At 45.9% G+C, this 59,878-nt stretch overlaps 1 protein-coding gene and 2 long non-coding RNA genes across 13 annotated transcripts; 2 read left to right on the top strand and 1 right to left on the bottom strand.

Annotated features, from left to right (window-relative positions):
* Positions 1-5,932: 5,932 nt before the first annotated feature.
* Positions 5,933-24,339, top strand: LOC125133001 (uncharacterized). Of its 3 annotated transcripts, none has more exons than XR_007136380.1 (5): positions 5,933-6,195; positions 13,184-13,348; positions 15,283-15,399; positions 16,546-16,765; positions 24,206-24,339. It is a non-coding gene; the product is annotated as an uncharacterized LOC125133001 (long non-coding RNA). The 3 variants fall into 3 exon arrangements; XR_007136381.1 differs by lacking the exon at positions 24,206-24,339 and adding an exon at positions 19,744-19,783; XR_007136379.1 differs by lacking the exon at positions 24,206-24,339 and having other exon boundaries at positions 16,546-17,383.
* Positions 16,883-54,690, bottom strand: LOC125132987 (zinc finger protein 256-like). Of its 9 annotated transcripts, XR_007136369.1 has the most exons (7): positions 54,117-54,602; positions 31,009-31,168; positions 28,588-28,705; positions 27,503-27,769; positions 26,297-26,436; positions 24,347-24,390; positions 16,883-17,020 (listed from the first exon to the last, which is right to left on the bottom strand). XR_007136369.1 is itself a non-coding variant. In XM_047790934.1 (3 exons), the coding sequence occupies exons 1-3, from the start codon at positions 54,147-54,149 to the stop codon at positions 38,012-38,014; spliced, it is 1,653 nt and encodes a 550-aa protein (XP_047646890.1). In that variant the 5' UTR covers positions 54,150-54,690; the 3' UTR covers positions 37,844-38,011. The 9 variants fall into 9 exon arrangements, 1 of the variants encoding a protein (XP_047646890.1); XR_007136373.1 differs by lacking the exon at positions 24,347-24,390 and having other exon boundaries at positions 16,959-17,020; positions 54,117-54,609; XR_007136367.1 differs by lacking the exon at positions 16,883-17,020 and having other exon boundaries at positions 24,046-24,390; positions 54,117-54,598.
* On the top strand, positions 27,682-32,501 carry LOC125133008 (uncharacterized). The gene is made up of 2 exons (XR_007136390.1): positions 27,682-27,810; positions 30,337-32,501. It is a non-coding gene; the product is annotated as an uncharacterized LOC125133008 (long non-coding RNA).
* Positions 54,691-59,878: the final 5,188 nt, after the last annotated feature.

Below are 59,878 nucleotides of genomic sequence, written 5' to 3'. Positions count from 1 at the left end.
AGACAAAAAAAAAAGGTTAAATATAGAGTCACTGATATGACCCAGCAAGTCCACCCTGGTTCTATATCCAAAAGGATTGAAAATATATGTACCTGTACATTGGAAAAACCTGCACAGAAACGTTCACAGCAGCGTTATTAACAGCAAACGTGGAAACACCATGTATGTCCATCAACTGATAAACGAGTAAACAAAGGGCGGTCTGTCCTTATAGGGGGATATTATTCAGCAAGAAAAAAGATAGGAGCACCGGAGATCCCGTCATTGGCACAGGGGAACCGAATCCGGCTACAAGCCATGAGGTTGCGGGTTTGATCCCTGGCCTCACTCGGGGTTAAGGATCGGGCGTTGCCGGGAGCTGTGGTGTAGGTTGCAGACGCGGCTCGGATCCTGAGTTGCTGTGGCTGTGGCTCTGGCGTAGGCTACAGCTCCGATTCGACCCCTAGCCTGGGAACCTCCATATATCACAGGTGCGGCCCTAAAAACCAAAAAAAAAAAAAGTACTGACACATGATGCAACATAGATGATCTTTGAAAATATTATGCTAAGTAAAAAAGTTAGGCTCAGGAGTTCCCGTCGTGGCTCAGTGGTTAACGAATCCGACTGGGAACCATGAGGGTGCAGGTTCGATCCCTGGCCTTGCTCAGTGGGTAAAGGATCTGGCGTTGCCTTGTGGTGTAGGTCGCAGATGCAGCTTGGATCCTGCAGTCGCTGTGGCTCTGGTGTAGGTCAGTGGGTAACAGCTCGGATTTGACCCCTAGCCTGGGAACCTCCATAGGCCGAGGGAGCGGCCCTAGAAAAGACAAAAAAAAAGTTAGACTCAAAAGTTCCCACATCATATGACTCCATTTATCCGACACACCCAGAGTAGGCAGGTCCAGGGATGCTAAATGGAAGTGGCCCCCGAGCTGGGGGAGGGGAGAGACGGAAGGATGGTTGGTGGGTTTGAGGCTTCCTTGGGGGCCATGAACATTTTTTTAAAACATTAGTGTCACTGCACGAGGCCAGTACTGGACCCAAGTTCAGCAGCTCGCCCCTTCAAAAGGCTGTTCATTACTTGCGAGACAGGTGTTGGTCAAGAAAGAAGTTTTATTCAGGATGTCGGCAACCTAGGACTATGGTGGACTCATACCCTGAGACCACCTCTGAGTTAGTAGTCAGAGAACAAGGGGGTTCTAGGGTCACGGCGGCGGGGGGGGGTCGCTACCTGCAGAACAGCAGTCAGCTCCAGTAATCCTCTCTGTGGTCACACCCACAGCACGTGGAGTCCCAGGCTAGGGGTCGAATCAGAGCTGTTAGCCACGGACCTACACCACAGCCACAGCAATACCAGATCCTTAACCCACGGAGCAAGGCCAGGGATCGAACCCACATCCTCATGGATCCTAGTCGGGTTCATTACCCCTGAGCCACGATGGGGACTCCCTCCAGTAATCAATTTGGGGCTGGTCCTGTGCCGGTCTCATCAGCATCATCTTTGATGATTTTATGGGCCACCAGCTACTCCAAGGTTGGTGTCCTTCTGCCTCCTTAGGGCCAGAGCCTGGAATTCCCTGGAAAAACCAGCGAGATTCGTTCTCTCCTGTTATCTGTGATGCTAAGACATGTCAGAATCAGTGGGAACGGAAAAGTATTAGGTTTGCCGAGGGAGGAACGTGCAAAGCCCAGGTGGGTGAAGCAAGAGGGATTTATGAAGGCATCAGAGGGGGCAGGCTGAGCTCAAGCTGGCGCCAGCCCTGACTGGGAGGCAATGCCAGGCCCGCGAAGGACCCGTGGTGGGCATCTGCGGCTGGAGTTCATGGCGGGAACTTGTGGCAGGAACAACAAAGAAGGAGGAAGGGAAGGTCGAGGGAGGGGTGGGCGGTCGAGTCCCGAGAAGGAGGGCACGTCATCCTTGCAGGAGGTTAATCCACGCAGGCGGTTGCTTTCCGCGGGTCATTGTTTCTCGCTGCCCAACTTGAGCGTCTCTGTTCCGGGAAAGGGTGCAGATCTTGTGCCAGGCTGTACCCGTGTCTGCAGCAGGTCTCCAAGGTGAACAGCCACATTCGGGGAGTGGGGGGTGGGGGGGGTCTGTCTCCATTCTCCTGGGAACCTATCAAAAAATGTACATTTTTTTCCTTTTTTTTTTTTGGATGCTTACATGGCACACAGAAGTTCCCAGGCCAGGGTTTGACCCCATACCACCGCAGTGACCTAAGCCATAGCAGTGACAACACTGGATCCTTAACCCACCGAGCCATCAGGGAACTCCAAATGTAAGTTTTAAAGTCTGTGCTGCTCAAATTGGAGCAGCTTGTGTTATGGTTACAATAGTGGTGATGATTGTACAAACTTGTGAATATTCTAGAAACCATGGGATTGCACTCTTTTTTTTTTTTTTGCCATTTCTTTGGGCCGCTTCTGCGGCATATGGAGGTTCCCAGGCTAGGGGTCGAATCGGAGCTGTAGCCTACGCCAGAGCCACAGCAACGTGCGATCCGAGCCGAGTCTGTAACCTACACCACAGCTCACGGCAACGCCGGATCATTAACCCACTGAGCAAGGGCAGGGACCGAACCCGCAACCTCATGGTTCCTAGTCGGATTCATTAACCACTGCGCCATGACGGGAACTCCGGATTGCACTCTTTAAGAGGTTTATTGTTGGAGTTCCTGCTGTGGTGCAGTGGGTTGAAGAACTGGTGTTGCTGCAGCTGTAGAGTAGGTCACATCTGTGGCTCAGCTGGATCCCTGGCCCAGGAATTTCCATGTGGGCGGGTGTTGCCAAAAAAGACAAAAGAGAGTTATTGTTGTGGTAAGTGAATTAGATCTCAATCAAGTTTTTTTTTTTTTGGACTTTTTAGGGCCACACCCAAAGAATATGGAGGTTCCCAGATTAGGGGTTGAATCGGAGTACAGCTGAGGGTTATGCCACAGCCACAGCAACACCAGATCCAAGCTGCATCAGTTGCCTGCACCACAGCTCACGGCAGCTCCGGATCCTCAACCTACTAAGCGAGGCCAGGGATCCAACCCTCATCCTCATGGAGACCAGACAGATTTATTTCTGCTGAGTCACGACAGGAACTTCACAATAAAGCTATTTTTAAAAAAGAAAAAAAGGCATTGCCACTGTGGTCCAGCAGGTTAATGATCTGGCGTTGTCTCTGTGGCAGCTTCAGTTTAATCCTTGGCCTAAGAACTTCCATATGCTGCAGTTGTGGCCAAAACAAAAGAGAAACAGAAGATCTAGTCTAATGTGAGGATGAACTGAAGCCAGATCCAGACTTCCTGATTCTTTTTATCAGTTTTTTAAACTTTATTAAAACATAGTTGATTTACAAAAATAATTTTTTTTGGCTACCCTGCACACATGGAGTTCCCAGGCCATGGAGCCTTAACCCGCTGTGCCGGGCTGAGGACTCAAACCTGCGTTCTAGGTCTTCAGAGATGCCGACAGTCCCATTGCGCCAGAACTCCTTTTTATCAGTTTTCAAATTTAATTAAAAAGTTATAGAGAGGAGTTGCTGTCGTGGTGCAGTGGAAACGAATCCTTCTAGGAACCATGAGGTTGCGGGTTCGATCCCTGGCCTTGCTCAGTGGGTTAAGGATCCAACCGTTGCCATGAACTGTGGTATAGGCCATAGACGTGGCTTGGATCTGGCGTTGCTGTGGCTCTGGCATAGGCTGGAAGCTCCCATTAAACCCCTAGTCTGGGAACCTCTATATGCCATGAGTGTGGCCCTGAAAAGACAAAAGGCAAAAAAAAAGTTATAGGGAGTCCCCTGGTGGCCTGATGGCTATGGATTCGGTGTTGTCACTCTGTGGCTCAAGTGTGATCCCTGGGCCAGGAACTTCTGCATGCCGCAGGCATGGCCCCCCAAAATTTAAAAATTCTAAGACTAGGTGACAAAGGAAGAGTAGGAGTGGATATTAGCAATGGGGATGGTTGAAAGACTCTTTCACCCAACAATTTGCACCTCCCTTCATAGTGCAACCAGGAAGGAGTTAAATGTGGGATCCTGGCTCAGTCTGACGGTGGAAAAGTAACTGCCAGGTGCCTCCCTGTCTCACAACTCCCAGAGCCTGGATCCTCCTTCAGTGCCCTTTCATGCAGCCTCCTACCCTTAGGCAGGAGAGAGACCCATCCCTCGGTAAAACCTAAGTGAGGGAGACACTAAAATGCGAGTGCTTTCTAGTTCTGCCACAGAAAATACCATGGATCAGGTGGTCAAAACAGCAAACATTTATTTTTCACAGTTCTAGAGTGGGCGAGGACAGTGAGCACAAAAACTCAGTCCATAGTAATCGCTTTTAGAAGATTTTGGGAGTTCCCATTGTGGTACAGTTGTTAATGAACCCGACTAGTATCCATGAGGACGCAAGTTCGATCCCTGGCCCTGCTCAGTGGTCAGGGGTCAGGCGTTAGTGTGAGCTGTGGTGTAGGTCGAAGATGTGGCTCGGATCTAGTATGACTGTGGCACATGCCAGCAGCTGCAGCTCCTATTCGACACGTAGTCTGGAAACTCCCACATGCTGCGGGTGCAGCCCTCGAAAAAAACTCCAAAAAACAAAAATTAATTATGGGGTTCTTGTTGTGGCTCAGTGGTAACGAACCCGACTTGTATCCATGGGGACATGGGTTCGATCCCTGACTTTGCTCAGTGCGTTAAGAATCCAGCATTGCCATGTGCTGTGGTGTAGGTTGAAGATGTGGTTCAGATCTGGCATTGCTGTGGCTGTGGCATAGGCCGGCAGCTGCAGTTGTGATTAGATCTCTAGCCTCGGAACTTCCATAGTCTCAGGTTTAGCCCTAAAAAAGGCAAAAAACAAAACAAAACAAAACATTTTGCTCTTCAGTAAGTATTTGTTGAGAGGCTACCATGTGACAGAAGCTCATTCATATGATAGACAACATGGCAAAGTGAGTTTGAATATTTCTTTTTCTTAACAAATATTACTTTTTTTTTTTTGGCTTTTTAGGGCTGTACCCACAGCATGTAGACATTCCCAGTCAGGGGCAAATCAGAGCTATAGCCACCGGCCTGCCTACACCACAGCGACAGCAACACAGGATCTGAGTCTCATCTGCAACCCACACCACAGCTTTCTGGCAACACCGGATCCCTGACCCACTGAGCAAAGGCCAGAGATCGAATCTGCATCCTCATGAATGCTAGTCGGGTTTGCTACTGGGCCATAACAGGAACTTCCAAATATTTCTGCTTCTGACTGATGTGGGTATAACTCGTCTGAAGGGGTAGGTACGAACACTAAAAAAATCTTAAGTTATTTTTGTCTATCCTCATTGCCGTAGGAATGTTTTTTTGTTTGCTGGTTTAGGGTTTTTTTTTGACCTCGCCTGTGCCATGTGGACGTTCCCAGGCCAAGAATCCAGCTTAAGCTACAGCAGTAACAATGGGGATCCTTAACCTATTGAGCCACCAGCAGGAACTAAGGTGTTTGAAGTTTTATAACTTTCACATTTGAATTGCAGTACGATAATTGTTATGTGTTTCCTTTACCAGTGGACACACCTCTGGGGACTGTGTAATAACAGGTGCATTTGTATCTGTAGCCTCTGGGAGCATCTGAAAGAATATGTTTAACCTCTGAGAACATGCTGAGCTTCAGACTCTGAACTAATATGTCTCCAAAACAGCTGCGTGATCGGTGGCGGACAAGACTTCCCAGAAATCCGAGCACGGCCTCTTTAGGTAGGAGCGAAGTCCCTCTGCACCAGAACCCAGAAGCGCCATTTCCCAGGGTCCGGGCGGCGGAGCGCGGCCGCTTCGCTCGACGGCAGCTTGCGGAACCCGCCGGCGCAGCGTGTGGCGCTGTGGCAACTACTTTACCCAGAATGCTCCGCGACGGAGGCCGCGAGGTCCAGCCAATCAGAGGGTCATAATGAGGTCGTTTCCGCCTGAGGAAAAATCTGGGGGCGGGGCTTCCGGCCTTCTTTTCTTGGGCGGCTGTTCTGACTCGTCTGGGTCTCCCTGACTCCGAAACGCTGGCTCTAGGCCGAGCGACTGTCCTGTTAGGTCCTAGAAGAGTCGTTTTCCGCGTGGCGCAGAGGCGGGCCTGAGGTTCGCCACTCGGCACGGGCTTCCCTGCGCCCGGCCTGGGATGGAGACCGCGGCGCCCGCGGCCCCCTCTTCTCCCGCCGCTCCGCCCGCAGAGCCCGATGGCGGCGGCCGCGCGGAGGACCCGCCTCAGGTAAACGCCCGTCCTCAGGCCCTCCCCCCACCGGACACTAAAGCCCCGAGTGCGGGGCGCCTGCTCCCGTGCCTGCAGCCCAGGCCCCGGGGCCCAGGACGGAGAGGCGGTTGTGGGTGCGGCCCTATTTCGGACACAGTGCGATGGCGCGTGGGGAGGGTACGGGTGGAGGGATGTAGCCCGGCCTCTGGCTTCTAAACACCGGCAGCAGATTGAGTCTGGGAGACACAGGTGGGTGAAGCGAAGGAACAGCTTTATTGCTTTGCCAGGCAAAGGAGGCCACAGCCGAGGAACGCCCTCAAAACTCTGAGGTTTAGGTGGAAAAACAGGGCTGTTGATAAGGATCAGCGTGTCTTCATTCTTTCCCCTCCATAGATTATTTCAGAATGGTCAAGACTGGGGTCAGGCGGTCCGGTGATGATTTCTCGTGGTTTTCCGGCGTATCCCACAGAGACCTCTTTGGAATGAAGAATGCTTACAAAGGAAGGGAGTGTTAGGGCGTCTTGCAAAGGCGAAAACTGCCAGGTGCACGATGTAACTCTCACTAGAAAGTAATCATTAGGAAAAGAAAGCAATCAAGCAAGGAAGAAATCATCTGGGGAAAGCCGGTTGGGGTCAGTGCGGTTAGAGTAAGTGTGTGGGCATAACGTAATGAAAGGCAGTTTTCACTAATTTTCAGCTTAGCAGGGATACCTGGTAAAAGGCGAACTGAGCCTTGACGCATAGAGCTTGAGTAGCTACTCTGAGTGCCATTCTTGAGGGCCAGGCAGAGGTACAGGGAAACCTGGGCCCATCAACTGGTGGTAACTCATTGCTTTTTCCCCATTTCCCTGACTGCTTATGGAACCAACACAGTCAGTTGGGAAGGGTCCTATTCCTTCACTGACCCTGACTCCCAACCACTGGATTGTAGTGTCTCGGGACTCTTAAGTGCTATTGCCCCCGTTCCTACATCCCACTTTGGACTGGTGGGGCGATGGGGAGGCTCTTAGAGACTTGTGTCTGGCAGGTGGCCCAGGCACCTCAAGGGAAGTGTTGATGAGAGACAGAGGCAGAGTCATAGCAGCAGTTGAGATGAAATGACACTCAAGCTAGAGCTAGTGCTTATTTACCACTCACTGTACACACCAGAATTTTGTGGGGCTCGTTTTTCATTCAGCCTGCAGGAGAAGGCCAGGAGCCAGTGATGTGGTCATTGTGAGAGTCACTAGGCCTGGGGTAGGCCCCACGTGGCCTGGGCTTTGAATGAGGGATAGGTGGATAGAGGAAGGTTGTGAGCCGTCAGGGGACAGCAGGTCAAGCACAGAAGTGGAAGAGGGCCATGTGGGTCTGAGATGGACATGTGTTTCTGTGTGGCTAAGCCTGGGACAAGGAATGGAACTAGGTAGGGAGAAGTCGTAGAAAGTTTTGGGGCTGCGACTGCTAGTGGAAGCCCTGGGATGTCGGGTGTAATACTGGATTGTTTTGGAACATCTCAAGCATAATCTAGATGTCAGCTGCCAAACTGTAGCACAGGCCCATTGGGATGACCTTAACGCAGGTGGTAGAAGTGGGATGGTCCTGAGTGCAAGCTGCCTTATCCCTACTCTGCTCCTACAGATAAGCTCTCACAGCCAAATTACCGCCCTGTCCTTTTTTGGGCGGGGTGGGGGGAGGCACACCCATAGCATGCAGAAGTTCCCAGGCCAGGGATCCAACCCTCGCCACAGCTATAGTCAGAGCCACAGGGGTGAAAACCCCAGATCCTTAACCTGCTGAGCCATGAGGGAACTCCAACCCCCTTTTTATCAAGGAGACCAGAGCAGTTCGTCTTTGTCCCTTTGTAGCAGGTTTCACTTCCTACCAGTCCACAGTATTATGCAAGAAGCCAATCCCATTTTCTGGGAACTCCTTTAACCATTTTATACATAGTATTAATCCCATACTCCTAGTTTATCTCTTCCCCGAATCTCTTTCCTTTTTTTTTGTCTTTTTAGGGCTTCATGCATGGCATATGCAGGTTCCCAGGACAAGAATCTAATCAGAGCTACAGCTGCCAGCCTATACAACAGCCACAGCAACTCGGGATCCGAGCCGCCTCTGTGACCTACACCACACCTCATGGCAACACCAGATCCTTAACCCACTGAGCGAGGCCAGGGATCGAACCCACAACCTCATCGTTCCTAGTTGGGTTCGTTAAACACTGAGCCACAACAGGAACTCCCGTAGACTCTTTGATGATGGCCATTCTGACTGGTGTGAAGTGGTGACTCACTGTAGTTTTGATTTGCATTTCTCTAATAATTAGTGATGTTGAACATCTTTTCATGTGTCCGCTGGCCACCTGTATGTTTAGAGAACTGTCTGTTTAGGTGTTCTGCCCATTTTTTGAATGGCTTGTTTGGTGTTTTGGGGTAGAGTTGTATGAGATGTTGGTGTATTTTGGAAGTTAACCCCTTGTTGGTCACAGTGTTTGCAAATATTGTCTCCCATTCTGTATGTTATGCTATGTTGTGCAAAAGCTCGTAAGTTTGAATAGGTCTCATTTGTTTATTTTTGCCTTTCTTTTTCTTATGAGACTGATCTAAAAATATTGCTGTGATTTATCTCCGAAAATGTTAGGACTATGTCGTATTTCATATTTAGGTCTTTAAACCGTTTCGAGTTTATCGTATATGGTGTGAGGGAGCGTTCTAATTTCATTGATTTATATGAGGCCGACCAGCTTCCCCAAAACCACTTGTTGAAGAGACTGTCTTTTCTCCATTATATATTCTTGCCTCCTTTGACAAAGATTAATTGACCATAGGTGTATGGTTTATTTCTGGGTTCTCATTCTGTTCCATTGATCCATCTGTTTTTGTGCCAGTACCACAGTTTTTTATTTTTTGGGGTTTTTTTTTTTTTTTTTTTTTGCTTTTTAGGGCTAAGGGGTGGCATATAGAAGTTCTTAGGCTAGGGGTCAAATTGGATCTGCAGCTGCCGACCTACACCACAGCTCATGCCAATACAGGATCCTTAACCCACTGAGCGAGGCCAGGGATGGAACCTGCATCCTCATGGATGCTCGTCAGGTTTGTTACCACTGAGCCACAACCCGAATTCCCACACTGTCCTGATTACTGTAGCTTTGTAGTAATGTCTGGAGTCTGAGAAGCTCCAGCTTTGTTCTTTCCCCTCAGCATTGATTTGGTAGTTCTGGGCTGTTAGTGGTTCAATATAAATTTTATTTTTATTTTTTTACTTCAGTGAATTTTATTATATTTATAGTTGTACAACCATCATCACAACCCAATTTTATAACTTTTCCATCCCAAACCTCCCCAACCCATCCGTCCCCCGACCCCCAGCCTGTCTCCTTTGGTAATCATAAGTTTTTCAAAGGCTGTGAGTCAGTTTCTGTTCTGCAAGTAATTCATTGTATCCTTTATTTGGATTCCACATATAAGTGACAGTATGTGATGATGTTTGTGTCTCACTAACTTCACTTAGCATGATAATTTCTAGGTCCATCCATGTTCTGCAGTGCAATTATTTCATTCCTTTTTTTTTTCCATTTTTTTATGGCTGAGTCATATTCCTTTGTGTATATGTACCACATCTTCTTTATCCACTCCTCTGTCAGTGGACATTTGGGTTGCTTCTGTGTCTTGCCCATTGTATATAATGCTGCAGTGGACATTGGAGAACATGTGCGTTTTCAAGTCATGGTTTTCTATGGATAGATGCCCATGTAATTTTTAGTTTTTTGAGGAATCTCCATACTGTTTTCCACAGTGGTTGCACCGATTTACATTCCCACTAACAGTGTAAGAGGGTTCCCTTTACTCCATACCCTCTCCAGCATTTATTGTTTGTAGACTTTTTGATGATGGCCATTCTGACTGGTGTAAGGTGGTACCTCATAGTAGTTTTGTTTGCATTTCTCTAATAACGAGTGATGCTGAACATCTTTTCATGTGTTTTTTGGTCATCTGTGTGTCGTCTTTGGAGAATTGTCTGTTTAGATCTTCTGCCCATTTTTTGATGGGGTTGTTTTTTTGGATTGAGCTGCAGGAGGTGTTTACATATTTTTAAGATTAATTCCTTCATCAGCAGATGTCAGTCACTTCATTTGCAGATCTTTTCTCCCAGTCTGTGGGTAGTCTTCGTTTTGTTTAGGGTTTCCTTTGCTGTGCAAAAACTTTTAATTAGGTACCATTTATTTCATTTATTTATTTGACTGCATCCAAGGCATGTGGAAGTTCTTGGGCCAGGGACTGAACCAGCGCCATAGGAGCAATCCAAGCTGCTGCAGAGACAATGCCAGATCCTTAACCTGCTGTGCCACATGAAAGGTCGTTTATTTTTGTTTTTACTGTCACTACTCTGCGAGTGGATCTGCTGTGGTTTATTTCAGAGTGTGTTTGGCCTATGTTTTTCTCTAGGAGTTTTATGGTGTTATGTTTAGGTCTTTAATCCTTTTTGAGTTTGTTTTTGTGTATGGTATTAGGGAGTGTTATGGTGTTATGTTTAGGTCTTTAATCCTTTTTGAGTTTATTTTTGTGTATGGTATTAGGGAGTGTTCTAATTTCATTCTTTTCCAGGGAGCTGTCCAGTTTTCCCAGCACCACTTATTAAAGGGACTGTCCTTTTTCTATTGTGTATTCTTGCCTCCTTTGTCATATATTACTTGACTATAGGTGCATGGATTTAATTCTGAGGTTTCTGTCCTGTTCCACTGATGTATATTTCTGTTTTTGTGCCAGTACTATATTGTTTTGATGACTGCAGTTTTGTAGTATAGTCTGAAGTCAAGGAGCCTGATTCCTTGAACTCCATTTTTCTTTCTCAGGATGGCTTTGGCTATTCTGGGTCTTTTGTGCTTCCAAAAAAAACTTTAACATATTTTGGTCTGGGGGTTCCCATCATGGCTCAGCAGAAATGAATCTGTCCAGTAGCCATGAGGTTGCAAGTTCGATCCCTGGCCTCACTCAGTGGATTAAGGATCTGGCATTGCTGTGGCTGTGGTGTAGGCTGGCCACTACAGCTCTGATTTGACTCCTGTCCCAGGAACCTCTATATGCCACAGGTGCGGCCCTCAAAAGACAAAAAAAAATTTGTTCTAGTTCTGTGAAAAATGTCCTTGGTAATTTGATAAGGATTGCATTGAATCTGTAGATTGCCTTTGGAGGTGTAGTCATTTTGACAATATTGATTCTTCCAGTCCAAGAGCATGATATATTTTTCCATCTGTTTGTATCACCTTTGATTTCCTTCATCAGCATCTATAGTTTTCAGAGTACAGTTCTTTTGTCTCTTTATGTAGGTTTATTCCTAGGTATTTTATGGTAAAAGGGATTGTTTCCCTAATTTCTCTTTGTGACCTTTCATTGTTAGTATAAAGAAATGCAGTCAATTTCTGTGTATTAAAATTTTGTATCCTTCAATTTTACCAAATGCATTGATGAACTCTGAAAGTTTGCTTGTAGCATCTTTAGGATTTTCTAGGTATAGTATCATGTCATCTGCAAACAGTGATAGTTTTACTTATGTCTTTTTCTTTGATTTGTTTTGTTGAAGCTTGTTCAGCAGTTGGTTGTAATTTTGTGGCTTTTATGAGAAAAGAGCTCCAGTCCTACTCTGCCATCTTCATCCCATCTCCTCCATATACATTTTAGAATTATTTGTTCTATTTCTGTGAAAAATGTCATGGATAAGGTAATGAGATTGCATTAGATCTATAGGTTGCTTTGGGTGGTATGGCCATTTTAACAGCATTAATTATTCCAACCCAAGAGCACGAGATATCTTTTCATGAAATTTTCTTTTTAATAGTTTTCTGTCCTCTGTAATATGATGTGCTGAGTGGTTTTAACCCAGTGATGGCGGCTCATCAGCCCTGTCTTCCCCTGACTAGTTGCTTTGTCCAAGTCCCATGTACTTGATCGTTTTGTGGGGAGGATGAAGAGTCCTCAGTGGTACCCTGGCTGAACACAAATACAGCCTCCGCACAGTGGAGTCAGAGGGAGCCTCTTCCGTGAAGAGTGACCCCCAAGGGAGAGCATTACGTCAGGGTTGTGTCTGAATCATATTAGAAACCTATTCTGTTTTACTAGTATTTTGGTTCCAGTGACCACAGTTTCTGCATTTTCTTCCCCACTCTTGACACTTGCTCAGCTGTTAGTTCCATATCTTCTCACTTCTATACTTACATTCAGCCCATGACCAATCTTTACATCTCTTGCCTCCATGTCTCATCCATTTTTCTCACAGATCCACTTGCGCTGGTCTCTAGATCTGGCCTATTTGTGAACTGTGTTCCGTTCCTTAAACAGTCTTTGACCAGCAGCGGCTCCGTGGCAGTTTTTTCCAGGGCCTGGACACAGCTTTCTACTTAGCACTTGTGTTACCAACAAACAAGGTTCTGTTTGCTGAGGAGCAAGCTTTACACCCTGCTTTTCCTCCCTGGGACACACTGCATGGCTGCGTCTTCACCTCATGAAGCTGTCTCCACCCTGGGGTCTTTACAGCCCATTCCTGCTCAACAGCCCCATCCTCAGTCTGAATCCAACTTGCTGTTGTTGCAAATGGTCCCGTGGACTCACTGCTGGGTTTGTCAGACACAGCCTGTGTGTGGGCTGCCCCCTCCCAGTGCAGTCAGCATGCGTCACACTAATATTTCTTTTTTTTTTTTTTTTTTTGTCTCTTTAGGGCCACACCCACAGCATATGGAGGTTCCCAGGCTAGGAGTCTAATCGGAGCTGCCGGCCTATGGCAGAGCCACAGCAATGCGGCATCTGAGCCCCAACTGCAACCTACACCCCAGCTCACGGCAACGCCAGATCCTTAACCCACTGAGCAAGGCCAGGGATTGAACCCGAAACCTCATGGTTCCTAGTTGGATTCATTTCCGCTGCGCCAGAACGGGAACTCCCACACCCACGCTAATATTTCTTACGTTCCAACTGTCAGCATGAAGCAGAGAATGAGGAGGCTTCTTTTCTTTTTTCTTTTTTCCTCGAAGAGGTCTCCCGTGAGAAGGGCATTTCCCTGTGCCGAGTGTCCCAGGCAGGACTCCTAGGGCAGATCCATCATTCATGAAGAGCCACCCCTGTGAAATGTGTGGCCTCACAGACAATTGGCACTTGGATGAGCAGCAGCCAACACATGACAGGCAGAAACTGCACAGGTATGTGGCATGAGAAACAACTTTATGTCAGCATAAACCTTCATTTTTCAGAAGCAGTGCATTAGGGAGAAGCCCTTGGTGAGTGACGTACACAGAGCCTCGTCTGTAAACACCATGTGTCAGGGGAGCCCTTTATTTTCAGTGTAGTTGGGAACGACTTCTAGGCCAACGTTGAATTTTTTGAGCAACAAGCCACCCATACCAGGAAAAGGTCAAGCAGCAGAGCTGACGGTGGGACAGCCTTTCAGAGGGAAAAACTCCTTTTGGGGAGAATGCATGAAAGCCTTTAGCTGCAAACATACACTTGTTCAGCACCACCTCACTAGAGGAAGCGGTTTTTTTCCTTCAATTCTTTTTGTTGTTTGTCTTTTTTTTTTAGGGCTGCACCCAAGGCATATGGCTGTTCCCAGGCTAGGAGTTGAATTGTAGCTGTTGCCACTGGCCTACGCCACAGCTACAGAAAGGCCAGATCCCAGCCATGTCTGGGACCTGTACCACAGTTCACGGCAATGCCAGATCCTTAACCCACTGAGCGAGGCCAGGGATCAAACCTGTGTCCTCATGGATACTAGTCAGATTTGTTTTCACTGAGCCTTGGTGGGAACTCCGAGGAAGCTACTTTATGTGCAGTCTAAGTAAGAAATTATCTAGTAAAACCTGGGAGTTCCGGTTGTGCCTTACCAGTTAACGAATCTGACTAGCATCCATGAGGACACAGGTTCCATTCCTGGCCTTGCTCAGTGGGTTAAGGATCCGGTGTTGCTGTGAGCTGTGGAGTAGGTCGCAGATGTGGCTTGGATCTGGCATTGCTGTGGCTGTGGTGTAGCTGGCAGCTGTAGCTCCGATTCAACCCCTAGCCTGGGAACCTCCATATGCTGCGGGTGCAGCCCTAAAGAGCTAAAAAAAAAGAAAAGAAAAGAATAAAATCATTTATTTAGCAAAAGCTGCAATATCAATCAGTACCACAGTAGAAAAAGACTTAAAGTGTGTGTGGAAAGTGCGAAATCCTTTAGGCAAAAACCCGACTTCACTGAACTGGGAAGAGTTCACAAAGGAGAAAAGTAACTTTTTTTTTTGCCTCAAGACATAGGGAGTTCCCCGGCCAAGGATCAGATCGAGCAGCAGTTGCAACCTGCGCTGCAGCTGTGGCAACACAGGATCCTTAACCCATTGTGCTGGGCCAGGGATCAAACCTGTGTCCCAGCATTCCAGAGATGCTGCTGATCCTGTTGTGCCACAGTGGGAACTCCAAGAAAGAACTTTTAAATGTGGGAATGTGGGGAATTATTTAACCACAAGTGCTATCTTTTTTTTTTTCTTTTGTCTTTTTGACTTTTCCAAGGCTGCTCCCACGACATATGGAGGTTCCCAAGCTAGGGGTCCAGTTGGAGCTGTAGCCACCAGCCTCCAGAGCCACAGCAATGCCAGATCCGAGCCGCATCTGCGACCTACCCCACAGCTCACGGCAGTGCCGGATCCTTAACCCACTGAGCAAGGCCAGGGATTGAACCTGCAACCTCATGGTTCCTAGTCGGATTTGTTAACCACTGAGCCAAGACGGAAACGCCAACACAAGTGCTATCTTTTTAAAGACCAAAGACTTCACACTGGAGAAGGGCCTTCTGCGTGTAGTAAATATTTAACATCCTTCACCTACAACTCCAGTCTATTGCAATACTGTAATGTTCCCATTGGATAATCCCCGAAAGAGTGTGGGGAGTGTGGGAAATCCTTTAGTCTGAACACTAGTTTCATTACACATCAGACAGACAGTTCATACTGGGGAAAGGGCAGTGAATGTGAGAAAGCCTTCAGCCTTATCTCATTGGAAACAACAAAATTCCCATGAGAAAAACAGGGAATATGTGTTTTGTTTGTTTTTAATTTTTTAAGTACAATATTTTGTCTCATTTATTATTGATGTCTTAATACAGATTTGTAGAAATGGAATTGCTGCAAAAAAGTACTGCATGTTCATGCTGGATATGACAAGCTTCCTTTTCTAGTTTGTTCCAGTTTATACTCAAACCAACAGGAAATCATGACCGCAGGTATGATCTTTTGAATGTTTTTAATTTTATACATATATATGTGTGTGTATATATACATGCACACACAGAGACATACCCCATTCCCCCCAGAGGACTGTTTTTTTGTTTTGTTTTTTTTTACTTTTTTTTTGCTTTTTTTAGGGCTGCACCTGTGGCATATGGAGGTTCCCAGGCATGGGGTCGAATTGGAGGTACAGCTGCCGGCCCACACCACAGCCACAGCCACACAGGATCTGCCACATCTGCGACCTACACCGCAGCTCACGGCAACACCAGATTCTTAACCCACTGCTCGAGGCCGGGGATCAGACCCGCAACCTCAGGGTTCCTAGTCGGATTTGTTTCCATTGTGCCACGACGGGAACTCCCCAGAGGGCTGTTTGGATTCTGCAGTTGAACACTAAGGGAGACACCTCGTGAGGGTGTCATCTGCCTCAGTTGAACCTCAAACATATGAAAATCTGTATTAATTCCAGATCTGTGGGAGCTGCATTTTTCCTTTAAATGCCTAGAGTTGGCACAGGTTTATGTCACTGCAGTTCTGTAGCAAAACCCTTTCATGTCTGTCTTCGGTGCCCACAGTGTGTGCCACTCACCCCCGCCCCCCAATCGTGTCCAGGAAGGTAAAGGGCGGCGTTCTGCCTCAGGGGAGGGCTTTATGAAACGCCGGACCACTCAGTCCCGTCTCTGATGCCTCAGGCAGTGTGGACTGGGGCCACTTCCGACTGGGAGGATTCTGCGGCGACTTGAAAAGATGCACGACCTTTGTCTGGAGTGCCGCTGACGTCACGATCTCTGTGTTGGATTTTCCGTTTTCCAGTCGTGAACCTGAGGACAGCCTGCCTCCCATTACCCTGGTTTGCGTGATGATGAAGGCAGGCCCTCCCATTTAAGTGTGGGAATGCTTTGTATCGAGTGGTTGGTAAATAGGGATGACTGGGTTTTGTGTGCCCTCAGAGAGGACAGTGCGATGGCTCGGAGATTACAGTTCTCTCTCCGCTTTCGGCCTGGTTTCCATCGCTGCCTAAAGCCTCCTTTGTAGGCTGACTGCCATGCTCTTTGGTGGGTTCAGAGGTCAGCTTGTGGAGGGGAGACTTGTGACAACCCTGTCGCTTCTGGAGCACCATGAAGTTGTCTTGTTCACAGGGATGTGGCATCGTGCTCAGGACGAACGAGGGCAGTCTCTTCCCAGGTCCTGCAGAGGAGCCGTGGAGCCTGCTGCGTACAACTGTTGAGGGATCATCCTCATTCCAGACACGCTGGACTCACAGGACGAGGGGGCAGGATGCTGCAACCGACTGCTGGGCACGTGCCTCTCAGGACAGCATCCGCCTGACCCACCACTGTGGCTGGGAAGGATGAGCAGGTACAGAACTTCTCACAGTCCTCAGGCCTGTGTCCTGGGTCACTGCAGGCCTCCTCAGTGGACATCAGCCAAAGACACTGTGGGTCACTGCAGCCTGTCTGGCTCTGGCTCTTCCCCTCAGGACCAGTGCTTTACAGGAGGTGTGCAGGAGAAGGAGGGAGAGCTTAGTCCAGCCTGCATTTATGTGGCACAGCTGGGAACAGCCTCCGCTGCTCCCCAGGACTTGCTGCCCCTGAGGCGAGAGGGAGGCCCTGACTGGAGAGAGAAGGGTATATCAGCATTAGTGTCACCAAATCTCATTTCCAGGAAAAAGAAGGAATTCCAGGTTTTAAAGCTTCGAGAAGGTATAAATGACGTGCCGTGAACATTAGTGTGGTAGGTTCTGACACTTACATAAACTCATGAAGTCTGGATCACACAACGAATCTCTTCATGACCCCATATCTACCTTGCGTTTATTTTTAATCGCTGAAAGATGGCTGATTTCCAGTATCGTGTTAGTTTTAGGTATACAGGTGACTGTATAACTGCAAGGTGATTCCATATTTTTGATTTTGTTCCATTGCAGGTTATTACAAGATACTGAATATAGTTGCTGCGCTGTGCAGCAAACCTTTATTACAAGTTAGTAGTTGGTTACCTGCACTCCTGTTTCTCCTTCTCCTCTCCCTTCCCCTGTGGTAACCACAAGTTTGTTTCCGTGTCTGAGAGTGATTCTGTTCTGTAAGTGGATTCACATGCTGTTATTTTTAAGACTCCACGTATAATACACAGCACACACTTGTCTCCACCTCACCTACTATATTTTCTGGGTCCATCCATGATGCTGCAGGTGGCCGTATTTCATGACTTTCTCTGGTGGAGTTGTCGTCTATTGAATACGTACACGTGTGTGTGTGTGTGGATATTAAGTATATACACACTCTATGGCGTATACATGTATGTATACACATCACCTCTTCCTCACCCGTGCATCTGTTAATGGACCACAGATGCGTCCATGTCTTGGGAATTGTAAAGAGTGCCACTCTGGACACAGGTATGTCTTTTCCATACTGTTTTCCATAGTGGCTGGACTTTCCTTTTCTCCGCACCTTCTCTGGCAATTACTATATGTAGACTTTTGATGATGGCCATGCTGACTAGAGAGGGGTAGTTTTGATTTGGAGCATAATTAGTAATCCTGAGCATCTTTTCATGTGCCTGCTGGCCATCTGTCTCTGTCTACCTTGGAGAAATGTCTCTTTAGGTCTTCTGACCATTTTTTGATTGGTTTTTGTTTGATACTGAGTTATGGGAGGTGTTTGTATATTTTGGATACTTTGTAGACTTTATAATCTCCTTTCTTCTCCCCTCTAGTCAGCCGCAGATTTAGTTTCCTTTACAGTAGAAATAAGGCTGCACTGTCTAGAGTTTTATGATTGAAGTCATAGTGTTCACTCCTTCTTCCCCCCGGGCTACCCACATGCACTGCCTTTAAGATTCATTAAGGGAGTTCCCGTCGTGGCGCAGTGGTTAACGAATCCGACTAGTATCCATGAGGATTCGGGTTCGATCCCTGGCCCAGCTCTGTGGGTTAAGGATCCAGTGTTGCCATGAGCTGCGGTGTAGGTCACAGGTGCAGCTGGGATCTGTGTTGCTGTGGCTGTGGTGTAGGCCAGTGGCTACAGCTCCGATTCAACCCCTAGCCTGGGAACCTCCACATGCCGAGGGAGCGGCCCAAGAAACGGCAAAAAGACAAAAAAAAAAAAAAAGATTCATTAAGGATGTGTACATGAATAGTCCTTACATGATGCTTATACGAAGATGCTTTTCATAAAGCTGAAAAGTATGATGTTCTGTTGGATACACCATCTTTGTTCTGCTTAAGGACATCTAAGTTTAGGCTGCTGGGAATAAAACTCCTACATAGGGAGTTCCCCTGTGGTGCAGTGGAAACAAATCTGACTAGTATCTATGAGGATGCGGGTTTGATCCCTGGCCTTACTCAGTGGGTTGGGGATCCGGTGTTGCCCTGAGCTGTGGTATAGGTCACAGATGCGGCTTGTATCCTGTGTGGCTGTGACCATGGCACAGGCCAGCAGCTGCAGCTCCAATTAGATCCCTAGCCTGGGAACTTCCTTATGCCGTGGGTGTGGCCCTAAAAAGCAAAAAAAAAAAAAAAAAAAAATCTAAAACCACTACATGAAAAATGTAATTTCTCATATGTCTGTTTCATTTATTCTGTGTTAACATCTTGGGTTCTAATATCTGACTCACAGAGGAGATAAGTATATAACTTTTTAAGAAATGTCAAACTGATCTAAGTTATCTTTTTCTGTATTTTTACTAGCAGTGTGGGAGTTTCAGTTCTTTCACATCCTTGGCAATAGTGGGTGTGATGAGTCCTTTTAACTTCTGAGGCTTTTACATGATTTTTTTGTTTGTTTTCAATGGCCGCGCTTGTTGCATATGGCAGTCTCCGGACCAGGGATTAAATCTGAGCCCCAGCTGTGGCAACACTGGATCCTTCAGCCCACTGTGCCAGGCCAAAGGTCAAACCTGAACCTTCACAGTGACCTGAGCTTAACCCACTGCGCCACAGCAGGAACCCCCCTTTTAAAATTTTTGTTTTTATTTTTAATTTTTTAAATTTTTTGTCTTTTTAGGGCCGCACCTGCAGCATATGCAGGTTCTCAGGCTAGGGGTCTAATCAGAGCCGTGGCCTCTGGCCTACACCACAGCCACAGCAACGCAGGATCTGAGCCACGTCTGCGACCTACACATAGCTCACGGCAACACCAGATCCTTAACCCAACTGAGTGAGGCCAGGGATCAAACCTGCATACCTGTAGATGCTATTTGGGTTTGTTAACCACTGGGCCACAATGGGAACTCCTTAAATAATTTTATAGCATTATCCTCACTGTGGTTTTAGTTGCCTTTCACTGATGTTTCATGAAGTTGTTAAAGTTTCTAAATTTTGTTTTGATTTTTAGGGCTGTACCCCCAGCACATGGAAGTTTCTGGATGGGGGATCTAATTGGAGCTACAGCTGCCAGCCTTCACCACAGCCACAGCAACACGGAATCCGAGCTGCATCTGGGACCTACACCACAGCGCACGGCAATGCCGGATCCTTAACCCACTGAGTGAGGCCAGGGATGGAACCCGCATCCTCATGGATACTAGCGGGGTTCTTAACCTGCTGACCCACCAATAACTCCCTGAACATTTTAAAGTTTATTTTCTATTTCTTTTTTTTGTCTTTTTTTGCTATTTCTTGGGCCACTCCCGCAGCATATGGAAGTTCCCAGGCTAGGGGTCGAATCCAAGCTGTAGCCGCTGGCCTACGCCAGAGCCACAGCAACGCGGGATCCGAGCCGCGTCTGCAACCTACACCACAGCTCACGGCAACGCCGGATCGTCAACCCACTGAGCAAGGGCAGGGACCGAACCCGCAACCTCATGGTTCCTAGTCGGATTCGTTAACCACTGCGTCACAACGGGAACTCCCTATTTTCTATTTCTTATGTAAAATATTCTCAGTCGCTTTTCTTGAATCTAGATACTCAACAATACAGTAAATCAAGCCATGGTTTGTAATGTTTGTCATTTTCGATGACATGACACACCCACCACGGCCAATTTAAAACTGTCAGTATGGGAGCATTGGCCAAGACGGTGGAGCAGAAAGACCCTGAGTTCACCTACTCTCAGGAGCACCCTGAAATTACAACTATCTGCAGAAAAACCATCTGTGAAAAAGCCTGGAAAGCACTAAAAACATCTTCTGTATCTAAAGACACAAAGGACCCACAGGTCGACAGGAAGGAGGGTGGGCTTGCATTGCCGATGGGTAATGCAAATTATGCATAATTATGTTGCAGAGGGGCTCACATAAGACAGAATTCTGAGCCCCACATTAGTCTACCCAGCCTGGGGTTCCTGTACTGGGATGACGAGCCCTGCACTGGGATGACGAGCCCCTGAATCATTGGCTTTCAAGGCCAGTGGGGCTTAATTCAGGTGTCCCAAAGGGAGGAGGGTCACGAACCCAACTAGTATCCATGAGGATGTAGGTTCAATCCCTGGCCTTGCTCAGTGGGTTAAGGATCCGGTGTTGCTGTGAGCTGTGCTGTAGGTTGCAGATGTGGCTTGGACCCTGCGTTGCTGTGGCTCTGGCATAGGCCAGTGGCTACAGCTCTGATTATACCCCTAGCCTGGGCACCTCCATATGCTGCAAGTGTGGCCCTAGAAAAGACAAAAAGACCAAAAAAAGTGTCCCAAAGGACTTGGGAAATAGAAATGTCACTCTTAAAGGACACATGAAGACAGACCCATAGAAAAAGCAGTAATTTTTTAGGAGCCTGGGCCAGACCTACCTGCTCATCTTAGTCTCCTGGAGCGGCAGAGGGTGCTGCTACTCACCTTGAGGACATGCCCATGTGTGTTCACCATATTTCAGAGCTTTCTAGCATTCAGGCTCTGCCGCTGGGGTCACCATCATGAGATTCTCCCTCTAGCTCACAGTACCGAGACCTGGCCCCACATAACAGCCTGTGGGTGGGATGCCTCAGGCCAAACACTTGGCTGGGGCTCTGTCACCTAGAGACAGACTGCTACGAGACTTCCTGAGTCCACAGCTGCCTCTGCACACCAACTCTAGCCATAGCCCTGCCCTTGAGAGCTCAGACCTGCCCTCCCGGAAGGCTGCAGTAGCTTCTGGACCAGCTTATCCCACCAAGAGGCAGAAACCAGATGCACAAAAACACAACCTTGTAGCCTGCAGATCCAGAGAGTCCACAGCAGGTCAGAACCTACCCTGGGATCACCCAGTGGCAGGCTAGCACAAGCCTGGGAATATCCCAGACCCCATACCCAACTGTGTTAGAAACTTCACCTATCCGTCCCCACCACAGTGATCGGAGACACTAACACCAGCTCTGGGATCCCAGGGCCCTACAGCCAGACCCCTGGACTCAGCTCTACCTGCCAGGAGTCTGGCACCAACCCCAGGATTTGGCGAAAAGCATTTCCTCTAAGATCAGGAACCAGACAAGGATGCCCACTCTTACCACTTTAATTCAATGCAATTTTCATAATCCTACCCTCAGCAGTCATACAAGGAAAAGAAACAAAGGGAATCCAAATGGAAGAAGAAAACTTGAGTGTTTGCAGATGGCGTATTACACCTAGGGAATCCTAAAGATGTCACCAGAAATGCTCTAGAGGTTATCGGTCATTTCACTGCAGGGTACAGTGTTGCACTTCCACATACTAACAACAGCCTGTCAAAAAGAAAATCAGTGAGGCAATCCCACTGCACAAAAAATAATAAAATACCTACGAATAAACCTACATTAAGACACTGATGAAAGAAATTGAAGATGACAGAAACAGATGGACAGATATTCCATGTTCTTTGGTTGGAAGAATTAATGCAATCCCTATCAAAATACCAACAGCATTTGTCACAGAAGAAATAATTTAAAATTTTGTATGAAAAAAAAAAAAAGGGGGAGTTCCTGTTGTGGCGCAGGGGTTGATGAATCCGACTAGGAACCATGAGGTTGCGGGTTCGGTCCCTGCCCTTGCTCAGTGGGTTGACGATCCGGCGTTGCTGTGAGCCGTGGTGTAGGTCGCAGATGCGGCTTGGATCCCGCGTTGCTGTGGCTCTGGTGTAGGCCGGTGGCTACAGCTCCGATTCGACCCATAGCCTGGGAACTTACATATGCCGTGGGAGCGGCCCAAGAATTAGCAAAAAGACAAAAATAAAAAAAAAAAGACCCTGAGTAGCCAAAACAATCTTGAGAAAGAAGGGAACTGTAGGAATTGTGACCCCTGACTTCAGACAATACTGCAAAGCTACAGTAATCACAACAGTATGACAATGGCACAAAAACATAAATGGAACAGAAAAGAACCCAGAAATAAAGCCATGCACTTTTAGTTAGTTCAATCTGCAACAGAAGAGGCAAGAATACACCATGGAGAAAACACAGTCTCTTCAATAAGTGGTGCTGGGGAAACTAGACAGCTTACATTTGAAAGGGTAAAATGAGAATGCTGACACCATATACAAAACTAAACTCTGGAGCTCCCATCGTGGCTCAGCAAAAACGAATCTGACTAGCATTCATGAGGAGGCGGGTTCAATGGGTGAAAATATTTGCAAATGATATGACTGATAAGGAGTTAATATCCCAACATATATATATATATATACACACACACAAAGCTCATGCGACTAAACATTAATTTTTTTGTTTTGTCTTTTATCTTTTTAGAGCTGCACCTGTTCCCAGGCTAGGGGTCTAATTGGAGCTGTAGCCGCCTGCCTACGCCAGAGCCACAGCAACGCCAGATCCGAGCTGCATCTGCGACCTACACCACAGCTCACGGCAACGCCGGATCGTTAACCCACTGAGCAAGGCCAGGGATCGAACCTGCAAACTCATAGTTCCTCGTCAGATTCGTTTCCGCTGTGCCACGACGGGAACTCCAAAAAATTTTTTTTTTAATTGGTAGAGAGTTCCCACCATGGTTAAGAATCTGACTGATGTGGCTCAGGTCACTGGAGGTGCAGTGACCTCTGGCCCAGGGCAGTGGTTTAAAGGATCTGGTGTTGATGCAGCTGTGGCTCATTCCATCTGCGGGTGCAGCCAGAAAAAGAAAAATGGGCAGAAGAAACAGACATGTTTTTCAAAGTGGAAAAGCAGATGGCCAACATCGCTAATCACCAGGGAAATACCAATCAAAACCACACTGAGCTATCGCCTCACACCAGTCAGGATGGCCATTGTCAGAACACAAATAACAAACACTGGAGCAAGTGTGGAGAAAAGGGAACACTCGTGCAGTACTGGTGAGAATGTTAATTGGTGCAGCTAGTGTACAAAACATGGAGGTTCCCCAGACACACAAAAATAGAACTACTTTGTGACCCAGCATTCCCCTCCTGTGCATACATCTGAAAAAATAAAAACACCAATTCAAAATGATACATGTACCCCAGGGTTCACAGCAGTTTCACTTACAACTGCTAAGACATGGAAACAGCCTACAGTGTGTCCTTCAATACTTGAATGGGTGGATACACAATGGAATACCACTGGATCATTTAGAAAGAACAAAATGTTGCCATTTACAGCAACATGGATAGACTTGGTGAACATTCACCTACATGAAGTAAGTTAAAGAGAAACTAGTGCAGTGGCTTACTGCCAGAAAAGCTGTAAATTAACTTCAAGAAGACAAAGTAATAAAATGTAGTATGATTAGGAAGTTGGCAGTTCTAATTATTTTAAATAGTTTTAATGGAGGTATAATTGACTTAAAACAAACTGCACATTCTGAGCGTGCTCATAACCCTGAAACTAAGTTTCCTTCTGCTTTTTCAAATGTATCCTCGACATATAAAATTCCTGATACAGTGACATATTCTATATTTTGTTACAGCTATTTTCAAATATATACAAAAAGTGAAGAATGTTTTGAAGCCAGATGGATCCCTCCCAGTCACTTCATGGCCATTCTTCTCCTTTCATCTATTGCCATGTACACCAGCGGAGAAGTTTCCCACCGTCCCCTCCGACTCACGGTTTTGCTTTCTGGGGTTTCAGTTAGCCATAGTCAACCAAGCTCTGAAAAGTTAAAAGGAAAATTCCACAAATAAGCATCTGTGAGTGTTAAACCCTGTGCCAGTCTGCACGAGCACGTCTCCTGCCGCCCTCTTCATCCCCCCACGATGTCCATCATCCCTTTGGCCGGTGCATCCAAGCGGGCGTCGTATCATCGCACGTGCTCACACTTAGTGAACCACAAGATACTGAGTGAGAACACATTCACTTTTACTGCAGTCAACTGTTCTGTTCTATTACTGGTTAATCTCTTACTACACTTTATACATTAAACTTAATCACAGGTATGTATGCATAGGAAAAAAACATAGTATATATAAGGTTTAGCATGATCCTTGGTTTCTGGCATCTACTTGGGGATCTTCGAATGGTTTACTGCACATTTTTCGAAGATTTTTGCTGCAGATAAGGGGTCACAACTGCACCTGTAATTCCAAGCATGTTATCATTTAATGCATAACCTCTTCAGAATAGATTTTATTACTTTTTTATTTTTAGGGCTGCACCTGAGACATCTGGATGTACCCAGGCTAGGGGTCCAACTGGAGCTGCAGCTGCCTGCCTACACCATAACCACAGGCCAGATCATTAACCCATTGATCGATACCAGGGGTCAAACCTGCATTCTTATGGATACTGATTGGGTTCATTATCACTGAACCACAATGGGAACTCCAGAATACATTTTTTAAATGTAAGGTAATCCTTCATAACCCCAAAAGTTATAAAAATACATTTTATTAATGCTCAATTTTTTCAAAAATGAATTTGCTTAAGTCAGATTAGTTGAAGTCAGAGTCCAAAATGTATTCTTACGTCTTTCATTAGGTGTGTCTCACAGGTCTCTTTACATATGAGGTCCACTTATCTTTTAAAATTATTAGTTCTTATAATTTGCTGTCATTTATTCATCAGAATTTTCTACATTCTAGATATGGCTTTTTGAGTATCTGATACTGTTTAACTGATCACCCTTCCTGTGTAATTCTTGTCCACTAGATATTGATGAGATGGGTGACAAGATTTGATCCCTTAAGATAGATGTTTGATGATGACTGTTAGGGAAGTAAAAACAAAAATTTCTCCCAACCTAGAAATTTTTTTTTTTGTCTTTTTGCCTCTTCTAGGGCTGCTCCCTCGGCATATGGAGGTTCCCAGGCTAGGGGTCTAATTGGAACTACAGCCGCCGGCGCCAGAGCCACAGCAATGTGGGATGCGAGCCGAGTCTACAACCTACAGCACAGCTCACAGGAACACTGGATCCTTAACCCATTGAGCGAGGCCAGGGATCGAACCCCCAACCTCATGGTTCCTAGTCGGATTCGTTCACCACTGCGCCACGATGGGAACTCCCAACCTAGAAATTCTTTCCACAAAGATAGCAGAGACAGAAAACTGCTTTTCTTGTTGATAAGCATTAAAGCAAAATAGATGTGCATCACAAGTAATCCACCAGGAAATTGCAAAGGCAGCAAAAAACTCCGCATATGTCCAAGCAGATATATCCCACTGAATACTTTTTTTCCCTTTTTTGGGCCACACCTGCAGTATATGGAAGTTCCCAGGCTAGGGGTCGAATCGGAGCTGTAGCCGCCAGCCTACGCCAGAGCCACAGCAACGCGGGATCCCAGCCGCGTCTGCGACCTACACCACAGCTCATGGCAATACCAGATCCTTAACCCACTGAGCAGGGCCAGGGATTGAACTTGAAACCTCATGGATACTAGTCAGGCTCATGATTGCTGAGCTGCAAGAGAGCTCTGCATACGTATATTCAAGAAAAACAGTAACTGGTCCTCATGTAAGAGGAGCCGACAGAACCATTTGTCACAGAGTCCTAATTTTACCGGCTAATTGGGGTGACCTGTTACCTAACTGGTTTTATCCAGAGGAAGAATCAACTTCTCACCTTTCAAGATGGAGCTTTGTAGTTGGAGCAAGGTGTCTGCTAAGATGAGCCTCCTGTCCTCACACCAGTTGACCCTCCTCTGTCTGCAGTTTGGACAGATGGGTTCCACGTTCTTGAGAAAAACATTCTGATTCACAAAACTGAAAGGGAAAAATGACCAGCTGAAAAAAGGCCTGTCTAGTCTTCAACGACATGCATGTTAAAGATGAGACAGTTCTCAGAATTTTTCAAAGATAAATGCTCTGAGGGAGAAGGAGGAAGCATCTTTCCCTATTTTCAACAGGGAGAATTAAGCCATTTTTTAAATGTGTATTTGTCGAATAATTTGTACATGACACACCTACAAAAACCAACGGTGTGACTGCTTGGCTGCATCTGGAGACACGGTGTGACAAGTGTGGGATGCTCTCATCCTGCCCCGTGTGACAGGTGCAGGATTTACAAGAGGGACCAGAGCTCACCCAGCCCGTCTAGGGGACGGGCTTAGGGGTCACGTTTAGTTTCCAAGGAGGGGCAGGAGCAGTCCTTGTTAGTTGTTGGTCCTCACGGGCTCACTTTGTACCTAGCGGGCAGGAGAGGACCAAACCCACCAGCAGGAGTGGCTCAGAGGAAGAGCCTGGGCACAGGGACTGGACAGGGTTGAAGGGGACAGCTTAGTCCCCTTGAGGAAGACCGACAGCCGCACGCGGCAGCAAGAGCGAGCTATACCCTCCTCTGTCTGCAGTTGGAACGGGCAGCTGTTCCGGGAGACACCTGGCACAGGTGCTGTCTGCCTGGGGTGGGGGGGGGGGCCTGGTGGAGCTGCCGTCCTGTGGTTATCTGGTGGCCGGTCCTCTGCAGAGGGCCTCACAGCAGTGGGATCCGGGGTCAGGGAGAGGATGCAAGGGAAGAGGTGAGGGGACTCCCATCAGTGTAGCCATCACCTGCTCCCCCTCAGCCACTTGGCAGCTGTGTGCCCCTGTGAAAGTCACGCACCCTCTCTGAGCGGCAGATCCCTCTCAGAAGTGGAAACACGGTTCCCCTGCCAGACGGCTTTGGGGCTGTGAAGTGAGGTGCCCCTCCGGGGTCACCCCCCAGGAAAAGGTGTTAGAGGTGGAACTGTGTCCCCCAAACTCAAACACTGAAGCTCGAATCCCCCGGGACCGTGACTGTCTGTGGAGAGACGGCCTTTAACGCAGTAAAGTGGGTCGTGCGGGTGGTGCTCACCCTCCGGGACTGCTGGCCTTACGGCGGAGGAAAACAACACAGACTTGGACGGACGGACAGACGGCCGGCCATGCACAAGCCTCAGGAGAAGCCACTGTTGACCCTTGGTTCAAACTTCCACGCTCCGAATCGTGAGGAGGAAACTGGATTAAAGCACCCACACTGCGGCGCGGGTTTTGGCGACCGACCGTCTAACACTCTGGACCCTCAGCATCTGGGAGGAGAGGTCTTCAGGGCGCCAGGGAGGCCGTGCAGGATCCTGAGAGCCTGAGGGAAGCAGAGGGACGGGCTTCCCAGTGTGGAACCAGGTGAGCGAGGAGCTGCCGGAGGCTCGGGGAGGAGGCAGGGGGTCAGGCCCTGCGTGCGGCCCCCACGAAGGCAGCGGCCTTGGCGAGGCTGCAGTGCTCGGGCCCCAGGGGGCTCCCCCCAGAGCAGCTCTGATCCCTCCTTGGGGTCCCACGTGTGTTCAGCCAGCAGGGAGCTGCCCGGGTCACCCTGAGACGGGCCTGTGAAGGGGTGCGGGTCTCGGATCTGCTGCTGGTTCAAGAGCCTTGGTGGCCCATCTGGGAAACGGGTGTCCTCAGAGCACCCTTTCTTGGTGCCTGGGGCAATGGGCTGGGGGTGCGCTGTGAGTGGCTCTGGGCACTGCGCCCACACAAGCGAGCCGTCCCCTTAGGAGCGTTTTCCAGGTCCAGGGAAAGAAATGGGGCTTCTCCCAACCCTGACCCACACCGTCCGTGTAGACAAAGTCCTGCAGGGCACTGGGGGCTGCAGAGCCCAGAGATGCTGGGCTGCCCGTCTGCAGCGTCCAGACCATTAGAAGCGGGTGCCAAGGGCTGTGTGTGCCTTTGCAGGTGAGGCCTCGAGTGCACACGTGTCTCTCACACTTACTGTCTCCTAAATCTACCTCCTGTCCTCTAGCAGGGAAAGCTCCTGCTTCTTACATCAACTCTCACTGCAACCGGAATCCTTGCATTTTTCTTTTTAAATGGCCTAATTTCATCAAGAATGATTTGGACTGTCAGTGGCCACTCTGGGGAACATTTAATTTGGGGGAAAGAAAAAAAGGTTCATTTGGGAGGTACCTTAAGTTTTGACAAGTCAAGTGAGTTGTTTCTGTTTGTTCGTTTTTTTTTTTTTTGCTATGCAAGCCTCCAAATGAAATTCTGAATTAAAAATTGTTTCACTACAAGATTCCTTGACCTAAAAAAAAAAAGAAAAAAGAAAAAAAAAAGATTCTTTGGCCAAAAATCTATTAGAACTCATCAATGAATTACTAAAGCTGCAGGATACGAAATTAATATTATTAAAATGATCATACTCCCCAAGGCAATCTACAGATTCAGATTCAGTACAGTCTCTATCAAAATACCAATGACATTCTTCACAGAACTAGAATAATTATAAAATATTTATGGAAACATAAAAGATGTGAAGTAGCCAAAATAATCTTGAGAAAGAAAAACAAAGCTGGAGGTATCAAACTCCTTGATTTCAAGCTGCATTCCAAGGCTACAGTAATCAAAACAGTAGGTACTGGCACAAAAGAAGACATAGATCATGGGAACAGAATACACAGCAGAGAAATAACCCCACACTTACATAGTCAATCAATCTACAACAAAAGAGGCAAGAATATACAATAGGGAAAAGACAGTCTCTAAAATAAATGGTGTTGGGAGTTCCCATTGTGGCTCAGAAGTAATGAACCCAACTAGTGTCCATAAGGCAAGTTTGATCCCTGGCCCTGCTTAGTGGGTTAAGGATCCAGCGTTGCCATGAGCTGTGTTATAGGTTGCAGACACACCTTGTATCTTGCATGCTGTGGCTGTGGCGTAGGCTGCCAGCTACAGCTGATTCAACCCCTGGCCTGGAAACTTCCATATGCCGCAGGTTTGGCCCTAAAAAGACAAAAAATAGATGGTGTTGGAGTTCTCTTGTGGCACAGTGGGTTAAGGATCCGACACACTGTCACTGTGGCAGCTTGGGTCACTGCTATGACATGGGTTCAATCCCTGGCACTGAAACTTCCACATCCTGCAGGCATGGTCAAAAAACAAATAAAAAATATAAATAGTGTTGGGAAAAGCGGACAGCTACACGAAAAGAATGCAAATGATCAAACTATTTCTTTTTTTTTGTTTTTTGTCTTTTTAGGGCCGCACCTGCAGCATATGGAAGTTCCCAGGCTAGGGGCTGAATCAGAGCTATACCTGCCAGCCTACACCAAAGCCACAGCAACTTGGGATCTGAACCACATCTGCAGCCTACACCAACAGCTCACGGTAACACCAGATCCTTAACCCACTGAGCGAGGCCAGGGATCAAACCCGCAACCTCATGGTTCCTAGTCAAATTTGTTTCTGCTGTGCCACAACGGGAACTCCTGTATTACTTTCTTTTTTTTTTTTTGGTCTTTTTGCTATTTCTTGGGCTGCTCCTGCAGCATATGGAGGTTCCCAGGCTAGGGGTGCAATTGGAGCTGTAGCCACCGGCCTACGCCAGAGCCACAGCAACGCGGGATCCGAGCCACGTCTGCAACCTACACCACAGCTCACGGCAACGCCAAATCGTTAACCCACTGAGCAAGGGCAGGGACCGAACCCACAACCTCATGGTTCCTAGTCGGATTCGTTAACCACTGCGCCACGACGGGAACTCCTTTTTTTTCCCTTTTTTTCCTGTATTACTTTCTTATACCACATACATAAAATGAACTCGAGACTTAAAATATAAGACCTGAAATCATAAGACTACTAGAAGAAAACAAAGATAGTACATTCTTTGACTTCAGTCCTAGCAATATTTTTTTGGATATGTTTTTGTTTCTCCAGGGAAAACAAAAGCAAAAATAAACAAATGGGACTACATAAAACTATAAAGCTTTTGAAGAGTGAAGGAAACTGTCAACAAAATGAAAAGGCAGCCTACCCAACGAGAAAATATATCCCATAAGGGGTTAATAGCTAAAATATTCAAAGAACTCATGCAACTCAACATAAAAACAATAAACAACCAGATTAAAAAATGGGCAGAGAACCTGTCAAAAAGATAACAAACCAATAAGAGCTGGTAACGGAGGATGTGGAGACACAGGCAGACCTGTGCACTGTGGTGGGATGTAAACTGGTTGCATCCACTGTGCAAAACAGTATGAAGATTTCTCAAAAAATTACAAACTGAACTATGGTATGATCCAACATTTCCACTTCTGGATATTTCTAAAGAAAATACAAACATTAATTTGAAAAGGGAGTGAACTTCCTCTGCTCCAAGGCTAATTACTCACCACAGCAAAACAGGAAATGAAATGTTGAGAAGAGAAGCCATTAACCCAAACAAAGTGAGAAACGACATTCTAGAGGCCCCTCAAAACGGAAAGCACAATGCAAGTGGCCAAACTACATGGGAAGCAGCACTCCAGGGGCCAGGAGCTGGCAACAGAGGACACCCACATAAACTCCAACTTCCGCCACAACGGGTGGCACAGGTACAGGACGACTCACCACCACGATCTGGGATCAGCAAGGAGATGGTAGAACACAACGGGCTCCTGTAGGCACCTGACTCAAATCCAAGGCAGCGTGAGAGTTGGTGCGGGTGTTTGAAGTTCACTGCATCCCACTTATGACACATGTAATGCCAACCAAAGAGGAATGCAGGAAGCTGCAAGGAAGAAGAGAGTTTATTTGGGGTCTTAAGCGCAATTTAGGAGATAAAATTCGAGTAAAACCAAAAGTGTTCCGGGGAGGAGAGTCAGGGGCTTTCAAAGAATAAGCTATGAGTTTGTTAACGCTGCCTCACCAGAATTATTATTGAGTCTGATACAGTTTAGGAAGTATTTGTCCTTAAGCAATCAGGAGTTATTTTAGGTTAAGAGTCCAGGAAGTAGATAGGCTGTCACAATTTATTTTAGGGATAGGGTTTGATGAGTATCTTGAGTTTCTGATAGATATTTGGATGATTTCATTAGGACGATAACCAGTCAAAGAGTAGATTCTATCTGATGCCCAAGTCACCCTTCCTTAACGGCCTCCTGGGCCCATTTTCAGGAGCTCTCACTAATACTGACTCCACTGTGATTTCCCTTCGCGACAGTAACCTGTCTGCCAGACAAATGTAGGAAGAACCTTTTAGGACAGGTGGTGCTATCAAATTCCTGACTTTTTTGTTTGTTTTCTGGGCCTATTTCTTCATTTTAGTCTAAACCTAGACTAAACAGTTTTGACAGTTTCAACACAAAGAATGAGATGGAAGTTTCAGAAACCAAGAGATAGACCTGCCGAAAGATTATTCTGCTGTCTCTGTGCTTCATAGAGACGTATTTAAAAGCCATATTTAAAAGTAATTGAAATTACCCATATAGTTTCAGTTCTGAGCCACCACGGCAGCCTGCTGCTCAGCTTTCCTTCACAGTGGATCCTGCTCTGAGGAGTGTAGCTGGGCAGCAGCGCCCCAGCTGTGCTGCCTTGGGAGCCAGCAGAGAATCCCAAAAGCCACACTCTGGGCAGGCTGAGCATGGCATGAGTCCAAGAGCTAGGTGACTAGTTATTGTTTATCTTCACAACATGTAGCTGCATCTTCAACCTACACGACAGCTCAAGGCAACGCTGGATCCTTAACCCACTTAGCAAGGCCAGTTATCGAACCCGCAACCCATGGTTCCTAGTCAGATTTGTTAACCACCACGCCACGACGGGAACTCCAAAAGCTGCTTCTTTAAAAGAAAAAATACAAAAACAAAAAACAGCCGCACTTGTGGCAAATGAAGTTCACAAGCTAGGGACTGAACTGGACTTGCAGCTGAAGCCTGCACCCCAGCACAGTAACACCGGATCCAAGCCACATCTGCAGTCTATGCCACAGCTTACAGCAATGCCAGATCCTTAACCCACTGAGTGAGGCCAGTGAACGAACCTGCATAATCACAGAGATAATGTCAAGTCCTTAACCCATCAAGCCCCAATGGGAATTCCTGTGATACAGCTTTATATATATTTAAAAAAAAAAAAAACCCACCAAAAGAAACAAACAACCCAAACGAAAATGGACAGGAGCTCTAAAGGGACATTTCTCCAAGTAAAAGATGGACAAAAAGCACATGAAAAGATGCTCAACATCATTATTCGAAAATTCAAATCAAAACTACAGTCAGGAATCACCTCACACTAGTCCGAATCCAACATCAAAAAGCCTACAAACAGTACATGCTGGAGTGAGTGAGGAGAAAAGGAAACCCACTGCTGGTGGGAAAGAGAACTGGTACAGCCGCTGCGGAGACCAGTATGGAGGTTCCCTAGAAAACTACCTAGAACTCCCCTACCATCCAGCAATCCCACTCCTGGACATATCCAGAGAAAATACAAAAAGATACATGCACCCCAATGTTTATTCCAGCGCTATTCACAACAGCCAAGACATGGAAACAACCTAAATGTCCATTAATGGAGGAATGGATAAAGGTTCATGTATATTTACACAATGGACTATTACTCAGCCATAAGAATGAAATAACACCATTTGCACCACCATGGATGGACCTAAAGATTATCATACTAAAATGAAGTAAGACAGAGAAAGACAAATACCATATCCACTTCCATGTGGAATCTAAAATAAAGACACAAATGAAATTATTTACAAAACAAAAACAGGGACTTCTTGTTTGTGACACTGTGGTACATACAATGGGTTAATTAATGATCTGGCTTGTCTCTGTGGAGGCACCAGTCGATGCCCGGCTGGTACAGCAGGTTAAGGGTCTGGCGTTGCCGCAGTTGTGGTGTGGGTCACAGAGGTCACAGCTCTGGCTCGAATTTGATTCCTGGCCTGGGAATGTTCATGTGCAGTAGGGCAGCCAAAAAACAAACAACAGAGGAAGACAAATACCTTATAAGATCACGTATATGTGGCATCTAATTAAAAAATGACACAAAAGGATTTATTCACCAAATAGATACAGCTCCAAAGATTCTGACACCAAACTTATGTCTACTAAAGGGGAACCATTAGGGGGAGGGATAAATTGGCTTGGGACTGACATATACACACTACTGTATATGGAATGGATGAGTGACAATGATCAACTATATAGCACAGGGAAATCTACTCAATATCTGTAGTGACCCATCTGGGAAAAGAATCTGAATGGATGTATGCATACGCATAACTGATTCACTTTGCTGCACACCTGAAACTATCACAACACTGTTAGTCAATTACACTCCACAAATTTTTTTGAGGTATATGAAATAAGGCACACCTATGATCTACCAAATTCTGATGAACAAGATAGAATAAAAATGTAAGTGAGGAGTTCCCGTTGTGGCACAGTGGTTAATGAATCCGAATAGGAACCATGAGTTTGCAGGTTCGATCCCTGGCCTTGCTCAGTGGGTTAAGGATCCGGCATTGCCACGAGCTGTGGTGTAGGCTGCAGACGCAGCTCAGATCCTGCGTTGCTGTGGCTCTGGTGTATGATGGTGGCTGTAGCTCCGATTCGACCCCTAGCCTGGGAACCTCCATATGCCATGGGAGCAGCCCTAGAAAAGGCAAAAAGACAAAAAAAAATGCTAAGTGAGACTTAACAGTTAAGAGACTTAATGAGACACAGCTACTGAAAACTGTTAAGAATACATTTTGGATCTTGACCACAATTTACGTGCTTAAAACAAACACATTTTTGAGACATTTGAGAAAAATAATCATTTCTGATTTTTTTTTTGGCCAAACCCACAGCATGCAGAACTTCCCAGGCCAAGGATTAAACCCAAGCCACAGAAGTGACAACTCTAGGAGTTCCAATCATGGCTCAGAAGACACCAATCTGACTAGTATCCATGAGGACACAGGTTCAATCCCTGGCCTTGCTCAGTGGGTTAAGGATCCGGTGCTGCTGTGAGCTGTGGTGCAGGTTGGAGATGTGGCTCAGATCTGACATTCATGTGGCTGTGGTGTAGGCCAGCAGCTAAAGCTCAGGTTCAACCCCTGGCCTGGAAACTTGGATATGCTCCGGGAGTTCCAATCATGGCTCAGAAGACACCAATCTGACTAGTACCCATGAGAACTCGGGTTCGATCCCTGGCCTTGCTCAGTGGCTTAAGGATCCAGTGTTGCTGTGAGCTGTGGTGTAGGTCTCAGACATGACTTGGATCCCCCAATGCTGTGGCTGTGGCGTAGGCCTATGGGCTGCAGCTCTGATTAGACCCTTAGCCTGGGAACCTCCACATGCCACAGGTGCAGCCCTAAAAAGCAAACAAAAAGTTACATATTTACTAACACTGTAACTTATGCTCTGTACCCCAAAGTATTAATATAGGGCAAATGAAAGATAACCATGTTAAGAATTGTATTCAAATATATGCAGCAGTTTTATTTGTGATACTCAAAAACTAGAAACAACTCAAGTATGGATTAACAGACTAATGAACAAACAGTGGTATATCCACAGAACACCATACTTATTATAAAAAGAATGAACTAACTAATACTGATGATACTCAAAATAAGTATATCACATGAGGGCACCTGAGGGGAAGAGTAAACAATTTATGACTTTAATCATATGAAATTTTAGACAATGCACACTTATCTACCATAAAAAAAAAAAAAAAAAAACATCAATAGTTGACTAGAGGTCAGAGTGTATCAATAAGGAAATGAGGTCAATATGAAGGTGGATAGGCTTATCACAGATGTGACGATGGTTTCATGAATTTAAATACATGTCAATACTGGGAGTTCCCGTCGTGGCGCAGTGGTTAACGAATCCGACTAGGAACCATGAGGTTGCGGGTTCGGTCCCTGCCCTTGCTCAGTGGGTTAACGATCCGGCGTTGCTGTGAGCTGTGGTGTAGGTTGCAGACGCGGCTCGGATCCCGCGTTGCTGTGGCTCTGGCGCGTTGCTGTGGCTCTGGCGTAGGCCGGTGGCTACAGCTCTGATTCAACCCCTAGCCTGGGAACCTCCATATGCCGCGGGAGCGGCCCAAGAAATAGCAACAACAACAACAAAAAGACAAAAGACAAAATAAATAAATAAATACATGTCAAAACTTATCAAATTGTATATTTTAATTATGTGCATTTTATGGCATGTATTTATACCTTATTAAAGCTTTAAAAATACGAAACAGGATAAAAATCTGGATTTCTTAGTTTTTGTAAAATCCCCTATATTGACTCCAACATTTTCTGCCTCATGTCGTGGGAGGAGCACCTTGCTTCAATGGTCGAAAATAGAAGCAAGCAATGAAGACTGTTCCCACCTAACTCAGCAGGAGTATTGGCTAGGTCACAAGCTCCATTACTCAATGAAGAGATATCCCTTTTCTCCATGCTTTTTTGTCTGCACAGAAATGACCTCTAGAAGGATAGCCCAGTGGGGCTACAGAAATCCACAAAACCTCCAGATTCTTTTCTCTCATAACGCCCTCTGCTACAGAAAGTTCACGGTTCAGGAGACCTCAGAATTTCTGTACATGTTCATCCTTCACAGCCACAGTGACACTGGAACATTGTGAATGCCCCTTTAAAAGTGGCACATTCCAACCAGTCTGCAACTGTGTCCTCCTCCTCCTATTAATCCAGTGTGTTCTGTTACAATTATCATTCCCCCTGTATCTTTTGTGTGTGTGTGTGTGTTTGCCATTTCTTGGGCTGCTCCCTTGGCATATGGAGGTTCCCAGGCTAGGGGTCGAATCAGAGCTGTAGCCACCGGCCTACGCCAGAGCCACAGCAATGCCGGATCTGAGCTGCATCTCCAATCTACACCACAGCTCATGGCAACGCCGGATCCTTAACCCACTGAGCGAGGCCAGGGATCGAACCCGCAACCTCATGGTTCCTAGTCAGATTCGTTAATCACTGAGCCACGACGGGAACTCCAAATAATTTTTTTTTGTCTTTTTTAGTGTCACACCCTAGGCATATGGAGGTTCCCAGGCTAGGGGTCTAATGGTAGCCGTTGCCGCCGGCCTACGCCACAGCCATAGCAACGCCAGATCCTTAACCCACTGATCAAGGCTAGGGATCGAACCCACAACCTCATCATTCCTAATCGGATTCATTTCCACTGCGCCATGACAGGAATTCCTCATTCCCCCTATATCTTAAAACCAGTGATGCTACCTTACAGGATTCTGCACACAAGGGCACATGGCTCCGTTGTAGGACCTGGAGAAGGTTTTGCTCACAGTGCTGAGCACAAGGCAACAATATCCCCTGTGAACAAGACAGTAATTTCATGCTGCTCTCAGAAGCAGTAGAGGCTGTCAAAACTGCTCCTTCCTCAGGGTGACCTCTGAACCCAGAAAATTTAACATTCGGTCTACATAACAGGACCATAAAGCTTTGTAGTCTTTCACTGGGGGCCTTGGGCAGCAATGTAAACAAGGCCAAACTGGACAGAGGTATATTCTGCTATCATACCATGCCTTTGAGGCACACAAAGTTTGCAATTCTCAACAAAAGCTGTTCACTCCTTTATGTTAGCAGAAACCAGCTATTTTCACATCATCCCATAGTCAGTGGAATCTCAAGATTAAATGTGGCTTACTTTAATAAGGCCTTTATTATTGCACAAACCAGAACAATGGGAGGCAGACTGCTCCTGGACTCATAACTTGATGGATTTAAAATTCCATCACAGGAGTCACTGAAACCAACGCTATCCCTGAAAAAAGGCAGTCCAAGTTTGCAAGTCACAAGCAGAGTCCTCTGAGCCAAAAGTATCAGGTTGATGACTTAACTCATCAATGAAATGAGACAGGAATGAGTGCTCAGGCTTCTCATGGGTCCCTCATGTGAGTGGAAAAACCAAGGTTTCCTTCCATAAACACACCAGGGTAGTGAATGCTGTACCCTGTGAGTACCTGTCAGGTGGTAGAGGTGAAATGGTTTTGAACACAGAAAGTGTCAGTAACAAATCTGGCAAGAGGCCTGCACAGGAGAAAGAGTAAAATGCAGTTCTCACACACCTGGGATGTTTGCAGATGTCTGGATATTTGAGGTTCAATTCAGATGTACCATCAGGTGTTGACATACTGAAAAAGGAAATTGTACCTTCCTGCACATGCACGTTGTTTCTTCCTTTCGAAATGTGTGGTATCCGGAGTTCCCGTCGTGGCGCAGTGGTTAACGAATCCGACTAGGAACCATGAGGTTGTGGGTTCGATCCCTGCCCTTGCTCAGTGGGTCAAGGTTCTGGCATTGCCGTGAGCTGTGGTGTAGGTCGAAGATGCGGCTCGGATCCTGCGTTGCTGTGGCTCTGGCGTAGGCTGGCAGCTACAGCTCCGATTCCACCCCTAGCCCGGGAACCTCCATATGCCGTGGGAGCGGCCCAAGAAATGGCAAAAAGACAAAAAAAAAAAAAGAAAAGAAATGTGTGGTATCCAAAGAGTAAAGACACTGGGCTAATGGCCTTAACGCATTCATCACCTAAGGCCTTGATGCAGTAAATAGTCTGGTGTTTTAAGAGACTAAACCTGTAGATAAAGAGTTCAGTATATCTCCCTAATTGTAAGGTCTTTTCCCAGTGTGAATCCTCTGATGTGTGATGAAGTTAGAGCTTTGACTGAAGGATTTTCCACACTCATTACACTCATAAGGCTTTTCCCCAGTGTGAACTCTCCGATGAGTCGTCAGGTTGGAGATATATCTAAATGATTTCTCACATTCACCACACTGGTAAGGCCTTTCTCCAGTATGAACTCTCTGATGTTGAAGAAGCACAACATTTTGGCGAAATGATTTCCCACATTTGCTGCATTCATAAGGTCTTTTTCCAGTGTGAACTCTCTGGTGTTGATGTAGTGAAGAGCTTTTCTTAAAGGATTTTCGACATTCCTTACATTCATAAGGCCTTTCTCCGGTGTGAACTCTCCGATGGGTAATGAGGTTTGAGATATATCTAAAGGATTTCCCACATTCACCACATTCATAGGGCCTTTCTCCAGTATGAACTCTCCGATGCTGAAGGAGTGCAGAGCTTTGGCGAAAAGACTTCCTACATTCACTGCACACAAAAGGACTTTCTCTAGTGTGAACCCTCTGATGCCGAAGGAGCACAGAGTTTTGGGAAAATGACTTCCCACATTCACTACATTCATAAGGCTTTTTCCCAGTATGAACACTCTGATGGTGAATGAGGCTGTAGCTCTTGGTAAAAGATTTCCCACACTCTTTACACTCAAAAGACCTTTCTCTAGTATGAACTTTCCAATGTTGAATGAGATGTGATCTTTGGATAAAGGCTTTCCCACATTCACTGCACTCATAAGGCCTTTCTCCAGTGTGAACTCTATGATGCTGAATGAGGTTTGAACTTTGACTAAAAGATTTCCCACATTCACTGCACTCATAAGGCTTTTCTCCAGTGTGAACACTCTGATGTCTAATGAGGTGGGAGCTTTTGCTAAATGATTTCCCACATTCGCTGCACATGTAACATCCTCCTCTAGTGAGGACTCTCTGGTGCTGAACAAGTGTGTGTTTGCAGCTCAAAGTTTTTGTGCTGTCTCCCCATTTATAATGATTGTTTTCCCTTGGAAAGGTGGCCTCACTCTTGGTTCCACAATTTGACTTCTCCCAGGTGGGTGGGGCCTGTTGGTGAAGAAATTCTGAGTTGCCCAGGAAGTCCTTCCCAACACCCCCAAAGGAAAAGGGCTTTCCTGATACACGGAATTTGGAACTGTTCACAAACAAGGCTCTCCTCACATCACTTCTTAATGGTTTCTCTCCAATGTGCTGCTTTTGATCCTGATGGCAGTGTGCTCTGAAATAGAGTGGTTTCTCACATGCCCCACACATGAGTAGTTTCTGCCCACAATGTGTTCCCTTGTACTCAGCCAAGTGAAAAGTGTCACTCAAGACTGGGCCACAAATCTCATAGGGGTTGGCCTTCTGGGTAGACAAAGCTGCCTTAACAGTCCTGATCTGTGACCCTCCTTGAACAGAAATACTTCGCTCAGAAAGTGCTTCCTCATCCTCTGCTCCACACCAACAACCTAAAAGCAGAGAAATACTGGTGAAGTGTATGTTGACTTTCTGCAAGGAGAAAGCCCATTACAATGATTTTTGTTTTTTTGGTTGACCCCTGGCATATGGAGTTCCCAGGCCGGGGATCAGATTTGAGCCAAAGTTGTAAGCTGTGCAACAGCTGCAACAATGCTTAACCGACTGTGCTGGATCAGGAATCAAACCTGCATCCCAGTATTACAGAGATGCTGCCGATCCTGTTGCACCACAGCAGCAACTCTGAAAACTGCATTACAGATGTGTGTCTCATGAACCCAAAAATAGTCCATGGGATTCTTTACAAGACAGGTGATTGGGTTGAAGTTAAGGATGGGACCTTGTCTGGTGGCAACACAGAGTGTTATGTAGACTCCAGGACCAGAAAAATCCAACTGCAAAAAAACAGCTGGGGCTTTCAAGGATTAAGAATACACATACCTCTATGACAAACCCACAATGAAAATAATATTCAATGAAGAAAAGCTGAAAGACTTCCTGCTAAACTCTGGAACAGAGCAAGGATGCCCACTCTGGCTGGGGAACAGTGTACCATAGCTGAGGGAGCATGGGATGAGGCCTGGGCCTGCCAGAGAAGCAAGGCACCATTGTGGGGGGGGGGGGCACAAGAGGAGGGGCAAGGCTCCACAGAAACACCTTTCTCTGTGCACACGTGGGCTCTCAGGTGGTTGGGTTCTCCTGTGTGGGTTATGGGCAGTGGGGGCAAACCTCTGCAGCAATCGCAGATTCCAGAGGTGGGCAAGGCCCGCCATCACTAGGGATCCATAAACAGGCACCATGTGTGGGACCCAGTCAGCTTGGGGGTTGCCATAGGAAGGCATTGCAATGGAGTGCCACCTGTTTCCCTTATTTCCTGAGAAGGTGTACATCCTGTTGTTGCTGCTGCCAAAGGCTCAGGGCGCCAGCTACACCTCCCTGAGGGTCACTGCCACTTGCCAGGGCCCTGCAACAAGGAGTAGCCTGGGCCACCTCCCCAAGGGTCCTCACCACTGTCAAGGGCCCTGCAACCAGGCACTGGCTACAGGCCTTGCCCACTGCCTCCATCTCCCTGAAAGCACATGCAGGCCATACACCAGCACACCCCCATCAAGGGGATAATGACATGTACACACTAACAAAAGAGACAGTAAGCATCCAAACCCAAAGCATTCCATGACCAAAAAGAAAGAACAGTAAGCCCTCACAAGATACCCAGGGATGCTCCCACATATAAATAACCCCCCAAGACTATAGTAGATAATTGTCTTCCCTCAACTCACAGAATAAGAAAAATAAAAGCAAATGAAGAAACAAAGGAATCACTCCCTGTTAAAAGAACAGGTGAATTCCCCTGAAGGAGGGAACAATGAAACATACCTCTGAAGTCTAACAGACACTGAGTTAAAAAAGGAGGTAATTAAGGAGTTCCCATTGTGGCTTAGTGGAAACTAATCTGACTAGCATCCATGAGGATGCAGGTTTGATCCCTGGCCTCATTCAGTGGGTTAAGGATCTGGTGTTGCTGTGAGCTGTGGTGTAGACCAGCAGCTACAGCTCCAATTTGACCCCTAGCCTGGGAACTTCCATATGCCATGAGTGTGACCCTAAAAAGACAAAAAAAAAAAAAAAAGAAAAGAAAAAAGGAAGTATTTAAAATGCTGAAGGAATTAAGAATGGCTATCAACAGTAACACAGATTACTTTTTTTTTTTTGGTCTTTTTGCCATTTCTAGGCCGCTCCTGTGGCATATGGAGGTTCCCAGGCTAGGGGTCCAATCGGAGCTGTAGCTGCCGGCCTATGCCAGAGCCACAGCAACTCAGGATCCAAGCCACATCTGCAAACTAGACCACAGCTCATGGCAATGCCAAATCCTTAACCCACTGAGCAAAGCCAGGGATTGAACCTGTAACCTCATGGTTCCTAGTCGGATTCATTAACCACTGTGCCACCAAGGGAACTCCAACACAGATTACTTTTAAAAGTCATTAGAAACTATACAGAGGAGCAAAGAAAAAGCAGAAAAGTCATTTGCAGAGATGAAAGCTGAGTTAAAAGCACTGAACCATCAGAATGAATTTTTTAAAAGGACACTATTTAAAGATAAAAGGATCAATTCAAGAAGAGGCTATTACACTGATCAATGTAAATGCCCTTCATATAGGAGAACCCAAATACATACAACAAATATGAACAGACCTAAAATGAAAAATTGATGGAAGTACAGTAACAGTAGGAGACTTTTAACACCCCACACATCAATGGACAGATCTTCCAGACAGCAAGTCAATAATGCAACAGAGGTCCTAAATGACACAAAAGAACAGTTAGACTTAATTGATATTTTCAGGATATTACATCCAAAAAAACCAGAATATACTTTTTTTTCCAAGTGCACATGGAACATTCTCTAGGACTGACCACATACTAGGGCACAAACTAACCTCAAAAAATTTGAGTACAGAAATCATCTACTCTGACCACAGAGGTATGAAACTAGAAATCAACCATAAGAAAAGAAACAGAGGAGTTTCCGTCGTGGCACAGCAAAAACAAATCCAACTAGGAACCATGAGGTTGTGGGTTCGATCCCTGGCCTCGCTCAGTGGGTTAAGAATCTGATGTTGCTGTGAGCTGTGGTGTAGGTCACAGACGTGGCTCAGATCTGGCATTGCTGTGGCTCTGGTATAGGCCAGCAGCAACAGGTTCAATTAGACCCCTAGCCTGGGAACCTCTACACGCCATGGGTGTGGCCCTGGAAGGAAGGAAGGAAGGAAGGAAGGAAAGAAACGCAGAAATATAACCAAGCAGGGCTCTGTGGGGCTCCTGGGCACAAAAGCCTTTCTGTGTCCCCTATTTCTCTTTTTAAGAAAATGGGCCTCATTCAGCCTCCATAGACTTCCCTGAATTCCGAGGGGCAGGTTCAAACAGTTACTGATCAGGGAAGGAAGGAGATCCAAAGACAAGGGAGGAACAGTCAAGAAACAATACTACAGCCTTGGGGCAGGATCCTGATTCCCTCTCAAGGGATATACATAATGATGTAGGCATTTTAAATACCTACGAGAAAAGTTATATTCCTTATGCTTCTTCTAGAAATGAATACTTTAAAATTGAACACCTTGGAGTCCTTCCCTGTGCTTCTCTCTCCTGTGCTTCTCTCTCGTTGGACTGCATTCTAAACACAACCACCTATAAGCTAAAGATTAAGCTGATTTGACCCCTAGCCTGGGAACTTTGATATGCTGTGAGTGCAGCCCTAAAAAGTAAAAAAAAAAAAAAGGCAAAAACCTTGAGGCAAACAATAATGAAAACACAACCACACAAAATCTATGGGATTCTGCAAAAGCAGTTCTTAGAGGGAACTGTTCTTAGACTCTTAGAACTGTGCAAGCCTTCCTCAAAAAAAAAAAAAAAAAAAAAGTCTCAAATCAACAACCTAACCTACCAGCTAAAAGAAGTAGAAATAGGAGTTCCCATCATGGCCTAGAGGTTAATGAACCTGACTGGCATCTATGAGGACAAAGGTTCAATTCCCGGCCTCGCTCAGTGGGTTAAGGATCCAGTGTTGCCGTGAGCTGTGATGTAGGTCGCAGACGCAGCTCGGATCTGGTGTTGCTGTGGCTGTGGCTGGTGGCAACAGCTCTGATTAGACCCCTAGCCTGGGAACCTCCATATGCTGGGGATGAGGCCTTAAAAAGAGAGAAAGACAAAAATAAATAAATAGATAAATAAATAAATAAAACAGTACAAAAACAAAACCTAAAGTTAGCAGAAGGAAAGAAATCAAGACCGGAGAGGAAATCAATAAAATAGAGATTAAAAAAAGAATAAAAAAGAAAATAAAACCAAGAGCTGGTTCTTGGAAAGGTTAAACAAAGTTGAAAAATCTATGGTCACTCACCAAGAAGAGAGAGAACCCAAATAGAAGATAAAAGAAAAAAGGAAGACTAAACTGATGCTGCAGAAAGACAAAAAAAAAAACCTGTAAGAGAATACTATGAAAAACTATATGCCAAAAAAATGACAACCTAAAAGAAATGGACAATATTCTAGAAACATACAGCCCACCAAAACTGAATCAAGAAGAAATAGATAATCTGTACAGACCAATCACTAGAAATGAAATTGAATATGTGATAAAAACACTCCCTGGAATTACTGTCATGGCGTAGCAGAAATGAATCTGACTAAGAACCACAAGGTGGCGGCTCAATCGCTGGACTCGCACAGTGGGTTAAGGATCAGGCATTGCCATGAGCTGTGGTATAGGTTGCAGACACAGCTTGGATCCTGTGTTGCTGTGGCTATGGCATAGGCCAGCAGCTGTAGCTCCGATTAAACCCCTAGCCTGGGAACCTCCCTATGCTGTGGGTGCGGCCCTAAAAAGAAAAACAAAACAAAACACTCCCTACAAACAAAAGTCCAGGACCAGATGGCTTCAGAGGCAAATTCTATCAAACATACAAAGAAAAACTTACACAGATCCTTCTTAAACTTTTCCAAATTATTGAAGAACGAACACTCCCAAACACATTCTATGAAGCCACCATCACTCTAATACCGAAACTACCAAAAGATACTAATACCAAAGATACTACCAAAAAAAGGCCAATATCTTGATGAATATAGATGCAAAAATTCTCAACAAAATATTAGCCAAATGAATCAAACAACAATTAAAAAAGAGCACACAGGAGTTTCCATTGTGGCTCAACAGGTCAAGAACCCAGAGTTTCCATGAGGATGCGGGTACAATCCGTGGCCTCACTCAGTGAGTTAAGGTTCCAGTGTTGCCACAGACTGTGGCACAGGTCTGCAGATGTGGCTCAGATCTGGTGTTACTGTGGCTGTGGCATAGGCCTCAGCTATAGCTCCAATTCAGTCCCTAGCCTTGAGACATCCACTCATGATTTAAAAAAATTTTTCACCAAAGTGACTAGAGAGGGAACATATTTCAATATGATGAAAGCTATTTATGACAAACTCACAGCCAATACAGTCAACAGAGAAAAGCTGAAAGCCTTCCCACTAAAATCAGGAATAAGACAAGGAAGCCCATTCTCACTTCTTTTATTCAACACAGTACTGTAAGTCCTAGCCACAGCAATCAGATAAACAAAAGAAATAAAATGTATCCAAATTGGAAAAGAAGAGCTAAAACTGTCACTATATGTGGATGACATGATACTATTTATCAAAAACCCTAAGGAGGAGTTCCCGTGGCGCAGTGGTTAACGAATTCGACTAGGAACCATGAGGTTGCAGGTTCGGTCCCTGCCCTTGCTCAGTGGGTTAACCATCCGGCGTTGCCGTGAGCTGTGGTGTAGGTTGCAGACGCGGCTCAGATCCCGCGTTGCTGTGGCTCTGGCATAGGCCGGTGGCTACAGCTCCGATTCGACCCCTAGCCTGGGAACCTCCCTATGCCGCGGGAGCGGCCCAAGAAATAGCAAAAAGACAAAAAAAAAAAAAAACAAACCCTAAGGATACAGCACAAAAACTACTCAAACTGATAAACAAATTCAGTAGCAGGATACAAGATTAACATTCAGAAATCAATTGCATTTGTATACACTAACAATGAAATATTAGAAAAGGAATAGATGGAAACAATACCTTTTTTTTTTTTTTCAATCAGCAGCCCCAGCTCTGATTGAACACCAAGCCTGGGAACTTTCATATGTTGCAGGTGTGGCTGTAAAAAGACCAAAAAAACAAAACAACAACAACAAAAAAAAACCCACAAAAACCCCAAAACATAAACAAAAAATAAGAACAAGCCAATGTAAAAATGGGCAAAAGACCTAAATAGACAGTTCTCCAAAGAAGACCTAGGGATGGCCAGTAGGCACATGAAAAGACATGATGCTCAACATCACTAATTTTTAGAGAAATGCAAATCAAAACTACAATGAGGTACCACCTCATAAGGGTCAGAATGGCCATCATTAAAACATCAACAAAGAAGAGCTCCCTCTGTGGTGCAATGGGATTGGCATCATCTTGGGAGCACTGGGACAAAGGTTCAATTCCCCGCCTGGCACAGTGGGTTAAGGATCTAGCGTTACTGCAGCTTTGGCTTAGGTAGAGACTGTGCTCAGAAATGATCCCTGGCCTGGGATGCCTGCCACAGGGCAGCCAAAAATGGGGGGAAAAAGTCGACAAATAACAAACACTGAAGAGGGTGTGAAGAAAAGGGAAACCTCCAACATGGTTGGTTGGAATGTAAATTGGTGCCACCACTATGGAAAACAGTATGGAGGTTCCTCAGAAAACTAAAAATAGAATTACAATATGATCCAGCAATCCCAATCCTAGTAATATATCCTCACAAAACTTCAATTCCGAAAGATACATACACTCCTATGTTCATAACAGCACTGTTCACAATAGCTGAGACATGGGAAACAACCAAAATGTCCATCAGTAGATGAATAGACTAAGAAGATGTGGTACATACATGCAATGGAATGCTACTCAGCCATAAAAAAAAAATGAGATAATATCATATACTATTTGTCTTCCTAAACTTGCTTCACTTAGTATGATAAGTTTAGAAAGACAAATACTATATGATATCATTTATACGTCAAATCTAAAATATGACTGAAATGAACCTTTCTACAAAATAGAAATGGACTCACAGATATAGAGAACACATTTGTGGTAGCTGGGGGGGAGGGGAGAGAAGCGAGGGATTGGGATGGACTGTGAGTTTGGGGTTGGTGGATGCAAACTATTACATTTAGAATGGATAAGTGATGAGGTCCTATTATTGTACAGCACAGGGATAGAAGTGTGGCTGCCACTATGACTAGCATCAAAAGGCCAAAGAGAATAGATTTCTGGTATGATCTGTATATAACCTTGACATCATGCCCTCCCCATGTGCCGCTTGGACCAGGCTGTGTTTAAGTTCCTCTTGCTGTACTTGGACTCCTTTCCTGTGAACCTCTCCACTCCACCCCCTTGGTGAGCAACTACACAAAACCTAGATGATTCAAATAAAAAAGGTAAAGACAGGAGTCAGAACAGATGAGCAGCACTGGTAAAAAAAAAAAAAAAAAAAAAACCAAACTCAGCACACAATAGAACACAAGAAATAAAATTAAATATTACAAGAACTTCAGAAAAGCATCTTGCAAGAATAGCCTATGGTTCATGTAAGAGTGACCAGGTCAGAGTTCCTGCTGTAGCTCAGTGGGTTAAGAATCTGGCATTCAGGAGTTCCCGTCGTGGCGCAGTGGTTAACGAATCCGACTAGGAACCATGAGGTTGCGGGTTCGGTCCCTGCCCTTGCTCAGTGGGTTAACGATCCGGCGTTGCCGTGAGCTGTGGTGTAGGTTGCAGACGCGGCTCGGATCCAGCGTTGCAGTGGCTCTGGCGTAGGCTGGTGGCTACAGCTCTGATTCGACCCCTAGCCTGGGAACCTCCATATGCCGCGGGAGCGGCCCAAGAAATAGCAACAACAAAAAAAACAACGACAAAAAAGGAAAAGAAAAAAGAAAAAAAAAGAATCTGGCATTCAAAACTGAATCAAGTAGAAACAGACCAACTGAACAGACCGATCACTAGAAATGAAATTGAAGAGGTCATAAAATCACTCCCTACAAATAAAAGTCCAGGACCAGATGGCTTCACAGGTGAATTTTATCAAACATATAAAGAGGAATTGGTGCCCATCCTCCTTAAACTCTTTCAAAAGGGTGAAGAAGAAGGAATGCTCCCAAAGACATTCTATGATGCCACCATCACCCTCATTCCAAAACCAGACAGAGATACCACCAAAAAAGAAAACTATCGCCCAATATCATTGATGAATATAGATGCAAAAATTCTCAACAAAATCTTAGCCAACCGAATCCAACAACATATCAAAAAAATTATACACCATGACCAGGTTGGGTTCATCCCAGGTTCACAAGGATGGTTCAACATACGCAAATCAATCAGCGTCATACACCACATTAACAAAAAAAAAGTCAAAAATCATATGATCATCTCAATAGACGCAGAGAAAGCATTTGACAAAGTCCAACATCCATTCATGATCAAGACCCTCGCCAAAGTGGGTATAGAGGGAACATTCCTGAATATAATCAAAGCCATTTATGATAAACCCACAGCAAATATAATTCTCAATGGGGAAAAACGGAAAGCCTTCTCACTCAAATCTGGAACAAGACAGGGATGCCCACTCTCACCACTGCTCTTCAACATAGTTTTGGAAGTCCTAGCCACAGCAATTAGACAAACAAAAAAAATAAAAGGCATCCATATAGGAAGAGAAGAGATAAAACTGTCACTGTATGCAGATGACATGATACTATACATAGAAAACCCTAAGGACTCAACCCCAAAACTACTTGAACTGATTAATAAATTCAGCAAAGTAGCAGGATATAAGATTAACATTCAGAAGTCAGTTGCATTTCTGTATACCAGCAATGAAATATTAGAAAAGGAATACAAAAGTACGATACCTTTTAAAATTGCACCTCACAAAATCAAATACCTCGGAATACACCTGACCAAGGAGGTAAAGGACCTATATGCCAAGAACTATAAAACTTTAATCAAAGAAATCAAAGAAGATGTAAAGAAATGGAAAGATATTCCATGTTCCTGGATTGGAAAAATCAATATTGTAAAAATGGCCATACTACCCAAAGCAATCTACAGATTCAATGCAATCCCTATCAAATTACCCAGGACATTTTTCACAGAACTAGAACAAACAATCCAAACATTTATATGGAACCACAAAAGACCCAGAATCGCCGAAGCAATCCTGAGAAACAAAAACCAAGGAGGAGGCATAACTCTCCCAGACTTCAAGAAATACTACAAAGCCACAGTCATCAAAACAGTGTGGTACTGGTATCAAAACAGACAGACAGACGAATGGAACAGAATAGAGAATCCAGAAATAAACCCTAACACCTATGGTCAATTAATCTTTGACAAGGGAGGCAGGAACATAAAATGGGAAAAAGAAAGTCTATTCAGCAAGCATTGCTGGGAAACCTGGACAGCTGCATGCAAAGCAATGAAATTAGAACACACCCTCACACCATGCACAAAAATAAACTCAAAATGGCTGAAAGACTTAAATATATGACAGGACACCATCAAACTCCTAGAAGAAAACATAGGCAAAACACTCTCTGACATCAACATCATGAATAGTTTCTCAGGTCAGTCTCCCAAAGCAATAGAAATTAGAGCAAAAATAAACCCATGGGACCTCATCAAACTGAAAAGCTTTTGCACAGCAAAGGAAACCCAAAAGAAAACAAAAAGACAACTTTCAGAATGGGAGAAAGTAGTTTCAAATGATGCAACCGACAAGGGCTTAATCTCTAGAACATATAAACAACTTATACAACCCAACAGCAAAAAAGCCAATCAATCAATGGAAAAATGGGCAAAAGACCTGAATAGACATTTCTCCAAAGAAGATATACAGATGGCCAACAAACACATGAAAAAATGCTCAACATCGCTGGTTATAAGAGAAATGCAAATCAAAACCACCATGAGATACCACCTCACACCAGTCAGAATGGCCATCATTCATAAATCCACAAATAACAAGTGCTGGAGGGGCTGTGGAGAAAAGGGAACCCTCCTACACTGTTGGTGGGAATGTAAACTGGTACAGCCACTATGGAGAACAGTTTGGAGATACCTTAGAAATCTATACATAGAACTTCCATATGACCCCGCAATCCCACTCTTGGGCATCTATCCGGACAAAACTCTACTTAAAAGAGACACATGCACCCGCATGTTCATTGCAGCACTATTCACAATAGCCAGGACATGGAAACAACCCAAATGTCCATCGACAGAGGATTGGATTCGGAAGATGTGGTCTATATACACAATGGAATACTACTCAGCCATAAAAAAGAATGACATAATGCCATTTGCAGCAACATGGCTGGAACTAGAGAATCTCATCCTGAGTGAAATGAGCCAGAAAGACAAAGACAAATACCATATGATATCACTTATAACTGGAATCTAATATCCAGCACAAATGAACATCTCCTCAGAAAAGAAAATCATGGACTTGGAGAAGAGACTTGTGGCTGCCTGATGGGAGGGGGAGGGAGTGGGAGGGATCGGGAGCTTGGGCTTATCAGACACAACTTAGAATAGATTTATAAGGAGATCCTGCTGAATAGCATTGAGAACTTTGTCTAGATACTCATGTTGCAACAGAACAAAGGGTGGGGGAAAAAATGTAATTGTAATGTATACATGTAAGGATAACCTGACCCCCTTGCTGTACAGTGGGAAAATAAAAAATTAAAAAAAAAAAAAGAATCTGGCATTGCCATAGCTGCAGCATGACTCACAGCTGCAGCTTGAATTTGATCCCTGGCCCAGGAACATCCATATGCTGTGAGCGCAGCCAAAAAAAAAAAAAAAAAGTGACCAGGTCAGTGATGATAATTTCTGGCACAAGCAAACGAGGAAAAGTTAGCTATAGGAAGGAAGTAGAACCTGGTGTACACAGGCACCTTGGATCTGGAAAATTCTCCTGGCTAGGGAAAGGATAAACAAGGTGGGATTCATGACTGCAGACTCCTGACTCTCGGAGTTCCTGTCGTGGTGCAGTGGTTAACGAATCTGACTGGGAACCATGAGGTTGCGGGTTCGATCCCTGCCCTTGCTCAGTGGGTTAACGATCCGGCGTTGCCATGAGTTGTGGTGTAGGTTGCAGACGCGGCTCGGATCCCGCGTTGCTGTGGCTCTGGCGTAGGCTGGTGGCTACAGCTCCGACTTGACCCCTAGCCTGGGAACCTCCATATGCTGCGGGAGCGGCCCAAAGAAATAGCAAAAAGACAAAAAAAAACAAAACAAAAAAAACCAAACACACTCCTGACTCTAAATCCATCCCTTCTGGGCAAGGGGTAGCAGGCGTTGGGGCTGCTCAAGGAGAAGAGAGTGCAGTGCTCACACGTCAGCCCTACCAACCACAGCACCTACTCAGGGAACTGGGGGAGAAAGCAGTGCCCAGGGTCCTCATGTGAGAAGGGGAGACTCACCAGTGGATAAAGGGGAAGGGTAGAGACTAGCTCAGAACACAGGAGCAGGTGTGAGGTTCTTACCCAGAGAGGTTATAAGTGCCAAGTTCTCCAGCATCACATCATGGTACAGGCGTCTCTGAGCCTCATCAAGGAGACCCCATTCCTCCCAGGAAAAGTTCACGGCCACGTCTTCAAAAGTCACAGTGCCCTGTCATGATTGGGACAGATGAAACCACAAACAAGCCCCTCTCCTAAGGACCTACAATCCATTCCCCCATGTATTGGCCTCATGCCTATTCTCCTCCCAACAGGAGTAGAAACTAGGCCCTGGAGCCAATGGTGCGCTTGTCTCCCTACGGGCCCAATGACTACTGGGTCCAGCCATCAGCAACAAGAGACAGGTGCGCCAATAAATATGTAAACTGTGGGCCTACACAGAGGTATCCAATCCTCCTACCAGGCAATACCCTTGGTATGGTCAAGGTCATCTAAGTCCCAACACCAGAGACCTGGAACCATCAGACATACCCCCTCTCCATGTGCACATCCTTCTTATCTCCAGACACCACAGCCACAAGCCCATGGCCACTACCACCTCACCATTCCAAAGTATATGCATCTCCCCGCCCTCCCCACACACTGAAGTATTTTGATCACCTCCTCTTCACTCCATGGTGAGGGTGGGATTCCTGCCTAGGATTATAAGGGTGGCCAAATATAGGTCAAGCGACAACAGACAGATGCCACTGGCAGCATCTTAACAATCACATCTACAGCCTGAAATAGGAGGAAACCACACACCACATAGGACCACATGGAGTTACACTCTGGTAATGGTGAACCACCAAAGCTGTGAGATGCAAACCTGAGGGATGTCTGGATGACAGCATCCAGAGTATGCTTGGCAAGTTCATACAGGATTCCATGAATTCCCTAGACCTCCCGTGGCTCCCACCGGCGGTGGCAGGACCAAAATTGTCTCTAGAGGCCTCTCTGACAAGGCTCCATTCCTTACTTCAGACTTAGCCACACAGAATCGGCTGCTGATTTCAGACACCCATGGCTCTATTCCACGTCTATGCTGTACTTGCTGTTCCCTTACCAGGCACAACCTTCCTCTGGCCGCTGAACCCCTACTCAAAGGCCAGCGCTGGTGGCCACCCAGGCCTACTGATGCTCACAATGACCACGTTTCCCTCTGATCTTATCCCCCATTACAGAGCGCACCAAAGTCATCCCCAAACCCCGGAGACTCCATAGGGAGGTAAGCACCAGCTCCAGGCTGAATGTCATCTGCCCTGAATTACTTCTAGGCCTCTGCATTGATCTCATGTCCATTTTCCCCTGAGAATGTCTGTCACCTGCCACATTGTCTTGTCTGCAACACAAGCTCCCTTTGGGGACTGTTACCTGCCTCACTTTTGTGAAGCCCAATATCATCACCCAAGTACTCAAGCAAGAGATTGAGTTCACTGCCCCACCCTCCCTTCCTGGCCACCTAATAGCTTTACACCATAACCTCAGGACTGCCCCTTCTAAATGCCACCACAGCTGACCCATCACAGGCGACACAGTTCCAACTGCATTTTCGACGTCTCCATCCTGACCCCTTCCCCACATTTCCAGACCTATGTGCTCAGGTGTGCCTTTCATCCTTCCATTCAGTGATCTCTAATGCACCTCAGACTCTAAATACGCTGAAACAAAGCTCTCCATACCCCGTTAACTACAACTTTCTCATCCCAGATGATGGAGTTTCTTTGCCTACAGCTGCTAAGATGGAAAACCCTGGAGCCATCTCTCTGAGTCCTGAGTTTTACTCCCTCACTATTCACATTAGAATAAATCTAGTTGTCCCTTTTTGAAACGGGCATCCAGAATCCAACCACCTTTCCAAAGCCACCGTCATAAAACCTGGACTATTATAGGAGCCTCTACCATGACCCCCCCGCCATGCCCCCACCCCAACCTCAGTCTGTTCTCCACTTACAGCCAGATGGAGCCTGTTAAGACCTTGTTAAGATGACCTCCTTTGTCTGATCCAGGCCTCCCATCTCTCTAGAATAGACAACCCACTTTTCAGACATTTCTGTACTAATTTCTGTCCCTGCCCTTTGTTCTCACCTAAAAGAAATGAAACCTGTCGTTTTTCTGAACAATCCCTGCTCAGAGTTACCCCTAAGCATCTGGAAATCTAGTAACCAGTTCCTGAAAGAACTCTCCATACTTGTTTACACTTACTCACCAAGAATGGGAACACTTCCATACAGAGCCTGACATGAACTTTGGACTTGGGTTTGGGGTTTCTCCAGGGTCCTCAGATTCAAAATTAGAAGAACAGCATTTATTTATTTATGGTTTTTTGTGGGTGTTTTTTTTTTTTTTTGGTCTTTCCTAGGGCCACACCTGCGGCATATGGAGGTTCCCAGGCTAGGGGTCTAACCAGAGCCACAGCAACGCCAAATCTAAGCCGCGTTTGTGACCTCTACCACAGCTCACGGCAATGCCAGATCCTTAACCCACTGAGCAAGGCCAGGGATCGAACCCACAACTTCATGGTGCCTAGTGAGATTCAGTAACCACTGAGCCACGACGGGAACTCCTATTTATGTATTTTTAAGGCTGCACCTGTGGCATATGCAAGTTCCTGGGCTGAGAGTCAAATCAGAGCTGCAGGTGCTGGCCTCCACTACAGCCACTGCAACACCAGATCTGAGCCACATTTGGGATCTAGGCCAAAGCTTGTGGCAAAAAGGGATCAAACCCAGAGAGACTATGTCAGCTTCTGCTGAGCTCCAGTGGGAACTCCCAGAAGAACACCATTTAAACAGGAATTCAGGAAACCACAATCCAGAGAACATAAGGGTGGCGTCTGTGGCCACGAGGGCCTAGGACACCTCCTGTTACCTGTGTGACTCCGGTGAGTGCTTCGGCAGCCATGGGAACCTGTGCAGAGACAGGCTTCAGAGAAACCAACCCATCCACGGTGGTTTCATGTGCTCATTGCCTCCCTGTAGCCTTCTCTGACCCAGGAGCCAGGGGACCTCAGGCTGGCTGTTGAATCGCAAATGCTCATGTCCTTTCTTAACGACTGGGCGATCCTGAACAAAGACCCCATCTCCCAGTGCCTCAAAGTGCTCAAGTTTCCCCTCCAGGCTGTTCTTCCTTGGCACAGCTTTTGGGGAAAATTTAACCTCTGTCGTAGATACTTTCCCTCCTTTCTTAAAGCTTCCCATGGCTTCTAGGTTTCTCACAGAAACGAACACCCCTCAGCCTGCTATTGCAGGCTTAACTCCGCCTCGCGTAGTTTATTCCCTGCAGACAACAAACGGAAGCCAGGTTTCCCGGAGCCTCCCGCCTCCCAACCTTTGCACCTGCGGGTCGCTCCACCTGCAGCCTCTCCCACGCGCCAGCACACCGTCCGTCACAATCAGGGCCCCACCCACGGCCGCCTCGGCGTTCTGGGCCCCGGGGCCTGGGCTGCAGGCCCGGGAGCAGGCGCCCCGCACTCGGGACTTTAGGGTCTGGTGGGAGAGGGCGGGGAGGGCCTGGGGACGAGCGTTTACCTGAGGCGAGTCCCTCAGCGCGGCCGCCGCCATCGGGCTCTGCGGGCGGAGCGGGGCCGGGAGCAGCGGGCGAGGAGGGGCGCGGGCACGGCGGTCTCTATCCCGGGCCTGGTCCGGGGCACGCGGGCGGCGTCGCCGAGTCTCAGGCCCGCCTCTGCCGCGGGGTCAGTGGCTCCTTCCGGACCGTCCCTGTCCGGTCAACTCAGCCCCAAGGGAGCGGCTCGGAGGCGGACCAGACCCAGACTGGTTAACATGGCAGCTTGGCTGCGGAACAGGAAGTACCGCCCGACCCTTTGGGCCCGAACGGAACCGCTTTTCCCCTGACGCAAGGCATTCTGGGTTGTGTAGTTCCTGTTTCCAGGAGGCATACCAAGATCCACCTGGAGGATCTGCACGGAAATTGGGCGCAAAAATATCTAAGGGACATTTTGAAAATGGCTAAAGAAAGCAAAGGTAAGAAGCATTTTCCTTTTTTTTTTTTTTTTTTTGCCACACTCCTGGCATGTGGAAGTTTCCAGGCAAGGCACTGAATCCAGGTGACAACTACGCTAGAGCTGCGAAAAGGGAATCCTTAACCCGCTGCACATTTTTCTTCCTTTGATATAGATTGCACTTTAGGGTAAATAAATAGAAAATTAGGTACATTTCTTCTTTATAGATGATTTCTATATATCAGTAAATCCTGATAAAATGAGGTAGAATAGCTCATAAAATAATGAATGTAAGCATTGATCACTAGCCAATTACTTCAGCCAAATAACTGCAAAGGAAAGCTGGCACAACAGATAAAAAATCCATTGGGGGGAAATGATAATGGATGGAAAAACCCTCATAAAAGTTGGACCTGGGAAGTTCCCACTGTGGCTCAGTGGTTAATGAATCCGACTAGGAACCACGAGGTTGCGGGTTTGATTCCTGGCCTTGCTCAGTGGGTTAAGGATCCGGCGTTGTGGTGTTCTGTGGTGTATATCGCAGATGCGGCTCGGATCCCGCCTTGCTGTTGCTCTGGCATAGGCTCACAGCTGCGGCTCCGGTTGGACCCCTAGCCTGGGAACCTCCATATGCGCCGGGAGCGGCTCAAGAAAAGGCAAAAAGACCAAAAAATAATAATAAAAATAAAGGCAAAAGACCAAAAAAAAAAAAGTTGGACCTACTGTGCAAAACTTCCTTGAAAAAGTAATCAGTTAATCTAAGAAATGGAAATTTTATCCAAGCCAAATTGAGGATCATAAACTAGTTCAGAAAGGTTGAACTGTGAAGAACTATTCCACCCATTAGAGGTCAAAGAACAGCTATGTAGATTTTTGAAACAAAGGGCTATACATTAAATGCAGTAGATATTTTGCATCAAGAACTTTAAGTAGAAATTGTTGGCTCACCATTACCCCTTACAAGACCAAGAAGGCATTTATCTTTTAAGGAGTTGTCTTGGAGTTCCTGTTGTGGCTCAGCAGGTTAAGAACCCTACACAGTGTCCCTGAGGACACAGGTTCAATCCCTGATCTCCCTCACTGGATTAAGGATTCGGTGTGGCTGCAAGCTGCTGCACAGGTCACAGATGTGGGTCTGATCTGGCATTGCTGTGGCTGTGGATTCACTTTGACTCCTAGCTTGGGAACTTCCATATCTGACAGGTCCAGCCCTAAAAAGAAAAAAAAAAAAGTCTTGAGGCTAGGAGAATATTGCTTTCTGTGGTTGATTGAGCAGGTATCTCTATCAAGGGGGATATTTGGTAAATGCATAATGCAGACACATAATGCAAAATATAAGGCAAAGAGGAAGGCAAAGAGCAGAAAAAAAATTTTATGTATAAATTTTCCTTGACTTGCCATAGAGTGTAAATTTCTATTGCACCAATTGTTAACTCCAAAAAACAGGGACACTCAGACTTAAGGGCATCTGTTAGTGTTACAGTCAGAAGTCCTAGCCTTGGAGTTCCCTTGTGGTGCAGCAGATTAATGATCCAGCATTGTCACATTGGTTCCGAGTTGCATCTGTGACCACAGTTTGCAGTAAGTCCTGATCCTTAACCAACTGTTTGAGGCCAGGGATTAAACCACATCATCACATACACTATGTTGGGTTCTTAGCCCACTAGCTACAGTGGAAACTCCCTGAGAATCCTTTTAAAATCATTTGAAAAAAAATTAATAAAAAATTTAATTAAAGCAAATGTTACTGAAATGTAAACAAAACTTGAAAAACATTAAAACTAAAAAATATGACAGAAGAATTTTTAAAAATCCAAAAACTAATATTAAAACAGAAATCATATAAACCACCTCTAGGAACTCCCTTGTGATGCAACGGGTTGGGGATCTGGCAATGTCACTGCAATGATGGTGGTCAATGCTGTGATGTGGGTTTGATCCCTGGCCCAGGAACTTCACCATGCATTGAGTGTGCCAAAACAAAAACAAAAACAAAAACAAAAAAACAAACCTCTATTTAGATATAACAAAAACAGATATAAACCAAGTTTCTATATAGAAAGACTATTATGAATAGAAATACTATAAAATGTTATTTACTTTTTGTATTTCAAACAAAATGGTGTTTCAGAGCTTATTAGTTAAAACATTTAAAGGGATAATAAAAGTGAGTTTATGGGAGTTCCCGTCATGGCTCAGTGGTTAACGAATCCGACTGGGAACCATGAGGTTGTGGGTTCGATCCCTGGCCTTGCTCAGTGGGTTAAGGATCTGGTATTGCTGCAGCTGTGGTGTAGGCCAGCAGCTCTAGATCCGATTCGACCCCCAAACCAGGAACTTCCACGTGCTTCATGCCTGGCCCTAAAAAAAGCAAAAAAAAAGAAAAAAGAAGAAAAAAAGTGAGTTTATATGAAGAACTTATAAATATATCCAAGAGCTTATTCTGGCAGAGAAAACAGTAGTTGGGTTAGTAGTACACAGCAGAGATCCTGGAAGCACACCTTACTGACATGTACATGTTGAGTAAATTTATGGGAGCATATATATATTAAATTTGATTATCAATATGAATAGAATATAGATAATGTAATAAAATGGATTGCAAAATGAGATGGCAAAAAATCCCAAATTTGAAAATATCTAAATCTATACATGAAAATATCACACACACACACACACACACACACACACACACACACACACACATATATGGGCTGGGGACAAATTTTCTCAGTACTTACATTGGTTCACATACTGTTCTATAAAAATGAGCAAAATTAGGAAATTAGCAATACAATACAAATGCTAATAAATTAGAATAAGAGAATTATAAAAAGGAAAAAAAAATGGAGTTCCTGTCATGGCGCAGCAGAATTGAATCCAACTAGGAACCAGGAGGTTTCGGGTTCAATCACTGGCCTTGCTCAGTGGGTTAAGGATCCAGCATTGCCGCGAGCTGTGGTGTGGGTTGCAGACACGGCTCGGATCCTGAGTTGCTGTGGCTCTGGTGTAGGCTGATGGCTACAGCTCCAATTAGACCCCTAGCCTGGGATCCTCCATATGCCGCAGGAGCGGCCCAAGAAATGGCAATAAGACAAAAACAAAAACAAAAACAAAAACAAAAAACAAAAAAACATGCTGCCACACAAGATAACATTTCAGGAGTTCCTGTTGTGGCGCAGTATCCATGAAGACACAGGTTCGAACCCTCGCCTTGCTCAGTGGGTCAAGGATCCGGTGTTCCTGTGAGCTGTGGTGTAGGTCACAGACGTGGCTTGGATCTGGCATTGCTGTGGCTGTGGTGAAGCCTGGCAGCTGTAGCTCTGATTCGCTCCCCAACCTGGGAACTTCCATCTGCTGTACCTTGGCACCCCCCAAAAAAAGCAAGCAAACAAAAAAGATAACATTTCAGAGTTTTTTTGTTGTTCAGTGGGCTAAGGATCTGGTGTCGTCACTGCAGTGGCTTGGGTCACAACTGTGTCTTGGGTTTGATCCCTGGCCTGGGAACTTCTACATGCCATGGGCACAGCCCAGGGGAAAAAAAAAAAAAAAAAAAAGCACTGCCTGAATCACTGACACAGTCCATCACCCAAACCCTGCTGATTGGACCTGAGCAAACCTGGCCGGGCCAGTAAGCTCCCCTTCTGTGGAATCTGGAACGGGGATCTCAGGTGTGGCCAGAGTGTGCTGGACATTCAGGTGAGGATTTGTGTTTAAGACTGTTTTTTACCAAAGCTCCGTGGTGCAGACACAAGGAGGGGAAATGTGGATGTGGGTACAGAAGATGGTGAGGGCTGCAGGGAGGATGGCTCATGCCAGCGGTCTTCTCCATCGGCCAGTCTTGGGCAGAGAGGACAGCATCAAACAGGCAGCAGGTCTGTGAATGGAGCAGAGGTGAGCCCTTGGCCAGGAGCTAGGTCTCCATGACCACAGCCTGCTATCGGGTCCTTTGGGCTGGGGTATCTACTCTAGGGTGAAGGTCACACACAAGTCAAACCTCATATTCGGGTTGTTGGCTGGGTTTCAAGCCTGTCAGTCAGTTGCTGAGGAAGCTGCAGAGACCCAGTCCTGAATGACCAATTCTGTTTGGTGCTGTGCTCAGAGGGGCTGTGCTCTTTGGACAGAATGCTACTGCAAGTGAGAAAAACAGCCTCCTATGGGGAAAGCCAGTGGAGATGACAAAGGCAATCCTGTGAGAGCAGATGGTAAGGGGGGAAATACTGATAATTCCAACAACCGTAAAAGCAGCAGCAGCTGAAACTGCCTGGAACTTGCTGTGTGCCTGCCCTGGGATGAGGGCTTCATGTGCTAAGGTAAAGGGATTCACCTCCCAGCTCTAGAGGGAGTGACAGGGGTGTGAATCCGGCATTTTGCTTTAGATACGTGTCCACCACGTCACCCTTCGTCATTCTGACCCTAGATTTCCCCAGCAGTGCCACGGTGCTCACTTCCTCAGTCTGCTCTGGGAATTTAAGAGTATGCTTATAAAGCAGACCCTGGAATCCAGGCACCATTAAGCCCTCCATGTCTTGTTACCTTGATCCTCGCAGGGACCAAGGGAAGCGCCTCCATCACCTCCATGTCGGTGAACCCACACTTAGATATCAGTGCCCTTAGCCTCTGCCTCCTTGCTGGTGGGTGGGTCAGTGGGGAAAAATGAGGGGTGCCTGGCCCAGGAATGTCACCACAGGCAGAGATTAGAGTTGCCTAGGCCCAGGGAGGTTGCATGCCTAGCCATGGCACAGCAAGTGAGCACTTCAGAACTTCACCTGCCACAGCTCAGTGGTAGAGCCACACCTTATACCTGTTTTACACAGGGGGAAACTGAGGGGGGTCATTTGCCTGTGAGTCACAGTGATAGTTTGAGGTTGGGATTCAAACCCAGGCTCCCTGACTCAGGACTTGGGGAGTCTGATTACTGCCCAATTTCCAGCCCTGGTGAGCTTAGGGACTCAAAAAACACCCTGTCCATTCTGATGCCATCTGGTCCTCCTCAGAGTTCTGCTTCAACCCACCAACCCCCATGATGACAGGCCAGGAAAATGGGTAAACACTACAAAGCAAGGGCTTGTAGTATTATTAAATATCTGGACTTCAGAAAGTGATGGAGAGTATGTTAATAATGCAGATTAAAATTAAAAGTTATGGCATATGTGCCTGTTATGCTGTGCATAGCATAGAAAAAAAATTTAAATTAGAACATACTATTCTAGTATTAAAAACAATTATTTCATTAAGTAAAAAGTCATAAAATGAGTGAAATTCCAATACAACTTAGTTGTTTCACTGTTCTTTCGTTAAAGGAAAAAAATAGTGAAAGTGCACAGAATA

This window comes from Phacochoerus africanus, chromosome 8 (genome assembly GCF_016906955.1).
Source record: "Phacochoerus africanus isolate WHEZ1 chromosome 8, ROS_Pafr_v1, whole genome shotgun sequence".
In the NCBI taxonomy this organism is placed as follows: domain Eukaryota; kingdom Metazoa; phylum Chordata; class Mammalia; order Artiodactyla; family Suidae; genus Phacochoerus; species Phacochoerus africanus.
The sequence above is the reverse complement of the archived record's forward strand: the minus strand, read 5'-3'. Positions and strand labels throughout refer to the sequence as shown.

Coding starts and splice junctions, on each gene's coding strand:
- LOC125132987 (XM_047790934.1), bottom strand. CDS start 54,149: ATGGCGGCGGCCGCGCTGAGGGACTCGCCTCAG. Junction 50,759..54,116: donor CGCTGAGGGACTCGCCTCAG/GTAAACGCTCGT, acceptor CAATCATGACAG/GGCACTGTGACTTTTGAAGA. Junction 39,505..50,631: donor GGCACTTATAACCTCTCTGG/GTAAGAACCTCA, acceptor CTCTGCTTTTAG/GTTGTTGGTGTGGAGCAGAG.